The following is a 72,089-nucleotide window of genomic DNA, read 5'->3' as shown; positions in this document are numbered from 1 at the left end:
GAAAGTCAGGGTTTATTTGGGTTTACTTACAAGGGACAATTCTATGAGTATAAGAGATTACCACAGGGATATAAACATAGTCCTCACATTTTCAATAAAGTATTGAAAGATGATTTAGTTGGGGTAGATCAGAAGTTAAAAAGTACTGTCATTCAATACATGGATGATATTCTTCTCTGTGCACCAGATGAGGAAACATGTCATAAGGATTCAATTACTTTGTTACAGGTGCTGGCAGAGAAAGGGCACAAAGTCTCTCAGAAAAAATTGCAGTATTGTCAGGAAAGGGTAGTTTATTTAGGGCAGACCATAACACAGGGACACAGATGTATTTCTGATAAGCAGTTAGAAGCTATTTGCAAAGCTCCCAAACCCAGAACAGTTAGAGAAATGATGACATTTTTGGGTATTGCAGGGTATTCCTCAGCATGGGTAGAGGACTATGCTAGTTTAACAAGACCTTTGAGAGCTATGATTAAAGATACAGGGAATGCTCAACTTTATTGTAATCTTTCCTGGACACAGGATGGCCTTTTAGCGTTTGAGACAATAAAACAGAGGTTACAAGAGGCTCCAGCATTAGCTCTGCCAGATTATTCTAAGAATTTTTTGTTATACGTGTCCACTTCTATTGGAGGAAAATATGCATGTGCAGTTCTTTGTCAGCCAACAGGTACGGGAACCAATCCCCAACCAATTGCTTATTATTCAACTGCTTTTTCAGAAGTGGAATTGGGGTTACCAAGTTGCTACAGAGCAATGGTGGGAGTGTATTTAATGTATGAGAAAGCATCATCTGTCACGATGGGTTATCCAGTGACAATTCTTACACATCATAGTCTTAGAAATCTTTTAAATTTTGGTAAATATACTCTAACTATGCCTAGAATTAGAGATTATCATAGGCTCTTAGAACAAGAAGATGTCACCCTAGCGAGGTGTGTAACAGTCAATCCAGCTGAGAACTTGCCAACTCCAGAGGATGGTGAACCACATGACTGTGTACGAGACGTAGAGAGGTATTCGAGACTTAGATCTGATTTGCAAGCTATTCCGTTGCGTGAGGCTGAAGTGGAATATTGGACTGATGGGTCCTGTTATCGTGTAGGAGATAAATTGAGGGCTGGCTATGCAATAGTAAGAGCACAGGGGACAGAATTTGTTGTTGAAAAGGCTGAAGTGATTCCACAGCCTGCATCTGCACAACTTGCTGAACTTGTGGGGTTAACAGAAGCATGTATGTTGGCTGAAGGTAAGCGAGTGAACATATACATAGATTCGGCGTATGCCCATAATGTGTGTCATTTGTTTGGATCAGTGTGGAAAAACAGGGGGTTTAAGAAAACTGATGGGTCACCAATACAGCATCATGCTCAAATAATGAAACTGTTGCATGCTATGATGAAACCTAAAGAAATAGCAATAGCTAAATGTGCAGCTCATAAAATGGATGCATCAAGAGTTTCTCAAGGGAATAGAGCAGCTGATGGAGCTGCCAAAGCCATTACAGGAGCGGACAAACTCGGGGAAGTGTTTTTGGTAACTCATGAAGTGGACTTCGAAGAGAAGGTGACACTTAATGATGTACTTTTAATGCAGGAAGCTGTTCCTGAAATAGATAAACAATTGTGGTTAGATCGAGGTGCCAGCAGGGATTCTACTGGTCTTTGGAGAAACCATGAGGGGCTGATAGTAGCACCCCCGGACTTGTTAGGTCTGATAATTCAAGAGGCACATGGGTTAGCTCATGTGGCTAGGGGAGAAGTTAGGAGGAAGATTACAAAGGAGTATGGTTTTTGGGCACCATATTTGCTTGAACAGATTGATTACGTAATTGGCAGATGTATAATTTGTTTGAAAAATAATGTTCGCAGGGGGTTGATGGTTCCGCCTGGTTACATTCCAACACCAAGGGGTCCTATGCGTGAGTTAGTTGTGGACTTTGTAGACATGATAAAACCAGTTGAAGGTAAGAGGTATATGCTGGTTGTTGTGGACAGGTTTTCACGATGGCCTGAGGCATGTCCAACCAAGCGTAAGGATGCTCAGTCGGTTGCCAAGTTTTTGTGTAGAGAAGTCATAAGCAGGTGGGGACTTCCAGATCGAATATCCTCCGATAATGGGAGAGAGTTTGTGGATAAAACGGTGAAATTAATTTTGCAAAAATTAGGAATTAAACAGCGTCTGGGAGCTGTGTACCATCCGCAAAGTCAAGGGATTTGTGAAAAAATGAATGGTGTCTTGAAAAATCGGATTGTTAAAATCTGTCAGCACACGGGGTTAAATTGGATAGCAGCACTTCCATTAGCATTAATGGTTTGTCGCTCAAGTGAGCTGCGTGATTTACACATGACTCCTCATGAGTTGATGACAGGCAGACGAATGCCAACGCCATGTTTGCGTACAAGTGGGAAAGGTCCAAGTTTAGCTCTTTTAGAAGATGACATGAGAGCATATGTTTCATACTTAGCTAATTTACATAAAAGAATATCCACATACGTTTCAGAAAAGCAAAGAAAAGAGGAGGAGCAGGAGAGACTGGATGAGCAAAGGAAGAATACAGTGCAGCCTGGAGACAAGGTGTTTGTAAAGGTATTTAGAAGAAAATGGTATAACGAACGCAGAGAAGGACCTTTTGAAGTTGTTCGCAGTACTGGAACGGCAGTTCAAGTCAAGGGGTCTCCAACGTGGTATCATTTATCTCACTGTGTTAAAGCACCAAGTGAAGAGGAGCCTTTCTCAAAGGGAGGAGAGGTTGCAGGTTCAGGAGAACCAAAAGAACATGAGAGAGAAGAGGTTGAAAATAACATGCAAGAAACAAATCAGAGTAGATCTCCTGAAGAGGAGATTGTCCCTGGTTTGGATGATGCTGATGACTCTGTGTATATTTCTGATGATGCCAGACATGACACAGCAGATTGTAAACAAGACAAAAAGTTTGGAGAAATTGAATTTCAATATGTCCCAGAAACAGCAGGTCCCATTCCAGAAAGCAGTAATTCCATTTCAAAACAGTTCAGAGACTTGGATCAAGAGAAGAGTCCAAGACCAGTTCGGAAAAAGGTTAGACCTAAACGGTATGAGAACTAAAGAGAATGAAACTTTAAAGAATTTTACTTTTTCAGTGTCGAAAGTTAGTGAGGGGGTAAATGGATCACATCTAACTACACTAATGCCTTTGATAATTTCAACAACATCATCACCTTTCAAGACAGTGGTTAAAGCTAAATTAGGTAAAGCAGTTCATCTTCCCTGTAAATGTGGAAGATTTAATACAGGGGGTAATAGTCCTCCTGAGTGGAAAAATAGTCGTGGTGAAAAAGTGGTGTTAACAGGACCTGAAGTTGATCATTTGCCTCATGACCAGAGAAAGTATCTTTTGTTTAATGCCTTTAGGTGGTTCAGAGTTAGAGATGATTGTTCAATTCTTTTACGTAATGTTACATGGGAAGATCAAGGGGAATACACTTGTACTTATTTGGAACCAGAGCTTAAGTTTGTGCCATTTCAAAATGTGTGGAGAGAAGGGTACATAACTCGTACAGTGATAGTGATGATAAAGGACCAGAGTCCTATTGAAGTTTTTACATCTATTAAAAGAGTTCAGGACCAAACCACTATGGCAATGACTTTAAAGGTTACTAAAGAACAAATTAAGCCAATTACTTTAGCTCCAGAAATAAGTAAAGGAAATAATGTAACTAATCGGTTTACTACTTTAGATATGCTATTAAAGGAGATGAATAGTACTACACTGACAATGATGACTTCTGCTTCGGGTACATCTGAATCTAGCACAACTGTTGAAAATGGAAAAATAACAAGATCACATAATGTTGTAAAAGTAACCCAGACTCCAGAAGTAATGTCCTTTCCATTGCAGAAGGAAATAAACATAACACAGGGTCCAGAGTTAAATATGGAGCGTGAAGTGAATATCAGTCAAGTGACTTTTGAAGCTAGAAACCCAATGGAAGATATGGATTCAAAGGGTTTAGTAACCACTGAGAAAATCACTTTAGAAGGGCAGAGTGAGTTTTTTGATTCTGACTGGACATCTGAAGAAATGACTGACCATTATCATGCATTACAGAAAAGAGAAGCAAAATGGAAAGCATATGGATTTGATTCTTCAGTGTTACAAATCACAGACCCATGGGCATCTAGAAATTTATGGTTTCAGCAAATAACCCATTCCGTAAGAATGAGTACGAGGTTGACTGGTCCATGTGTGGTGAAAGTTCCATCACCAAGCACATGGCCATCAATTTTAGAGACAATACCAGAACCATTGCATTCTATGTGTCAATCTTATGCTTTATCGTGGTTAATATATCAGCAAAACTCTGAAGAAGATATAATAATGGCTTTATCAGTGCATTTGTTTAGACCTAGATTAAATTGTACTTGGTTGATGAAGTTACCATATGTGAATTTCCTTAATCAGCATGAAAATATACTGACAGCACGGCCTGATGCGATGGAAGTAAAATCTGTGAAGACTAAAGACTGTTTTTGTTCCAATGATACTCACAATGGACAGGGGATGTTTATGGGAATATCTGATTGTGCTCGTTATAAGATGAATTTTAAAGAGCCTAAACCTAAGGACGTTTTGTTTAAAGTGAATTTTCATACACCAGATAGCAAACATAGTAGAACATTAATGGTGCAGTATGACATTTTGCCTGTAAATGTGACTATAGGAAATTTTAAGGATATTTGGTGGGTTTGTGGAGATAAAGCATACATATTTCTACCATATGGGTGGACAGGCTGTTGTTATATGGCAACATTAAAGCTTCCTTATGAGGTTTATACTCTCCAAAAAGTTGAAGCAACTGATGAAGGGAATTCTGAAGGTAATTCTGTGAGAAGAAAGAAAAGGGAAATGGCTCAGTTTCATAACTTGGAAGCATACCATTGGAGAATCAGTATAGGAGAAAAATGGGGTATAGGATTATTCCCATGGTATGGTGTGACATTTTTAGCAGATCATATAGATAATATTACGTACACTTTACAAGGGTTTGCTAATGAAACAATAAGAGGGTTTCAGTTTTTGTCAAATACTCAAAAAAGTCACAGGTTAACTTTGTTGAAACATGACATGGCTCTGGATTACATTTTAGCTAAGCAAGGGGGTTTATGTGTAGTTTTGAATCTGACAGGGGATGCCTGTTATACTTTGATTCCGGATAATTCTGATAATATGACTAGTGTTATAGAAGCATTGAAGCATATAAGGGAGGCGTTTGGTCCATCAAAAGGAGCTGGATGGTCTGTGAATGCTTGGTTATTGGAGAAATTAGGACCACTAGGAGCAATGTTGGCTCAAGTTTTTGGAGCAGCTCTTTTAGCAGTGTGTATAATGTTTTGTTTTTGTACACTGTTGTTAACTTGTGCGAAAGCTATGATTTTGAAATGGGTTGGAGTTGTAATGCCTGGAAATCAAGTACAGATGCCATTATTAAGTAGAACCGACTCAGACAAACATGAGGAGGAAATGTTGGAAAACAACCTGGTAGAAAGATATCCATTTTGAATATCCACTTTTATATATTTTTCCATTCACTTATGATATTATCTTTTATTTTGTTAGGTTTATTATTTAGTAATCAAGTATAAAGATTGTAGGATGAAAGTATACACTGTAGCTTATTAAACGTATTAATCCATTAATGTTACTATTATTAAAGTTTTATTTGATGTTTATTTGCATCTATCATTTTTGCAAAAGATACTGGCTGTTGTTTCTTTCTTCCAGAAAGAAAAAGGGGGGAAGATCACTGTAAGGGAGGATGGTTGTTCAAGATTCCTGAAATGCTACAGGGATCCAAAAACTCAAAAGAGGACAATAAAACAGAAGGACTTTGAAAAAGAATTGTGAAGACTTGCTGAAGCTCAATATGTCATCAACATCACATCAGAAGACAAAATTGCTGAAAAGACAATATTATGTCATATGTCTCTATTGAATTGTTTATTATTAGTAATCTTTGATAGTGATAAACCATTATATGAGTGATATTAAAAATTGTAACAACTGTTTATTATGAAGATTTATAGACTGATGAAATGTAATCTGTGTAAGTGTATTGAAATCTCAGAGTTTTTTGTTTGTTTTATCGATGTTAGGGCCAAGGGGTATGTCAGGTAGGGACAGGTCCACTGGAAGGTCCGATGGGTCGACCAGCCTGAATTTGGACATTGGTTTGATTTTATTTTCTGAGATTTTTATATACATTTACTTAAGTCAAATCCCTACACATATAGAATACATTTAATTGGATTGAAGTACAATTTTATGATCGCCTAGGAGAGGGATCGTTGAGGGAATTTTTCCTGTCTAAAATGTTTGAAGGATTTTCAAGAAAGATTGCTGCCGGACAGGTTTTTTTTTTTCGCCCTCACACTCCATGAAATTTTGTTACATCATAATGCAAGTGATGTTAAAATTGTGTGTAGGAAGGTATCACTTATTTGTTATGACATTTACATGTATGGGTTGCTTAAATTTTTACGAGACTTTAACAGTCTCGAAGGGAGGAAATTATGAGGTATATTTATCAGACGGCCTCATAATACAGTATTAAGAAATGTTCAGTGTGTTTTTATGCTCAGCCATATGAACATAAGTATGTGCGCTACAGAGAGGGATGTTTGGAATGAGCTGTCAGAGGCAGGAAACTATCAATTTTGCACCCTCCCTTTGGAGCATGCTAATGTGGATTATTCTTTATGTTTGCCTTATTTGGAAAGAAGAAGACCTATATAAATTGGGTTCTAGCGAGATGTGAGGAGAGAGACCTCAGAAATGGAGAGATGACCCGAGCTCGCAATTGAACACTCTCTCACGGGATCCTTAAGAACCCGTAAGACACTGTTTTGGTAAATAAAGATGTATTTACACTTTTAACCGTGTCTGCGGAGATTCTTTTCCATCACCTGTCTTCACAACACAGCAAAAGGTAACAACACCTCCTTTCAGCTTGTTCATGTTTTTCTGGGGATTACACATTTATTACCAACAGACAAACCATAGTCACGTATAAGAAGTTAAATGTACCTTGATTCTGTAGTTCACTCCTCCAGCAACTTGGGTTTGGTACGTCAGAACCTCGAAACGAGAAAACTCCTCTACAAGCTGCTTTTGGACTTCAGGCTGTAGCTGAAATAAAAAAAAAAAAAACATTTTACAACTACAGCTCAAACAACAGTAAATCAGAATAATATCTCCACAGACTGTCTTCACTTTTAATAATAATAATACTAACAGACCACCTTCACTATAATAATAGTACTGATGATGATGATGATACAGTTTCAGCTTAAAGTCACTGTTCTCAATGCCAAGTGTGGGCTGGAGGGGTCTATGTGGAACTGTTTTGACCGAATCCAGCTTATGAACTGTGCATTAAGAAGGTTTTTCATGCAATTACAACAGTTTATAAACAACCAGATATTGTGCTGTAAGCTGTTTATAAACTCTCATGAGCTTTAGAAGAAGTGTTATCAGTTTAGACCCAGATTAGACACAAGGTATGAACAGTTTTCCGTCAGTGAAATGAATAACACACTGGAACACAGCAGTGGGTTTTAATTCTGACCCTGAGCAGGACGGAGCACTTACAGAAGAATAAATTACAGAGAAGAACAATATTCACCTTCCTGCAGATCTCATTCACGCTGTTGTCAGCATTCTTCCACTCTGACCATCCTCCAAGTTGTGGAGTTGTTGGAGCAGAATTTGCGACCGTGAACAAGACAACAACGAGCAGGAGACAGAAGCGAGACGCCATGGTGCTGAGGAGAGTCTTTCAGGAGAAGTGACACCTCTGAGTGAGTGGAGTGTAGTTCTGTGAGTTTAAACAGCTGTAAAGCTGCTGTATTTCTACCTGCATCTTCATCACTATCACCTTCATCTCTCAGCACAGGAACCAATCAGAAATTAAACCACTCCCTGAGGCAATAATAAGAGCCTTGCCTCATTTTCCTGTGAAACCTGTTCCTCCAGATGTTTGGAAAAATACTTGATTTCTTCGTTTTAAATTATTTCTCTGCAGAAAAGATTTCTTTATTTTTATTTTCAGAGGAAAAGAAACATCTTTAAAATCTTTGCTGTGTGTGTGTGTGTGTGTGTAGTTCGCTGATGAGACTAATTTACATTGTCCTGAGACCTTGAATAGATTGAAATGATCCATTTTAAAGTAATGTTTAAATATATACATATTATCTTTGAATTTATATAAAATTATATTTATAATATTCGGTGGATGGTAATAAATAATTAAAAGTGAATGTGTAATCTCAGGGACACTGATGGACCACAGAGTGGAAAGAAAGGGACAGCTTCAGGAAACTACAGTGGAGGAAAAGCCCAGCAAGACTCTGCCTAAATGTTCTTTTTAAATCCACACTATTAACCCATAGTTTGTTTCTATGGAAACAGTTTGAGTAACCACTACTCCAAAGAAAATATTTTATTGCATTACTTAAAATGTTTTAATTATGTCTTCCTATTTTGAGAGAATGACTGAGTGCACTAGAGTTTTTAATTTGAACAAATTAAAATATCAATTTGTAGCCGGGACCACACCCTATAGCAATTTGTCAGATTTTCATTGGTCAGTTCCAATGAGCCTAGTCTTGGCTTGTTTTGTGGAAGACCCTGTACAAGTTTAGAAGTCTTTTTCTCATTTTTACACAATAAGATTTGGTGTTTTCTGCATTTTACTTCTTTCCTTGGGCAAATACCTTTTTAGGACATAGTTTTCATTTCTTCTTTTCTTCAGAGAAGAACTAATTACAGTTACAAATTACAGTTGACTGAGTCAAACAAGATGTCTTTTTTTCCCTCAAGCTCTTTTTCACATTCTGGAAATTGGTGAGTTGTTTTCCATAACTAAGTGACTGAAAAGAAAAATGATTTTATGCTTATCTTATGTTAGAAAATTAATTACAGTGTGTGAATTTTAGAGTCGTTACAAAGTGTAAAGGTGGTTTGTGTTCAACTGTAAACCAAACACAGTTTTCTAACTAGACAAATGAACTTTTATATTCTTAATCTGTGCTGGTCCTAGTGGTTTGGCTGGGGTTAACAGTTTCCTTTACTTCGTTAAATGTTCTGGGCCTCAGAGTTAATATCAGACATTACCAGCCTCACAGATAAAGTTATTGGAAATGCAAATACTGTCCTTTTCTCTGTGGGAAGAGAGCACAAGGATTGAGCCTTGTCCTTGGTAGCATCAGGAAGATTAAATATTAATATTAAATTACTTAAACTTTGTACATTATACTGTTTGTGAAAAAATATTGAAATATGACCATAACTTAAGGCAAAAATGTCAGAGACAAATTTCTTAAAACCTGGAGAAATAAATCACAAATTATCACATGCATGTCACGCTCTTGCAGAACCCTGAGCTAACAGCTATAGATACATCATTGGAAGTCCCCTCAAGGCTCTAAGTTCTTCATAAGTAGCTCTGTGAGTATCTTTTCTTTATCTGTCCGTTTATTTACACCTGACTGTCTAGCTACACCTGTCTATCTATCTGTTCCTCTACAGCTAACTATTTATCTATAGATCTCTGTCTTTCTGTCTATATTTAGACAAATTGTAATTGACACTCAACACTGTTTTTTGTCTCTCGCTCTCTATAGAATCTGGATGATCCAGATTTCCAGGTCATTGGTCCAAAACCAGGCATCACCTTTACTGAACCCTTCAAGAGTCCGGATCATCCTAGAAGGCAGTCTTGAAATGGATGAACTTACCAACCTACCTCAGGCAAGGTGCCCTTTGTTTGGTCTGACATATGGCGCATGAGATACACCCAAGTTTCTAAAGCTGAAGAATGTTCTTGTTGTGTACGAAACATTTCTGAACATTGCAAAAGTGCACGTAAAGTGCTTGTTTTATTTTGTATCACTTTTACACTGTTCTGCTGCTACACTGTTGGTACACTCAACATGGTGCTAACTTTTGCTGTCACTGTAATGGTACTCTCAAGGGTATATGTTCACTTCCCTTTAGTTCAGGAACATAATTGTAAGTTATTTTATTATAACTGTAGATATTTAAATTGTGTTGATTTCATACATTTGTCACATTTTAGATTTGGTTACAGTTATTTTATGCAAAATACTGTTTTGTTTCTGTGATGTAATTTTAAATAAAACATTTCTTAATGCACTTTGAGTTCATCTTTGAAAATGTTATATACAGGTCATTATTTTTAAAAAACTTAAATAAGTTTAATTACAGAAAACGTAATGTGTATCTGACTGAACTTGCCAGTTTTGTTGATTATACAGCAGATTTCAGTATAAACTATTCAGATTTTTCTTTATTCAACTCAAATATTCACTTCATATTCATTTGTAATTAAAGTTAATTTTACTCAAATCAATTAATTTTCTCCATATATTTCTTACTTAAATATTTTAAAGCAATCACTTTCAAACTCTTTAAGTACAATCAACTTATCTGGGCTTACAGTGCAGTCACATCTCTGACCTGTTGACATTTAACCTCGTTTATTTTAGCATTACACAGCTTTACCAGTCTTTTGTTCCCCATCACAACCTTTTCGGACCTTGTTGTTGGTAACAAATTAAAAATGGGCAAATGTTTAAAAAAAAAAAAACAATGAAATTTCTCAATGTGTGGAATATTGTTTTTATTTCGTTTTCTATTAAATATAGGGTTTAAATGATTTTCTCATCATTGTGTTCTGTTTATATTTACATTTAGCACAGAACTGACTACAGTGTGTTATCACTGGTCTCAACATCAGTGAAAGGTTTCAGAACGTCTTATTTCTCTCAGCACTTCATTTATCCTCCCACTGGGCTCTGACATTCTTTAAATCTTAGACTCTTAAAGACATGAGCTGGGACTATAACGACATAATCAGCCCTTCTTTCAGTGCCCACTGTGTTAGACCAAACCCAGCTGTAAAATCACCAAAGAAACCAAGGCCTAGGACCTTCTTAGTACCGTCTCCATAATGAAATAGGAGCTGTGCTGTAACAGTCATCACTCTTCCTCCACCAGGAGCTCAGTGTTATAGAGTTCCCAGTCCTTGTGTGTATTCATGAGATAACACTTTATTCAACAATAACAAGTTTACAAGTTTTCCCAAAACCAAAGCTGTGGATCTTTCTAGTCTCATTTACAAATGCTCACACACTGCTGACAGAACTGAAAACCCAATGTTCAAAACCTTAAAAACAGTGTAAAACACCTATCTCTGGAACATCAGCAGGTAAAAAGCTACTGAAACAATTGATGAGAGTTTCTAAAGGAACAGATCACTGACACACACAGAAATATCTGATGTAGATGAACCACAGCTGATTCCAAACTCAGTCTGAGACATACGCAGGTGATGAAGTGCTGTCAGTGACACAGACTCATCAGAAGGGGCTTTCTGGACTGAGTGGTCAATGTGGGCTCACGACACAGGAACAGAGAGAGAGAGAGAGAGAGAGAGAGAAAGAAAATGGACGAGGAAGAGACTGAAACAGAACTGTGTACTTTTGTAAAATTTCACACTTTCTGTGGCTTTATTACTGAATTTGTTATTTCATCTTTACACATTTGGGACCTAAGGCCATGAATTCTGGATTTTTTGTTGATCACTGGCAGCAATTTCATGATCCTACTGTTACAGGTTTTGTTTGTCTGTGTTCTTCTTTTTCTTTTCTTTTTGTTCTTGCTATCCCTCCCTGTCTTTAGGTGGAGCTGTGGAGCTCTCCGGTATTGCTGTGTGCTGAGAAGGTGTTTCCTGTGTCTGCCTATAAAGAAGCAGGAAGCTGAAGATGGTCATGCCCCTTTTTCTAATTGTGGATTGCCATGTGGTGTGAAGCTTGGTGATTGCTCTGTCTTTGTATGAGAACCTTGTAGATCTGGAGACTGTGTGTTTCCATACATTAGTCCTTGTATTTGTTTGTTGTGTTCTGTTTATTACTTTTCTTGATCACCTGTGCCGGAAGTGGGTAAGTGCCTTTTGAGTTTGCCTATTTTCTCTTAGTTCATTGATAGATAGGGAGTCAGGTATATTCATTGTCATCCATCCATCCATTATCTGTAACCGCTTATCCAATTTATTTGTTTATTTGTTTGAATAGCAAAGTTAGTTTTGGGGTTGGAGTCAGTGTTGGGTTATGTTTGTTATTTTGGCCGTGGCTGTTGAAGATAAAAATGGTCTTTTTAGACCGTTCCCAAAGTAATTAAAGTTTAGAAGATCTCCAAAAGATCCAAAATACACCCTCTCTCCTGAGGGAGGCGTGCTCGTTCCGGAAGTTTTACAAAGACCAGTCGAGTGAAGTTCAAAGCAAATCAAAGTATTTATTTTAATACTGGATCCAGGAGAACTAATACATAAGAAACACAACCTAGTGCCCTTCCACGCAAAGTTCTGACCTTCCCATCTGACTCCACAGTTTTATACCCCAAATGACGTATACCCTGCTGGCAAGGCGTTTCTGGCTGATATTCTATATGGCTATATATATCTAACATATATTAATATGCATAATTAGACATGTTAGTACTCAGGTTTCTCGCGTGCAAGTTTCACATGCACCTATGACCCCAAAACACTCACCATGCCCTTCTGACACTGTAGGTTTTATTTCCCACATTCCTTTTCTGTCACCAAGATTCAGAGGGGTCACTAATGGACTTAAGGTCACTGAGATGCCCTAAAGTTCAACTGTCCTAACTAACACTTGTAATTTATACTACAAGCCTAAGTACAGATCTGTTCAATGTTAGAGGTCTAAGAATTTAGAAAGGTGTAAACACTGAGTCAGCATGCCAGTTAGTGTGCAGATTCTAAACTGTTTAAATGCATGGTTAAAATACTGGTTAATCATTCATATGAATACAAGGTTTCATACAATGAATATGTAATTATACTTTCTAATTTTAACTAATCATCATTTAAGGATATTTGTTCACTAATACAAAGTAATAAAATTATTTTTCACAACAATTCCCCCTTTTGACCTGTCCAACTGACAGGTCAATACATTTAGATAAATGGTAAGCAATTAATGTTAAATTGGTCTGCCTAGGTCACCCCCGGGTTGGTGAGTGACTTAGGTAGAGCGTGATGGCAGATTGTGATGGTAGCGGGCAATTACACCGCTCCTGTTAGGAGTGGACACCTCTGTCCTACCACTCACCCTCTGGACTAAGAGATTACAATCAGCCCTATATGTGTATGTGTTAAAGTGTATTCTTCATCCGTTGGTAGGGATCTGCGCTGGGGGCAAGGATAGACTTTCCTTGTCGTGCCCCTGCCTCAGGGGATTATTCTGCCCCTATGTTGGTTGAGGCTGCTTGATCAGCCTCTTCTGAGGTGTTGTTTTCCTTCAGTTAATGTTTGATGTTAGGTGTCGGTGCGGCTCTGCACTGTGTGAGGTGGTACCACTATAAGCCTTTACCCTTCAGCCGGACTGCACAACTGGTTCTCTCTGTCACCTGGTAGGGTCCTGTCCAGCAAGGTTCATACCACTTCCGCTTGATGACCTTCAGGAGGACCCAGGGTGAGACTGTCACTTCTGGATCCTTCTCCTCCGTTTCTTCTCCTTCTCTCCTTTCCTGCACCTGTATTGAGAAATCTTTACAAACAGCTTTTAGTTCTTCATATAGCTGTCGGTACTCTGCTTGAGGTAGTTTCTGGGGGGACGCAAGCGCGCTGGAGGGGCCTGGAAAAGGGATGCCCCTCCCTAATTCAAAAGGAGTGAACCCTGTATTTCTGTTCACTTAACTACGGACACTAATTAAAACAATTGGAAGGGCATCAAGCCAATTTATGCCCGTGGCCAGTTTGATCTTAGCTGATTTAGATTTCAAATTTTGATTCATCCTCTCCACCTGACCTTGTGAGGCAGGATGATACACACAACCATAGCTATGGCGCAGCCCCAACGACTGCTCCACCCACTGCAGTGTTTTACTCGTGAAATGACTCCTGTTATCTGAAAAAAAAAAATTTTCTAGGAAACCCATGGTTCGGAATCCAACAATTAATCAGAAACTTACAGACTGATTTTGCATCTTCCCTCAGAGTGGGGACTGCCTCTACCCACCCCGAGAATCTATCTACAACGACCAGGAGATATCTATATCTCCTAATGGGGTCAATCATATCTGTGTAATCCATTTGAATCTCATGTCCATGAGAATCTGGCAATGGAAACCTTCCTGGTGCTAGTTTGAATGCTTTTGCTACGTTCTGCGTATTACAAATCTGACATTTAGTGATGTAATCAACCACTAATGCTGACATGTGTGGGTGCCACCATTGTTTTAGATTTTCCAGTGTTTTGTTGTTTTCCTATATGTGCCACTTTTAATGCTGAAATTACTGCTAGCAGTTCTGCGTTCCCCCTTTTTCTGAAACAGTACACCATTAATCACAGTGTCTGTTTCAGAAACATCCATGTAAAAAGTAATGAATAGTCAGGTCTGGCTAAGTCAACTGCAACAGATAAGGCTTGTTTAACATCTATAAACGCCTGTTCAGACTCCACCGTCCAATTGAGCTTACCAGACAAATTTCTTATCCCTAGCGATTTCACCATGTCCCTAAAAGGTTATGTTCGTCCGACAAAGTCAGTAATGTATTGTCTGCTGTAACCAGTCAGTTCTAAAAATGCTAACATGTCTTACACAGTCTCTGGTTTTGTATTTATATTGGGTAGTCCAAATTGTTTGTGTAATATTCATACAAAAAGAGACAGGTGTCTGAGTAGTGTATCCTACATCATCTGGTCCTGTGGACCACAATGTGTCAGGTAGTGATGCTAATAATACCTCCATCTGTAGATAATCACAGTCCTCACAACCATGGTGTCTAGGCAGCCATTGATGATGTAATGTGACTTAAATGGGTTAGTTATCAGTGATGTGATATGTCTGTGTTGACTGTGAAAACATGACACCAGGCAGCTGGGTCCGGACCCAATCCGTGGCCTCATTTGCTCTTTTTACCATGGGGCCCAACTGCTTGGCCTCTTGTTTCAGATGGAGTGCTAATGAAATGTGTGGTGCCGCCGTGTCAGACAGTTTGTACCAATTTTGTTGTTGTGGTGTTAGTAAAACAGGAGATGCCACCCCTTCAGGACCCACATAAATCCCTGTGGTGTCAACCGACCACTTTGTACCCTCTAATTCTGTTTGAAAAGCTTCATAGTAAGTTAAATCTCCCCCTACATCATAGAACAGGGTGACATGGAATTGGTCGAGCGGAGAGACGTAGGGTACCATGGCTGTATTCCAAGGCGACCAGTGGTGGAACAAAGCAATAAGTCGTGGTGACGGGTCCGTCTGTCCAGTCACTAAACCCCAATAAATGTCTACCGACTCATCCTGCTGAGGTCTCATCAGGTACATACAATCAGTGTACCCCACCACTGCCACAGTTTTCTGTCCGTCCAACCACGTAATTATGATCCCATCTGGTTGGCATAAAATAGTAACTCCCATTTTCATCAACAAGTCTCTACCACAAATGTTCAAGGGTGCTTGTGATGCAATTAAAAATGAATGTGACACAGTCTGTGTACCAGTACTGACTGGCAAATGTCTTGTTTTTGGTAGTGATGTAGGTTTCTCCGAGAAGCCCCTTACTTGCACAGTATGTTCGCTCATCAGATGTGCAGGGAATACAGTGTTGATGGCTGACCATGTGGTTCCCATGTCAACCAGAAAAATGATTTCGGAGGCCCCCACAGTTAATGACAGCATGGCTTCTGCCCTGGCCCTGCTGTCCTGGTGCTCCTCTGGGCCCCGTCAATGTCCACCCCACGGCTCCATGCTGTATTGGCCAGCAGGAAGATGTGATGGCTCCGGTTTTGGTGCCGCCTGTAGGTGTGGTGCCTGGTGTGGATAGCTGGTGTCAGTACATAGTGCTGCCCTACCTTTTGCTGCCCAGTGGTCCAAAACTCCACATCTTAGACACGCCCCTGTCCGGCGGCGGACCCTGCCCCTCCACCTACCATTACCGCGCCCCCTGCCCCCTGAGTAGGGCTGATATGGGAAATATGTAGTTGTTTCATAATTATATGGTGGGTTTTGTGGTGGCCCTGATTGGGTAGGCATATATGTGTTTTTGTTCATAAATGTTAGCGGTGAAAAGATCATAGTTAGGTTTAGTAAATGTCATAGCCTGTTTCTCTATTTCAGCTGCTTCCATGGAAGTAGTTGATCTTTTAATAATGTTTCTAAAATCCCCAAGTGCTAGAGTCATGCCACCTGTCAGACTGTCCAGCTTTCTAATCCAGGCAGCCGCTCCACTACATAAAGGCGGAAGCTGATCGACCAAAGTCTGTGCATCAGTTAGTGATAATGGTACATATTTATATGTTCCTGTACTAGTGGCCACTAATGGAAACATAGTGTCGACGTTAGTGTCAGTCGTATATCTGTCAGGCGGGTGTCGGGGTCTGGTGCTTCGTCTCAAAATGTCCGTTTTGTCTGAGGTGTGCATGTCGCATTCTAAAGTCTGTTGTTTTAAGTCCAATTGTCTCTGTTCTTCTAGTATAAGTTTTTCCATGGCACGCAATGTTTTGTTCAAATCAGTAATCCGTCTACCACCACGTCATCCATTCGCAGTGTCCTCATCATCTGCTATATGTCCGTCATCCTGATCATAGTCAGCCGTTATGACATGTCCCTCTAAATCTGCTTTAATCCTGATGTTTTGTTTAATTTTACGTGGCATCCGGTTCTTAAATGGTGTTGTCAGTGTTTGTTTATCGACAAGGCGCGGTTTATCCTGTTCTATATGCTTTCCCTTGTCATCTATAATGTCAGAACAGTCGGTATTAATATCTTTTTGTTGATTCAAAATTGACTCGTAGCTTTCGCAATTGGAATAGATCATATTTATGTACGTTTTTGTTTCTGACTCTGTGAGCTGGCTGCTCAGAAGTAAAGCCCCACCCTTGATGTCCATCCAAACACTCACTCTACCCGATTCTACACTGAAGACTGGTAGGATATTATAAACTGTTGTGACGAGGCCTAGGTTGTATGGCGGAGGCGGAGCTGTAGGCTCCTCCCCCTTGTGTTTCATATACTCAGTGTCCACTTCCGTGTTCTCGGCAGTGAGTTAAACGGCGTTCGAGTGTGACTGACCTGTTGTTTTCAAAGTAAGAGCTGCGGAATGAGACTGAGGAATGCCATTTTAAAATTTTGAAGCTCCGCAATGACTGTTTTAGCTATTTTTAAACTTGTGTTTGCCTTAGGTCTTTGGAAAAGGCTAGCCTTACTAACCTCTGCTTCAGCCTGACGTAATATTACCTCCAGCTCTCTTTTCAACTGATTAATACCGGTGATTAAAAAAAAATGTTCTCCCCTGTTTGTATTTTAGCCCACGTTTCAAATCTCTGTAGCACACTTTTGTGCACAATATCCCGCTTTTTCAAATGTATTTCTCCCTGTTTTAATCCCTCATTTATTATTTCAATTTGTTGTACAAACGGTTTCCATTCCCAATTCCCCACGCCGTAAATGGCGTTTAATTCATTATATTAATCACTAGTAATAGCCATAGTGTCTGTAAGAAGCTGATTAAAAAATTGGACCTTACCTTAATTGGTCTTCGTTCTAGTTCACCCTTTAATTGCAAATCAATTTATAGTGAACCAAAACAGTTTCCCAGCACCCACGCAAATCGCCCACGCAGCCGCCGCTGCTCTCAGCACAGTCCGCCTTAGTTTATATAAAAGAAAAAGTCCAAAGTTTTATAGTCAAGTTTAGAAACTCAGCCAAGAAAAGCATGACCACCTCAGCCCTGTGTATAATTTCACAGGTGGATAGAAAACATAAGTTTGTCTTCAAACACAGTATTTAATATAAAAGCAAGTCAAGCCTAATTTACATGAAGTATAAAACCGACCCACGGACCGAAAAAGCTTATAAGTCAGAAGCAAATAACACGCCAATATATGAAATAAAATTTGTACTCAACAAAAAAAAAACTAGGAAGACAGGACAGTGAGCTCACAACACAGAATTAAACAAAAGACTATTTTTAAGGTATGAAAACAAATGTCCAGACACACTTACAGTCAACAAGCCACAGTGCAATCACAAGATATATTCTAGCAAGCAAAAACAAAATTTTATGAACTACTGAATTAGCAAGCAAGTTACAAAATATGTTATGATGAACGAAAAATTGAAACCGTGGCAGAAAATAAATTTTTTAGACGAACTACCATAGTTAAAAAATACAAACTAAACCGGAAAAATAATATTCTTAGGACAATAAGCAGTAAGCAAAATACAAAATATATTTTATCCACTACAAGTGTAAATTAACAATATCAAAGAAACCAGATTCAAAATTAGAGCAAGTGTTCGATTAACAATTTTCCCTTTAATTCCCATGTTTAAACCTTACAGTTTCCCCAATGTACCCTATTAATTCCTCAGCTTTACACCTTGCTCTCCTTTCTCCTATTCTCAACCTCTAAAAACGTCTTTCTGGAGCTCATTGTCTATATTTTCTTAATATATAGTCTCCAAGAAAGCTCATTTAATTTACTTTATATATTTTGTTTTAAAACGTCTTCCGTTCAGGCTCATTGTCATAGATAAACAAACCCCTCATTTTATTGAGGTTCATATACTTTAAATAACTGTCCTTGAACGAAGCTCATAATTTATACCATTACAAATTTCTTTCCCTATTAATTTCTAAATCTCTCTTTCTGACACTTTCTGTTCTCTTTAAACATACTCTCTCTCTGGCACTTTCTAGGCAGAGATGTCCTTTCCCCCCTTTTCTCTAAACACACTCACATAAAATTTATGGCTCTTTACAGCACATGGAGGGTTCTCCACACACACACACACTCAAAGGCAACCGCAGAAGAAAAGGGGGTTGATCAGTCCCCCACTTTCTCCGTTTTCTCCCAAAAAATTCTTTCAGCTGACACACACACACATACACATACACAGCAAGACACTCCTCTATCGCCCTCTAGCGAGCAAAAACATACACGACAGTCATGTCTCAGAACAGACATAAAACATGAATACACAATCAAATTTCATTAAAATATACATAAACTGTGGCGGGTACAACTTCCGCTCTTTTTTAATTAATAAATACGCGGGGACAACTTCCGCTCGCGGGCACAGCATCCACTAATATTAATATACTTCTGAGGAGACGAACTCTCACGGCCTACCCTTAGACCAGGCAATTAACACGAAACCTCGTCAGGTTCCGAGCTGAGGACGCCACCACTCTGTCTCAGATGGGCACAACATCCATCTATTCCATTTTAAATTCCATGATGGGTACAACATCCATCTATTCCATTTTAAATTCCATAACCAAGCAACCCCTAATGTATAAACCGATAAGAAATTATAAAAACATATTTAAAATAAATTGATTTGCTCATTACCTCACTCCAGACCGCCTTCAGGCCTCCGCACCACTCTGATTTAGAAATGCCAATATGCAGAATTTGAATAAAACAGGGTCTGCTCACCCACCTCAATAAATTGCGGCCGCGAGTGGAAAGGAGTCCGAAGTCGGTCTTGTTCTCACACTTCCGCACGTCCGGGGTCACCAATTGAAGATAAAAATGGTCTTTTTAGACCGTTCCCAAAGTAATTAAAATTTAGAAGATCTCCAAAAGATCCAAAATACACCCTCTCTCCTGAGGGAGGCGTGCTTGTTCCGGAAGTTTTCCAAAAGACCAGTCGAGTGAAGTTCAAAGCAAATCAAAGTATTTATTTTAATACTGGATCCAGGAGAACTAATACATAAGAAACGCAACCTAGTGCCCTTCCACGCAAAGTTCTGACCTTCCCATCTGACTCCACAGTTTTATACCCCAAATGACGTATACCCTGCTGGCAAGGCGTTTCTGGCTGATTAACATATATTAATATGCATAATTAGACATGTTAGTACTCAGGTTTCTCGCGTGCAAGTTTCACATGCACCTATGACCCCAAAACACTCACCATGCCCTTCTGACACTGTAGGTTTTATTTCCCACATTCCTTTTCTGTCACCAAGATTCAGAGGGGTCACTAATGGACTTAAGGTCACTGAGATGCCCTAAAGTTCAACTGTCCTAACTAACACTTGTAATTTATACTACAAGCCTAAGTACAGATCTGTTCAATGTTAGAGGTCTAAGAATTTAGAAAGGTGTAAACACTGAGTCAGCATGCCAGTTAGTGTGCAGATTCTAAACTGTTTAAATGCATGGTTAAAATACTGGTTAATCATTCATATGAATACAAGGTTTCATACAATGAATATGTAATTATACTTTCTAATTTTAACTAATCATCATTTAAGGATATTTGTCCACTAATACAAAGTAATAAAATTATTTTTCACAACACTGTAATGTCCAAAGAGAAACTCAAGGATCCAATCGCAGGAGTTTTAATTACAAAGAGGATTAAATGGATCGCAGAGACGTGCACAGTCCAGAAAGGTTTATTCCTGTAAGCGTAGTCAGGGAAACTTGGGTCACACTGGGGAGGCAGAGTCCAGAGATTATCCGAGGGGCTAGGCGAATGACGGGTCCTGAGGGGAAAAGCACAGGTCGAAATACCAAAAGACAGAGAGGAAAACTGGACACTTTAGTTAATCGCATGAAAGGGGCAATACTTCGCAAGGAAGAGAGAGGAGAGAGGAAACTTAAAGGCTACCACTGGCGTGTGGCTTATGAGGTGCAGGTGTAACTAATTAATACTCAGGTGAGCTGGAGCGTGAGTGTTTCTTAACAGTGGCTTACCCCTGGAGATATGGCTTTAAGTTTTGTTTGTTGTTTTTTTTATGATTTGATTGTTTGGTTTTGTTTAATATCCATATTTTCTTTGTAAATACACATTTTTTTCATTTATTCTAAACTGGGTTTCTCTTTTTTCTCTCTCTACTTTATTTATATATATCCCATATATATATGGGAAACTTCATTAACCAATAATCATCTCCTCGACCGAGACGTAACACCACACTCTCAGAAAAACTCTTACTGTGGTGGTGTCCTTGAGGGAACATGTTCCATACGTTTAGTTAGGAACTCAAATTCCACTGTATTTATTTGTTTGACACTTTCATATAGCTGGTGCTTAGCCTTTAAGTTATTTAGATGTGATCTTTAGCATCAGTTAGCATCAGCATAATCATTTGTATAACCGTTTGTACTATAGCCTGATAATCATTTACATTTGAAGTTCTGTAGTTAATGAATTTGCATGCATAAGCATTTTACAGTTTTTCGTTAAATATTTTTAAAGAAAATATATTGAAGAGACTCCTCCTTGGATCACCACCTTAACGTGGTGGAGGGGTTTGCGTGCCTGCGTGAGCCTAGGAGCTATGTTGTCGGGGGCAATAGCCCCTGGTAGGGTCTCCCAAGGCAAATTGGTCCTAGGTGATGGGCCAGACAAAGAGTGATCCATAAAGACAAGGATGAAAAAATCAAGAACATGGACACAGCCTCCCTTGCCCGGAGTAGGGTTACCGGGGCCTCACCCTGGAGCCAAGCCTGGGGGAGGGGCTCCTTGGCGAGCGCCTGGTGACCGGACTTTCACTCATGGGGTCCGGCCGGGCTTAGCCCGAAGGAGTTACATGGGTCCACTCTCCCATGGGCCCACCACCTGTGGGAGAGGTAGTAATCCGGGTCTGGTGCATTGTGGATCGGGTTGCAGTCGGGGTCGCGGGCCCTGGCGTTCTGATCCTCGGTTACTGAAACTGGCTTTTGGAACATGGAACGTAACCTCTCTGGTGGGAAAAGAGCCTTGGCTGGTGCACGAGGTTGAGAGGTACCGGCTAGATATAGTTGGGCTCACCTCGACACACAGTATGGGCTCTGGAACCAATCTCCTTGAGAGGGGCTGGATGCTCTTTCACTCTGGAGTTGCCCAGGGTGAGAGGCGTAAGGCAGGAGTGGGCTTACTCATAGCCCCCCGGCTTAGCGCCTGTACGTTGGGGTTTACCCCAGTGGACGAGAGGGTAATTTCCCTGCGCCTTCGGGTTGGGGAAAGGGCTCTGACTGTTGTTTGTGCTTACGCACCGAACAGCAGTTCAGAGTACCATGCCTTCTTGGGGACCCTAGAGGGGGTGCTGGAGAGCACTCATTCTGGGGACTCCATTGTTCTGCTGGGGGACTTCAACGCTCACGTGGGTAATGACAGTGAGACCTGGAGGGGCGTTGGGAGGAATGGCCCCGCTGATCTGAACCCGAGTGGTGTTCAGTTATTGGATTTCTGTGCCCGTCACAGTTTGTCCATTACGAACACCATGTTCGAGCATAAGGGTGTCCACAAGTACACCTGGCATCAGGACACCCTAGGCCGCATTTCGATGATCAACTTTATAGTCGTATCATCTGATCTGCGGCCATATGTTCTGGACACTCGGGTGAAGAGAGGCGCTGAGCTGTCAACTGATCACCACCTTGTGGTGAGTTGGATCAGATGGCGGGGGAGGATGCCGGACAGACCTGGCAGGGCCAAACGTGTGCTGAGGGTTTGCTGGGAACGTTTGGCAGAGGAACCTGTCAGAAAGATCTTCAACTCCCACATCTGGCAGAGCTTCGACTGCATCCCGGGGGAGGCTGGTGACATTGAGTCTGAGTGGGCCATGTTCCGGACCTCCATTGTTGAGGCGGCTGAACAGAGCTGTGGCTGCATGGTTGTCGGTGCCTGTCGGGGTGGCAATCCCCGCACTCTGTAGTGGTACCAAGGGGCAAAGCGGCACGTGGCTTCGGCTATCGCTGAGGCAAAAACTCAGGTGTAGGTGGAGTTCGATGAGAACATGGAAAACGACTTTCGGTCGGCTCCGAGAAGTTTCTGGCAAACCATCAGGTGACTCAGGAGGGGAAAGCAGTTTTCCACCAACACTGTATATGGTGGGGGTGGGGAACTATTGACCTCGACTGGGGACGTCATTAGGAGGTGGAAGGAATACTTCGAAGATCTTCTCAATCCCACCAGCACGTCTTCCGCAGAGAAGGCAGAGCTTGGGGACCCCGGGGGGGTTAGTCTATCACTGGGGCTGATGTGGCTGAGGTGGTAGGGAAACTCCTTGGCAGTAGGGCCCCGGGGGTGGATGAAGTTCGCCCCAAGTTCCTCAAGGCTCTGGATGTTGTGGGGCTGTCCTGGCTAAAACGTCTTTGCAACATCGCATGGACATCTGGGGAAGTGCCTCTGGACTGGCAGACTGGGCTGGTGGTTCCCCTTTTTAAAAAGGGGGCTCGGAGGGTGTGTTCCAACTATAGGGGGATCACACTCCTCAGCCTCCCCGGTAAGGTCTATGCGGGGGTACTGGAGAAGAGAGTCCAACTGATAGTTGAACCTCGGATCCAGGAGGAACAATGCGGAATCCGCCCCGGTCGTGGAACACAGGACCAGCTCTTTACCCTCGCTAGGATCCTGGAGGGTGCATGGGAGTTTGCTCAACCAGTCTACATGTGTTTTGTGGATCTGGAGAAGGCATTTGACTGTGTCCCTCGGGGTATTCTGTGGGGGGTGCTCGGGGAGTATGGGGTACTGGGCTCTTTGCTACGAGCTATCCAGTCCCTGTACAAACAGAGAAGGAGTCTGGTTCGTATGGCTGGCAGTAAGTCCGACTGGTTTCCAGTCAGAGTTGAACTCCATCAGGGTTGCCTGTTGTCACCGGTTCTGTTCATAATTTTTATGGACAGAGTTTCTCGGCGTAGCCAAGTGGCGGAGGGTGTCCGGTTTGGTGGTCTCAGGATTCCATGTCTGCTTTTTGCAGATGATGTGGTCTTGTTGGCTTCATCGAGCCGGGACCTCCAGCTCTTGCTGGGCCAGTTTGCAGCCGAGTGTGAAGCAGTAGGGATGAGGATCAGCACCTCCAAGTCCGAGTCCATGGTACTCAGTCGGAAAAGGGTGGAGTGCTCTCTCCAGGTTGGAAGTGAGATCCTGCCTCAAGTGGAGGAGGGGGGCAAGAGTTTCCTGAGTTGCTAGCTGGGGTGTTGCCAACACCCGTGTTTACAAAGTTCTGACCACAAAAGTCTTGTCAAGAAATGTTTAGAACGTGTTTTTTCACAATATTTCAACACTTCTGAAAATAGGTTTTTGGAAAGTCTAAGTTTAGAGTAAATTGAATTTAAAAATATATGTATGACACTCTTACTGATTCAACATTTTTGTTGCAGAGATTGTTCTGAAAAAAAGCATGTTTAACACTTTGAGAAAAAATAATTTGAGATGGGTGTAATTTGTAAAAAAAAATCAAGGCCTGTCAGACTACCCCAGAGTGTCTGAAAACCATTGTTGTCTCAGTACTGTGATGACAGTGAAAACCAATTGGAACGTCTCAAAGACAAAGCTTCAGAAGAGAGTTTGGAGCAGGGTCATGTAGACAAGATGAAACTGTAGAGATTATATGTGATACAATACTGTGCAAAATTTACTTTCATCAGAGAACATAACTTTGGACCACTCAGCAGCAGTCCAGTCCTTTTTGTCTTTAGCTCAGACGAGACACGTTTGACGCTGTCTCTTGTTCAAGAGTGACTTGACACAAGGAATGCGATGCTGAAACTCATGTCTTGAATATGTCTGTGCATGGTGGTTCTTGCTTTTACACTTTTTTCTACCACATCTTTTCCTTCCTTCTACCTCTGTATTAATGTGCTTGGACACAGAGATCTATGAACAGCCAGCCTCTTTAACAATGACCTTTTGTGTCTTGCTCTGCTTATGTAAGGTGTCAATGGTCATCTTTTGGACAACTGGCAAGTCAGCAGTCTTCCATTTAAAGGCCTTTGCAGGTGTTTTGAGTTAAATCGCTGATTACAATGTGGCACCAGGTGTCTTCAATATTGAACCTTTTCATAATATTCTAATTTTGTGAGATACTGAATTTGGGGTTTTCATTAGCTGTCAGTTACAGCACCCTCCATAATTATTGGCACCCCTGGTTAAGAAGCATTCTTTGGCTTCTAATAAATTATTTAAAAAAATAATATAGGACAACAATGCAGAAAAGAGAACAATCTAAGCTTTAATACATGTGCCTTTATTTGGTGGGAAATAATCACACATTAAGAAATAAATCTTTTAAATGAAATCATGTGTGCCACAATTATTGGTACTTTGTACAACCTCCTTTTGCCAACAAGACAGCATTTAATCTTCTCCTATAACTATTCACAAGTTGGGAGAATACAAAAAGAGGGATCTTCGACCATTTCTCTTTGTACAACCTTTCTAAATCATCCAGAGTCCTGGGTCTTCTCCTACGCTCTCTCCTCTTCAGATCACTCCACAGGTTTTCTATTGGGTTGAGGTCTGGGGACTGAGGTGTCCATGAGAGGAGCGTGATTTTGATCTTTGTGAACCATTTTTGAGTAGATTTGGCCACATGTTTAGGGTCATTATCTTGTTGAAAGACCCAGTAAAATCCCAATACCGCTGGCAAACTCCACCCGTTTACGCTTATAACTCAGAAAAGGCTTTCTCCATGCATGCCTCCCAAACATCTTGTTGGCATGTAGATAGCACCTGATGGTTGTTTGGGAGACCTCGTAACCCCAAGATTCTACCATTTGATTCAATTCCCTTACAGTGAGCTTTGAAGAACTTTTTACTTCTCATACCATCCTTCTCACGGTGTGTGGTGGCAAGATACACTTGCGTCCTCTTCCAGGCTTGTTTGTCACAGTTCCAGATGTTTTGAACTTTTTGATGATTGCTCTGACTGTAGATAAGGACATCTGCAGGTGAGTGGCTATTTTCTTGTAGCCATTGCCTGGTTTATGAATGTCGACACACATCTGCTTTACTTGAATAGTGTGGTAACGCCATATTTATACCCCAGCGAAACAGGAAGTGATGAATTACTAATTACAGGTTTCTAGATACTTTGATCCACTTTATACACTACAGTAGAAATGACATGAATGGTTCAAATACATTAGTTTCCAAGAAATTGTTAAGGATGCCAATAATTGTGGAACAGGTCATTTTATGGAAAATAATTATTTCTTAGTCAGGATTTTCTCTGTATTCTTTTTTTTTCACTTGAGTTGAAGGTTGCTTTTTTATCATTTGTTTTCAGAGTGAGATTATGCTTCTGCAATAAAAAAAATAATTTATTTTAAGGCTTTTAACACATTTTAACTAGGGGTGCCAATAATTATGGAGGGTGCTGTATAATCATCAAATTAAAAGAAATAAACACTTGAAATATATCAATATGTGTAATCAATGAGTATAATATACAAGTTTCACTTTTTGAATGGAATTACTGAAATAAATCAACTTTATTATTTGTAGTAAACTCATCCCTTAGCCTGGGCCATGTACACAAAGCTTTTAAATTAGCAATTATTAAACCTCTGATCGAGAAACCAAACCTTGATGCTAGCACGTCTAATTAAATAAGCTAGCACATATCTAATTACAGGCCTATTTCTAATCTGCCATTTCTATCCAAGATCTCAGAAAAAGTCGTGGCCCAACAACTTAGTTCATATCTACATAAGAATCATATATATGAAAAATTCCCATCTGGATTCAGGCCACATCATAGCACTGAGACAGCTCTAGTCAAGATAACAAACGAACTTCTTCTTGCCTCTGATCAAGGCCACGTATCCCTGTTGGTGCTTCTTGACCTTTGATACGATAGACCACAATATTCTATTAGAAAGGTTAGAAAACATTACAGGGAATTACAGGGACAGCCCTATCATGGTTCAAATCTTACTTAACGGAATGTTATCAATTCGTCAAAGTAAACAATTTATCTTCCAATTTGGATTTCTGCAAGGCTCTACTTTAGAACTGTTATTATTTACATTATACATGTTACCGCTAGGCACAGTTATAAGAAACCATGACATTAACTTTCACTGTTACGCAGACGACACGCAATTGTATATTTCAGCCAAGCCCGGTGACAAACACAGATTAAAGAAAATAGAGGACTGTGTAAAAGACGTGAAAGGCCAGAGGGAGTTTTTCTTGCCACTGTAACCCTGGCCTCGCTCACGTGGGGATTTTTACATTCTTTATATTGTTTACATTTTTACATGTCATGTCAAAACTTTGTCTTTACTGGAATGCTGTGAAACTGCTTTGTGACAACATCAGTTATAAGAAACGCTATACAAATAAATTTGATTTGATTTCACCCTTTACTGACACCGGGGGTTTGTAATCACATTAGATCGGTTTCCAGTGCAAACAGCAAATAGTGCAGAAACATCTACTGAATTTTATGAAAAGTGTTTTTTGATCACAATCGTGAACGTTGCCTTCAAGTCTCTGTCTAGGGCTGTGGAACAGGGAGCAGTTACACAGCTCTTTTAGCCCTTTTTCATTCTTTCATTTTCTGTAACTGCTTATCCAGTTCAGGGTCATGGTGGGTCACATTTCCTTCTTTTTATTCGGTTTGAAAACCTCAGCTCTTGCAAAGTAATTGCCATTACCAATTTTGACATTTCTGACATTGACACCACTATTCCAGTACTGTAACATGTCAAAGTGTGGTGTAAAAGGAAATGGTACAGAGGACCATGATTTTACTTGGTTATTATGGATTTTTTTCACTCTATCGTAATGTAAATCATACACATATAATTACAACACTGTAGAATTACTGAGGACTGTTTATTCAGCAATTTTCAGTATTTTAGTGAAGTTTTATTATGCAGCACTGTTACATGTAACAATTTTGTGCATGTATTTGTTATCTTGTTTTGTTTCCTGGTTCTTTCTTTTTCTCTCTTTCTCTTCTTCTCATAGGTAGATTGGACTGTCACTCTTCATGGACCTGGCAACCCTTCCAGCTCCAGCCAATCCCAACCAGCCACAACAGCTTACTGCTCCTAAAAGGGTGGGGCTTAAAGGTTTTAAGCTGCACCAGGAAGTCAGAAAGGCAGCCATCTTTGGGCTCACTTGTTTTGCTTGGCCATTGTTTGACTCTGTCTGGCTGTATGGTCTTGTGTGCTGGTGTGTGTCTTAAAAAACTAGTTTAATGATGTCTACCTTATGTTAGTGTTGTTTTGCCTTTGGAGTATTTATATTTTTGTGTTTGAAACCGTGTCCTAGTCCTGTCAGGTTGTCTGTTTGTTTCTGTCTCCCTAGGAGGGTGAGAGCAAGCTAGATGTGCGCGCACTTACATGGTGCACATGTAGGCTCTGTATTGTATAGATACACCAGAGTAGAGGGCAGGTACCACCCCTTGTATTTTCTTTATAGAATATAGTTAGAGTATCTTGACATAGCTTAGGTGTTAGTCATGTTTTGTTATTTTCTTTTCTTTGGTACTGTCCATGTTCCTCCCTCCTAAGGTTTGTCCACCTGTCGTGTGTTATTGTGGTATGGTTGTTTGTATTAAAGTAAGGTTTGTAGTCCCTGAACCACTTGGTCTCTAGCTTTTTGGCTGGCTTCTCTTTTTCACCTGCACATATTGTTACGTTTCCCTTACTACTACCACCCTAGACCCTGGAGCCCAATAGTAGGGGCGTAACAATTGGGGGCTCGTCCAGGATATATATTTTTTTCTTTTCTTTTCTCTTTTCTTGTATGTATAGAGTTGTAAAGGGGTTTGCTGGCTTTTGTTGTTGGACATGGCATCGTTTGATGTGGCTGATTTTGTTGCTTCACCTAGTTTGGAAGTGCTTGAGAAATGCCATAAGGATGAATTACTAGAAATAGCTGCACATTACAACATTTCTGTATTTAAACAGATGTTAGTAAAGGACATAAGGGGTAAACTCATTGTGGCATTAAGGGAGTTAGAGGTGTTTGAAAGCCTTCAAGCACAGGTTCCCACAAGTACTGGGGTGGGGGAAGTTGAGAGGGTTGTAACTCCCGTTATTGAGTCTGAGGAGCAAGAACAACTAGAGGAAGAAGTAAGGGCGACATTACCTCGTTTTGACCCTTATTCTCCATCTACTGCCGGGTCTTATGCTGAAGCACGTGCTAAAGTGCGAATCACTCGTCTCCAATTAGAGGCTCAGGAAAAGGCCGAGGCACGTCAAGCTGAACTGGATTTACGTTTGGCTATCCGGAAGATGGAGTTAGAAGTTGACCGGGAGGTCCGTCTAAGGGAGTTGGAGATAGGAGCAATGAAGATTGCTCCTCCTTCCACCATCCAGCCAGACATTGCACCGTGTCCTCCTCCCACTCTGGTGTCTTCTCCAGCTGTTGTTTCAGTGGATTCTGCTTCTGCTCCTCCCATTTCTTCCGTCAACCCTCCAACATTTGATGTGAGTAAACACATTGCCTTAGTACCGCCTTTTAGGGAAACAGAGGTGGATACATATTTTGGGGTTTTTGAGCGTATAGCTACAGCTTTAAATTGGCCAAAAGATGTGTGGTCCCTTTTGTTACAGTGCAAGTTATTAGGCAAGGCTCAGGAGGTATGTTCATCTCTGCCATTACAGGACAGCTTGCAGTATGATGTTGTTAAAGCATCCATTTTACGTGCATATGAACTTGTGCCTGAAGCATACAGACAGAAATTTCACCTACACAAAAAGAGCTCATTACAAACTTTTGTGGAGTTTGCTAGGGAAAAAAAAGACTCTGCTGGATAAGTGGTGCTCGGCTAGCAAAGTCACAGATTTTGCATCCTTGCGTGAGCTAATTCTGTTGGAGGAGTTTAAGAACTGCTTACATGAACGTGTGGTTATTTATCTTAATGAACGTAAAGTTACATCTTTGTCAGAAGCAGCAGTATTAGCGGCTGAGTATGTTTTGACCCGCAAAACAATCTATAAGACCGCTAAGACCGACTTTCCAGTAGTAACTGACCGACGGCCTAAGCAGGTCCAATCTGGTCGATCCTCAGATGAGTGTTTTTACTGTCATAAGCCTGGTCATTTAATAGCCACATGCCCCAACCTAAAACGTAAGCAAGAAAAGCAAACATCCTACATTAATCAGAATCACAGTGTGGCATTGGTAGATAAACATTCTTCGGTTTATCCTGAAATTGCCACTACCATTCCAGATCCTAGTTATCAGCCTTTTATTACTCAGGGGTATATTTCATTTGCTGGGTCTGAGGAAAGTCAGTCACCCATAACTATTCTTCGTGATACGGGTGCCTCACAGTCATTTGTATTAGCAGGAGTGTTGCCTTTCAATGAACAGTCATTTTGTGGTTCATATGTGTTCTGTCGGGGCATTGCTATGCAGTATATTAAGGTTCCTTTGCACCATGTTTATTTGACTTCCAGTCTCACCACTGGCGAATACAGAGTGGGTGTCTGTCCTTCTTTACCCATGGAAGGGGTTACATTTATCATGGGTAATGACATAGCGGGAGGTAGTATTCTTCCAGTACATAGATAAGCCGTCTGACAGTAAAGTGTTGGCACTTTCTGGGGTATTAGAAGATCATCCTATGGTTTTCCCTGCTTGTGCTGTGACACGTGCTAGAGCAAAATTGTTAGAGGACGTGGTTGATCTAGCTGATTCATTTTTAGCCCAGGATGACTCGTCTTGCTATACGGCTTCCCATTGTCCAATGGAACAATCTACAGCCTTTGTGCATAATGAAAAGACTGGGTATCAGGGGATGGGTAATTTGAAAATTAGTCGTGACCAGCTTGTAACATCCCAAAAGGCTGACCCTAATTTGAGGAAATGTTTTGCTGCCTTGTCTACAGAAACACGAGATAAACAAGTGTTATTTTTTTTAGATTATAATGTATTAATGAGGAAATGGTTACCTCGTACAAATTCTGAGGCCGCTTGTGTTTATCAAGTTATGATACCCAATGTTTTCCGACAGCATGTGCTTCAATTGGCACATGATCACCCTTGGTCCGGTCATTTAGGTATTACCAAAACGTATGCTCGTATACTTAAACATTTTTTCTGGCCTGGACTTAGAAAGGGTGTAGCAGACTTTTGCCATTCTTGCCATGTTTGTCAGTGCTCAGGGAAACCTAATCAGGTTATTCCTCCTGCTCCTCTTTGTCCCATTCCAGTGATTGGGGAACCATTTGAAAGAATATTAATTGATTGTGTAGGTCCCTTACCAAAAACAAGGTCTGGAAATCAATACTTGTTGACAATAATGTGCGCTGCAACACGTTTTCCTGAAGCTATCCCTTTACGGAGAATAACTGCCCCAATTATCATTAAAGCTTTGATAAAGTATTTTACTACTTTTGGTCTGCCGAGGAGTGTACAGACTGACCAAGGAACTAATTTTCTCTCCAAACTGTTTTCACAAGTTATGGCCACTCTGAATATTGCTCACCAGGTTTAAAGTCCATATCATCCTGAGTCACAAGGTGCTTTAGAAAGGTTTCACCAGTCCTTAAAGTCAATGCTTTGTAAATATTGTTTGGATACAGGGAAAGACTGGGATGAAGGGGTAGCCCTTGTGCTCTTTGCTGTGCGTGAGGCTGTTCAGGACTCATTAGGATTTAGCCCTGCTCAGCTTGTATTTGCTCACTCTGTGCGTGGTCCTTTGAAGGTTCTTAAAGAAACATTTCTAAATGAAAATAGTCAGTCACAGAATATATTGGATTATGTAAGTACCTTTCGAGAGCGCCTGCATAAAGCTTGTGCTCTTGCTCATGAGACTCTTAGTGGTTCTCAGGAACGGATGAAACGTTCCTATGACAGACGTGCAGTTTCCAGACAGTTCCAACCAGGGGATAAAGTAATGGTGTTACTTCCTGTCCCTGGTCCATCACTTTCAGCCAAGTTTGCTGGCCCATATACGGTTGAAGAAAGACTTAGTACTACAGATTATGTTATTCAAACCCCTGATCGAAAACGTAGGAAACGTGTCTGTCATGTCAATATGTTGAAAGCTTATCGTTCTCGTGTTAGTCCTGCTACTGAGGGTAACACGCACGCACATAAGTTTCACATCAAAGACTGGAGCGGGACACTTTCCAGCGACACCTGGCCCCCGGCCCCCTTCCTCTCTTCAGGAACTAAAGATAACAAGTTTATAATACTTTCAAGAAACAGGGACCTCGAACAAAAGGGGGGAGTTTATGACAATGGCGCCTAAGTGTCTCGTCCTTATCTCGAACCCACTAAACAGGCAGCCCAGATGGTCAAACTGATTGAACTCGGGGTGACCTTCCGTTAACTCATCCGCACCGGACGAACAACATGGATCAACAGCGACCCCAAATGGACACTGGCGAAACTACGGCTTGCTTGAGTTCGCCTAAACAATAACGAAAATGAAATCAAATTCTGATTAATATGCATAAACAATATGTATGAGTGTCATCCTATTGTCTTCAGATGGACATCTATCAACCAATGAAGTGATGTGTATTACTGTTGTCAATCAGGAAAGAAATTTCTGTCTCTGATTAGGAAAACGAATTAATAAACTTCTAAAAACAATGTCGTAAATGGGACGTAGACACAACGTACCCAAAATGAAATCTTATGTAAACGTTTTATATTAATAATCTAGGACGCTCATTGTTGTATATTACTAACATGTATAAGAAATTTCAATACGCGAAATTTCTATTCCTTCTGTGTGAATCCTGATTCAAACCTTCCCCCCTCTCTCTCTTTCGGGAGAATCACGTGAGCCTCGGACTCGACCCAATCAAAGAAAGGACACCTCCCAATAGGGCGTGACCGCGCTGGTTTTGAAAAGAAGTTCAGCTCGGCACATCGGATCAGTTGAGAGAAGAAGTTCAAGAAAATTCAGAGAGCAGTTCGCCCGTGCAGTTCAGCTCAACAGTAGCTCAGAAGATCGGAAGCTCAACTCAACTCAACTCTTTGTCTCTCTGACTCTTAACTTCGTTTCCGCTCTGAACGCCTGCACGCGTTCTCTTTGTTTTTCTTCAAGCTCCAAACCTCTCCAAGCGAGACGCTTTCTCCTCTTCACGCTGACAAACGAAGACTTTGAAGAAACCTCACTAAGCTCCCAGGAGACGTCTTGAGTTAGCTAGTGTGAGAGAAATTTACGAATACGTCGAGTGATTTGAATATCTTCTTTTCACTTTTAATTGTGTTTTTGTTTTATCACCCATCGAAGTGTGATCTCACGAGTGATCAAAGTAGGTGAAACTTATTTGTGGCCAGAATAAGATATCACCCTTTTTGATTAGTTTATAGCGGATATATTAGCGTTATAAGTTGACTTCTGAGGGCATTACTTCTGGAGAACCGAGCAACGAGACGAGCTAACACTCTGAAGAAGTCACTCCACTCCGGTGAGAAACCAGCCATGCCTGCAATTCTCCGAAAAGGGGAACTCTCGATCGACGCCGCCCCGCCTGAGGCCGAGAGCTTCTAACTCAACCGGGAGGGAATCTCCTTCACAAGCGGGCCTGTCTTTCATGACGCGGGAACGACGAGAAAAAACCCCAGAACACGGAGGTTAAAACAGCAGGACGCGACGGCTCGGTAAAATGGCAAACGAGTAAGCAAGCTGAACTCCAGAACTCACATTCTCCAGAAGCTGATGTCTGATTAAGTCCTTATATAAATTTATACGTAATAGAACCTCAATTAGCAACATTTTATTCACAAGTCACAGTGCCTAGCTTATCTTTAAAGTCGAATCGGTTTCCCCTGCGTAACAATATGTGCAGGTGAAAAAGAGAAGCCAGCCAAAAAGCTAGAGACCAAGTGGTTCAGGGACTACAAACCTTACTTTAATACAAACGACCACACCACAATAACACACGACAGGTGGACAAACCTTAGGAGGGAGGAACATGGACAGTACCAAAGAAAAGAAAATAACAAAACATGACTAACACCTAAGCTATGTCAAGATACTCTAACTATATTCTATAAAGAAAATACAAGGGGTGGTACCTGCCCTCTACTCTGGTGTATCTATACAATACAGAGCCTACGTGTGCACCATGTAAGTGCGCGCACATCTAGCTTGCTCTCACCCTCCTAGGGAGACAGAAACAAACAGACAACCTGACAGGACTAGGACACGGTTTCAAACACAAAAATATAAATACTCCAAAGGCAAAACAACACTAACATAAGGTAGACATCATTAAACTAGTTTTTTAAGACACACACCAGCACACAAGACCATACAGCCAGACAGAGTCAAACAATGGCCAAGCAAAACAAGTGAGCCCAAAGATGGCTGCCTTTCTGACTTCCTGGTGCAGCTTAAAACCTTTAAGCCCCACCCTTTTAGGAGCAGTAAGCTGTTGTGGCTGGTTGGGATTGGCTGGAGCTGGAAGGGTTGCCAGGTCCATGAAGAGTGACAGTCCAATCTACCTATGAGAAGAAGAGAGAGAGAAAAAGAAAGAACCAGGAAACAAAACAAGATAACAAATACATGCACAAAATTGTTACATGTAACAAGAACATTGATATTTTTTTTTATTAACTTCCTGTGTACATGTACCATATCACTGTGAAAGTGTGTGTGTTTGTAGAACCGTAATCCAGATCTCTTGTACTTTACAATGTTCCTTTTAACCTAAACACTTATAACCTGATGAGCATTTCAGTATAATTAAACTAGACACTGTTGGTACTTACCATCATGTTACCTGAGTTTGTACCTCACATAGTCAAAAGAACTCTTGAACCGCCGAGGCTAGGGCTGCCCTAATGCAGTCGCGCCAAACACAGCCCCAGAAACACACATGACACAAACAGGAGCATGTTCCTGTTTCATTTCCTGTTATTTATTTATATGAAATTAATTATTTATATGAAGTTAATTTACTGCTCAAATCCACATTTTGTTCATTAAATACCAATGATTCCAAATGCAAACATGGAAAAGCATGGCAAACCTGCTTCAATATCGAGTCATACGTTCAGAATCTAGCTCAGGTTTTCTCTTCAAGAGCAACACAGAGTCAGTCAGAGCATAATGACTGTCAACATACTAACAGCTGATGGCATTACAGAAACAGAATAACTCTCCATGTGTCAGTTCTACCAGCAAACAATAGACACTATGACATTCACTGTGTTTCTCCTGGAAACGGCTACATTTTCTGATTGAGTGTCAAATGTGTGCGTTTTTGGTGACATACTCTCTACAGGTGAAAGACTGATATTTACTGTGTGGTAGACAAGAAAACAAGACTTCATGACAGACTTGGTGCAGTAACAGTGTTTATTACAGTACACTCTCTGAATTAAAGGTACAGTACAGGTCTAAGATTTAAAGAAGGTCAGAGCCCAGAGGGAGGGCCGTTCTGAAACCTTTAACTGATGTTGAGACCAGTGATAAGACTCTGTAGTCAGTTCTGTGCTAAATGTAAATAAAAACAGAACACAATGATGAGAAAATCATTTAAACCCTATATTTAATAGAAAATAAAATAAAAACAATATTTCACACATTGAGAAATTTCATTGTTTTACCTTTTTAAACATTTACCTATTTTTAATTTGTTACCAGCAACACGGTCCAAAAAGGTTGTGATGGGGAACAAAAGACTGGTAAAGCTGTGTAATGCTAAAATAAATGAGGTTAAATGTCAACAGGTCAGAGATGTGACTGCACTGTAAGCCCAGATAAGTTGATTGTACTTAAAGAGTTTGAAAATGATTGCCATAAAATTTTTAAGTAATGAATACTGGAGAAAATTAATTGATTTGAGTAAAATTATCTTTAATTACAAATGAATTTGAAGTGAATATTTGAGTTGAATATAGAAAAATCTGAATAGTTTATACTGAAATCTGCTGTATAATCAACAAAACTGGCAGGTTCATTCAGATACACATATTACATTTTCTGTAATTAAACTTATTTAAACAAGTTTTTTAAAAACAATGACCTGTATATAACATTTTCAAAGATGAACTCAAAGTGCATTAAAAAATGTTTTATTTAAAATTACATCACAGAAACAAAACAGTATTTTGCATAAAATAACTGTAACCACATCTAAAATGTGACAAATGTATGAAATCAACACAATTTAAATATCTACAATTATAATAAAATAACTTACAATTATGTTCCCGAACTAAAGGGAAGTGAACATATACCCTTGAGAGTACCATTACAGTGACAGCAAAAGTTAGCACCATGTTGAGTTTACTGACAGTGCAGCAGCAGAACAGTCTAAAAGTGATACAAAATAAAACAAGCACTTTACGTGCACTTTTGCAATGTTCAGAAATGTTTCGTACACAACAAGAACATTCTTCAGCTTTAGAAACTTGGGTGTATCTCATGATCTATATGTCAGACCAAACAAAGGGCACCTTGCCTGAGGTAGGTTGGTAAGTTCATCCATTTCAAGACTGCCTTCTAGGATGATCCTGACACTTGAAGGGTTCAGGAGAGGTGATGCCTGGTTTTGGACCAATGACCTGGAAATCTGCATCATCCAGATTCTATAGAGAGCGAGAGACAAAAAACAGTTTTGAGTGTCAATTACAATTTGTCTAAATATAGACAGAAAGACAGAGAACTACAGATAAATAGTTAGGTGTAGAGGAACAGATAGATAGACAGGTGTAGCTAGACAGTCAGGTGTAAATAAACAGACAGATAAAGAAAAGATACTCACAGAGCTACTTATGAAGAGCCTTGAGGGGACTTCCAATGATATATCTATGGCTGTTAGCTCAGGGTTGTGGAAGAGCGTGACATGCATGAGATAATTTGTGATTTATTTCTCCAGGTTTTAAGAAATTTGTCTCTGACATTTTTGCCTTAAGTTATGGTCATATTTCAATATTTTTTTCACAAACAGTATAATGTACAAAGTTTAAATAATTTAATATTAATTTTTAATGTTCCTGATGCTACCAAGGACAAGGCTCAATCCTTGTGCTCTCTTCACAGAGAGAAAAGGACAGTATTTGCATTTCCAATAACTTTATCTGTGAGGCTGGTAATGTCTGATATTAACTCTGAGGCCCAGAACATTTAACGAAGTAAAGGAAACTGTTAACCTCAGCCAAACCACTAGGACCAGCACAGATTTAGAATATATAAGTTCATTTGTCTAGTTAGAAAACTGTGTTTGGTTTACAATTGAACACAAACCACCTTTACACTTTGTAACGACTCTAAAATTCACACACTGTAATTAATTTTCTAACATAAGATAAGCATAAAATCATTTTTCTTTTCAGTCACTTAGTTATGGAAAACAACTCACCAATTTCCAGAATGTGAAAAAGAGCTTGAGGGAAAAAAGACATCTTGTTTGACTCAGTCAACTGTAATTTGTAACTGTAATTAGTTCTTCTCTGAAGAAAAGAAGAAATGAAAACTATGTCCTAAAAAGGTATTTGCCCAAGGAAAAAAGTAAAATGCAGAAAACACCAAATCTTATTGTGTAAAAATGAGAAAAAGACTTCCAAACTTGTACAGGGTCTTCCACAAAACAAGCCAATACTAGGCTCATTGGAACTGACCAATGAAAATCTGGCAAAGTGCTATAGGGTGTGGTCCTGGCTACAAATTGATATTTTAAGTTTGTTGAAATTAAAAATTCTAGTGCACTCAGTTATTCTCTCAAAATAGGAAGACATAATTAAAACATTTTAAGTAATGCAATAAAATATTTTCTTTTGAGTAGTGGTTGCTCAAACTGTTTTCATAGAACCCCTGATGGAGTCCAACTCCAATAGGAAACCAGTCGGACTTACTTCCAGCCATGCGAACCAGACTACTGCTCTGTTTATACAGGCACTCGTAGTAAAGAGTCCAATACCCCATACACCCAGCGCACCCCCCACAGATTATCCCAAGGGACACGGTCGACTGGCTTCTCCAGATCCACAAAACTGTGATAGGCATAGGGGATCCAATAACTGAACACCACTCGGATTCAGATCAGCGGGGCTGTTCCTCCCAATCATGCCCCTCCAGGTCTCACTGTCAAGAATTGTATAAAGAAAAGAAAGAATATTACTTTGCGAGGTTAAGGGGTGTTTAGCTACTGTCGTTACTGCAGCTGCTGCCACTGCTGAGTCGGGCTTCTCTCATTTATGGATCTACTCATGTGCTTTAAGGTGGCCCGACTGGCTGAAGCTCTTGCCGCAATGGCAGCAGTTGAAGGGCTCCGCACCCATGTGGACTTGCTGGTGGTTGCGGAAACTCATCTCCTTGGCGAAGGTCTTGCCGCAGTGCGAGCAGCAGAAGGGCCTCTCCCCGGTGTGGATCAGCTGGTGGGCTTTCGGTTCCTTTGACTGGCAGAAGCTCTTGCCGCACTTGGTGCAGGCGAAGGGCTTGTCACCCGTGTGGAGCCTCTGGTGCGAGTGGAGGTGGTGCGCCTTGGTGAAGCCTTTGAGGCTGTGGGCAAAGGTGTAGGGCTTCTGCCGCCTGTGGATGAGCTGGTGCCTCTTCAGGTTGCCTGCCTAGCCGCACTCTTGAAGCTCTTGCCACACTGCAAGCAAGTGTAAGGCCTCTCTCCAGTGTGGATTCGCTGGTGAGTTTTCAGGTTGCCCAAAGTGCTGAAGTCTTTGCCGCACTGCGTGCAGGAGAGGGACTTCTCTCCCATGAGATTGCAAGGTATGCGAGAGTGCGATTTTGTGCCGGCCTGGGGGCCCTTAGCTGCCCGACTGCAGCTCGTACAGGTGTCCCGTCTGGACCTCGGGATCCATCTTGACCATGCCTTCATCCAGGCGCAGCTTGTTGAGCTTGGTGCGCAGTTCCGCCATGTGCATGGACCCTAGACCATTCATCTCTTACTTGAGGTGGCTGGACATGAGGTTGGGTTCATACTCTGGTTTGAGGGACACCAGCTCCCTGGTCTAGTAACACTGAATGTCGGCGTGCTGCTCTGATTTGATGTACTCCAGGCTGTCGTGCACATGGGTGATGTAGTCGAAGACGAGGCTGGGTTCGTAATGAGACTTGAAGGAGTCCAGCTTCACGCCGTGGAAGGAGCGCAGGTCGCTGTGCCGCTCAGACTTGATGTAGTCCAGGCTGCTGATCTCCATCTTGATCTGCTCAGAGCCCAGCTCAGCCGTGCTCAGTAGCTGGATCTCTGAGAGGTCCACCATGTGGATGGAATCCAGGTCCAGCTCGGACTTGATGCAGGACAGCATGGCCATGGGCTTGGCGATGTCTGAGGTGAGTGTGCTGAGGGTGGGCGTGCTGCAGCTGAACAAGTTTTCACAGTTCTGTTTCAAAGTCCTTTTGTTTTATTGCCTTCTTTTGAATTTTTGGATCCCTGTAGTACATTGGAACCTCCAACAACCATCCACCCTTACAGTGTTCTGTAAGAAAGAAACAACAACCAGTATCTTTTGCTAAAATAACAGACACAAATAGCCACATTTTACAAGTTAGTACTAGTAATATTAATACTAGTGATAAACCGATATATCGGCCAATTTTTGGGATTTTTTAAAATAAATATATTTATAAATATATATATACTAGCGCAAAAGGCAGATATTTACACAATGCAGACAGGTAATGCTGTGGGCAGCTCTGTCATTCTGGCTGTTAGAGCGCCCCTTGCGTGCATTTTGCCATCTTACAGACAGACATCATTGAGTACAAGCCTCCAACATGTAGCTGCATGCCGTCTCATCAGAGAAAATGGTATGAAATATTTTCTCTTCTTCTGCTCTCACTATTTGTTACTGGCTGCTCTTTCTAACATACACTCAATAATCTGCTCTCATAAACGACTGAGTGGATAGTTGTAACCTAGAAACCCAGCATTATTTAGCCTCTTATTATGCTCATTGGTCGGCGGTGCCTATAAAAAAAATCACTTATTGTTATAACCGTCCGTATATCTTAAGTACTACAGGTCCAAAGTCAACAGCCAATGATTAAAGTCACTGATTTTCATTGAGTTAATCATTTTATATATAATCTCACTCAATAAATACGTATTTTTGCTGTTACTGGAAATTGATATGAAAAAATATTGGTTAAAATACAGATTTTCAGATTTTTCACAGTGCCATATTTGAGTAATGTGTACATATCATACATCAATTGAACGGTCAGACTCTCAGGATCATGAAGATATAGACTAAAATTTAGGACTAAGGAATTAAAGCCAAAAAATAAGATATTCCAATCGATGACAAAACCACTGCTTCTCGAAGCCTGAAGAGCCCACAAGCAGCTCACACACAAAGTTAACATAGCAAACCGTTCGTGAGTAATCCTCATGTTTGTGTCAAGAGTACAGGCTGAAAAAAAATCTTGAAAAAAGAGTACACATTATCAAAATATAATCAAAATATGATCCCCATGGACCCATGTCACTGCAGCGTAGCTTAGGCGCTCAGCTTTCCAACGACATGTCAATCAAATCTGTAGACCAATCAGGGTCAGAGTTACGGTGATGTGCACCCAAGGAGGCAGGACAAACACGCAGCAGATCGCATATGTTTTCAGCGCCTAACAGATCCAGACACTGCGAGAGAGACTCAAACGTTTCTGTTTCACAGTCAAAAGCTCCACAAACAATAATCAAGTCAATAAACATGTTTTAAAGCTTAGATGTTTTTCACTAGTTACATTTCCCCCACTGAGGGCATTTAAATGCAGCAGGGGTGTGGGGGAGGTTGCCTTGTTCTACAGCCAATCAGAGTGCAGCTCTCGCCTTTTAACATATCAGTCATTTAAAGAGCTTTGAGACCGTTAAATCCAATTGATCACTTGTGGAGTGACATCAAAAAGAATTTCATTCATTTTCCTTCATTTAACCAGGAAATAATCTCACTGAGATTAAGAATCTCTCTTACAGGAGAGTCCTGGCCAAGACAGGCAGCAGCACATACAATGTTTCCACAAACACCAGAAACCACTAAATCTCTAATAAGCTATTTAAGACATTTGCAAACCATTTTGCTCAATTCCAATGTCTGAAGAATGCTTTTTAAAACATTAGTGGCACTAAGGCACTCAGGCCTTTTGTTCTCTACCAAACTGTGAGTGGGCGGTCTTCTCACTAAACCCTTAAAAACCTTGTGCTCTCTGGAACCATCTCAGAGGAACTGCAGACACAGAAGAAGAACCTGAGTAAGTGCATGCTTGTGCATTCTGTATTTATTTACCAACTCAACTGATCTTGTGGACTTCCTGTGCTGTGGCTCCAGTCACCTGACTGCAAGTATCAACTGAAACCCATTCTAAAGGTGTTATGTACCACTACTGATTCAATTAGGGAAACAATCAGCTCGAGGGAGTTTCAGCTGTGACCACTCCCTCAGGCCTTTTGTTCTCTACCAAACTGTCAGTGGGCGGTCTCAGCTGGGACAATCAATCACCAACACAGGACAGCTGTGTGAGATCTCCATTACAAAAATGAATGATCCCTCTGAAGCGTCAGCCTTTGTGTTCAGCCTTTCTGGGGTAAAGACATAACGTGTCTCCCAAGCGAGGCCACTAAACCTAATTTTCCTCTTTCCACAATGTGTCCCTACCCCATCTCTCCTCTCTCTGGAACTCGCAGGCGCTTCTACTTCCACAGACGGAAACGAAACCTTGATAACCTTCGCTCTCTATATCACACATCCACACCCATAACCAATTCCTTCTCAATAGGTCTATGGAACTGTCAGTCTGCAGTAAACAAAGCAGACTTCATCTCCGCCTATGCAAACCATCTTTCACTAGACATCCTAGCCCTCACTGAGACTTGGATCAAACCGGAAAACAGCGCTACCCCCACTGCTCTCTCCATCAACTACAGATTCTCCCATACACCACGGCCTGGTAAACGAGGTGGTGGTAAGGGGCTGTTGATTTCCAACACATGGAAATATACCCAGTTCGAATCATCGGTCTCATACAGCTCCTTCGAATTCCATGCCATCCTGATGACTGCACCAGTAAAAATGTATGTGGTCGTTGTATACCGTCCCCCAGGGCAACTGGGTGATTTCCTAGAAGAACTAGACACCCTGCTTTCATCCATCCCTGAACATGACTGTCCCATGCTCATTCTCGGTGACATGAACATCCACCTTGATACTCCGGCTGCTGCTGACTTCTTCTCTCTGACCCACTCCTTTGAGCTACAGCAGGTATGCACCCCCTCAACTCACAAAGCAGGTAATGCACTTGATCTCATTCTCACCAAACACTGCCTAATTAACTCTGTAAATGTTACTCCTCTACATCTCTCTGACCATTACTTTATTCAGCTCAATGCTTGTCTCCCTCAGCAACCCACTGTGTCCGCTCCCCCTGTCCCCTTCCGGTGCAATCTCCGCAACCTATCTCCCACCCACTTCTCTGCCCTTGTGACTTCTGCTCTCCCACCCCCCAGCACCTTCTCATCTCTTGAGGTCAATGACGCCACAGAGTCACTCTGCACAACACTGAGCTCCTGCTTAGATCGCCTGTGCCCTCTGACTACCAGACCCGCAAGACCCATGCAGCCCCACCCGTGGCTTACTGACTCCCTTCGATCAATGCGCACTAACCTCAGAGCTGCTGAGAGGAGATGGCGAAAAACAAAAGACCCATCACACCTGACACAACTACAATCCCTGCTCTCAGCCTTCTCAACAAATGTCACCATTGCAAAAAAGAAATTCTATCAAGACAAAATCAACAATGCTACTGACACCCGGAAGCTGTTTTCAACCTTCAAGTCTCTGCTGAACCCTCCACCTCCACCCCCTGCAACCAACCTCACCGCTGACGCATTTGCTGACTTCTTCACCAGCAAAGTTGCTGCAATCAGCAGCCGGTTTTCTGACCCCTCTACACAGCCTTCGGCTCCCCCTTTGAATCCTCCTAAACCTACTGCTTCCTTCCCTTCTTTCACTCCTCTCACAGAAGACGAGGTATCAAATTTTCTTAGAGGTGGCCGTCCCACATCCTGTCCACTGGATCCCATTCCTACCACCCTACTGCAAACAATAGCCCCGTCCATTGTGTCCGCAGCCACTCATGTAATCAATTCCTCACTAACCTCTGGAACATTTCCAAACACCTTCAAGCAAGCTCAAGTAAGACCTCTACTCAAAAAACCTGCTCTTGCTCCTTCTATAGTAGAGAACTACCGACCAGACTCTCTCCTCCCCTTCCTGTCTAAAATCATTGAAAGAGCTGTCTTTAAGCAGGCAACAAAATTCCTCTCCCAACATAACCTTCTTGACTCAAACCAATCCGGCTTCAAGAGCGGCCACTCGACGGAAACTGCACTTCTGTCAGTAATGGAAGCTCTTAAAGATGCAAAAGCAACAGGTCAATCCTCAGTTCTCATTCTGCTCGACCTATCAGCAGCGTTTGATACGGTCAACCACCACATCTTACTAAACAAACTCACTGACATGGGCTTCAAGAACAATGCACTCTCCTGGTTTGAGTCTTATCTCACTGGACGATCCTTCAGTGTGTCATGGCTTGGACAAACATCAGCGCGACACCACCTCACCACAGGTGTGCCCCAAGGCTCGGTGCTGGGACCCCTCCTCTTTGCCTTGTACACTACCTCTCTAGGCCCAATCATACATTCGCACGGCTTCTCCTATCACTGCTATGCAGATGACACACAGCTCTATTTATCCTTTCCTCCAGGAGACACTTCAGTGGCAACTCGAATCTCTGACTGTCTCTCTGACATATCTACATGGATGAAGGAACATCACCTCCAATTGAATTTATCCAAAACTGAACTACTGGTCCTCCCAGCCAAGCAAGCTATTCTCCACAACATCAGCATCAAGCTAGGGTCCCTATCAGTGGCTCCCACCAAGGTTGTAAGAAACCTAGGTGTCATGGTTGATGACCAGCTGACCTTCGCAGATCACGTTACCGCTGTAGCTCGATCGTGCCGCTTCTCCCTATTCAACATAAGGAAGATTAGGCCATACCTAACTCAACATACAACACAGCTCCTCGTTCAGACGTTAGTAATCTCCCGTCTAGACTATTGCAACGCCCTCCTGACAGGTCTTCCGACCTATGCTGTGAGACCGCTACAGATGATCCAGAATGCGGCAGCACGCCTGGTCTTCAACCAACCAAAAAGAGCACATGTCACGCCCCTATTAGTTGAGCTGCATTGGCTACCCTTAGCTGCTCGCATCAAATTCAAATCACTAATGATGGCCTTCAGAGTATTCACTGGTTCTGCTCCCATCTACCTCAATAGACTCTTAAAACCATACGTTAGCGCCCACCCTCTCCGTTCCTCAAAGGAGCGCCTACTAACACGACCAACCCTCCGTACAGGTCAGTTGAGGCTATTCTCATCTCTGGTACCAAGCTGGTGGAACGAGCTTCCAAGCACTATCAGAGCAACAGAAACCCTCTCTGCATTCAAGAAATCATTGAAAACCCAGCTCTTCCGAGAGTATCTTTTGCACTGAATGTCTTTCTTTAATGCACTTATTACTTCCTGGCATATTGCACTTAGCCCTGTGAAGGACTGGCGTCCCCTCCAGGGTGTATTCCTGCCTTGCGCCCAATGATTCCAGGTAGGCTCTGGACCCCCCGCGACCCTAAAATTGGATAAGCGGTTACAGATAATGGATGGATGGATATTGCACTTAATGTAAGGTATTTTGTATAATTTGTGCTGTAGTTCGAATGTTAGCTCCTCTTTTGTAAGTCGCTTTGGATAAAAGCGTCTGCCAAATGCGTAAATGTAAAGTCATGTAATTTAAATACTTTCTTTACCAAATATAAGTCTGATGGTGCAGCCTAACCAAAAGCTTGTTTTTCTATTTCAGTACGTACTGTGGAAACCTTAAGTAGATACAATGATTGAGAGTGTAATATCCATTACTTTTTTGATGTGAAGAATGGAGAACTGTGTAATGTATTCCAATCAGGTTGGGCTGGAATATCACTTTGAAGGTGTCAGATGTTAATTGACTACCAACAGGCAAACAGACGTAAAGCAGTTATCAGGAATAAAGGTAAAACAATCAACTGTTAGTTCATTGATTAACAAAACAGCTACATCTCTTTAAAAAAACATAGGATTGAATAACATTTCAGAATTGATGTCAGTGTTCAGCATTACAGCAGAGTGCACTTTTCTGAATTACACACCTGTTCTCTCTACGAAACGTTTGAACGAATGAAGACACAGTTGTTCTTCCAATATTCGGCTGCCCCCGGTGTAAGACCGTGATTTAAAACATGGCCCACAATTGTTGCCCTCATTTCATCTGGGACAAACCTATGGGCATGGACTCTCCTACCTCTTCCTCTGTCTTGTCCCCTCATTCTTCCACCACCCAGCCTTACCCCTCTTTTCGACTGTTCGCCCTGTTCACGGCCTTGTCTTTCCACTGTGAGTCTTTGAGACACTGCAGTGTTTGGTGTCTATATGTATTTTTCAATTGAAGGTTCATGAGACGCACCTCTGAGCTATTGTTGAGAGCTGTTTGATCATTGTTTGATCTAAACCTTCACAAATTCCCCTTCTTCAATGAAAGCCAAGATTCACCTGAGAACAATTTTATCAGTTTAGGAAAAATTACCAAAATTTACCAAAAAGGTTTCATAGAAATGTACAAATGATGCCTGAGAGATTATGACATGTTCAGCACTTTTGCAGGTAATGACCCAGGCAATGACCTAAACCCTAAATGTGTTGGAGGGTAAGACAATTCAACAGACAATCAGTAGAACACATTTTGATGAACATGACATAAGCAGTTGATAAACACAGCCGACAATTGAACATGACCATTTGCATGAATGTACAAAAGCATTTGCAAAATGAGAAACACAATGAGAAATGCTATTATGATGTGCACAAGTGACAAGGAGATGTGAAGATTGAATGAACAATTTTGAGAATTTCAATTCTGATCTGAGAAATGAGCCACATTCACTGAGAAAAACTGTAATCATTTGTGCTACACAACCCTGACCTGGAAAAGCGGTTACAGACAATGAATGAATGAATTAGTGCTAAACAGTCTTGTCTTTCTCCTCTGTATCATAACGACACGCTCTGTCATTGACCAACAGTAAAGAGCATGAATGTGAATTTGGTCCAGTCTCTTTCAGTAAATCTCCCACACACAGTAATGAAAGTGTGTATTGTTTATATGCACCTCACAGTAAAAATGCAGCCTGTGCATTTTCACTGCCATCAAAGACATTCAGAAATGACTTACAGAGTTACTGATGTACTGACAATGTGGCTAAACGTGTTGACCGTCCTGTTCATAATCAACCACACAAGGTCTTGTTCTGATGACACTGACATGTTCATTGACATAGAAACTTCATTCTGGGACGTGATCTAAGGATTCTGAGCATGTTACAGGCATTTGACAGTGATCCAGGGTGTGGTGCTGTTTGTACGAAATGTTTTGAGAAATGCACATAAAGTTGTACAAATATAAAAGATTATTTGAGAAACGCTCCAAAGCGACTGAGAAAAAACTGTAACTGTGATGTGTTTAACTTCTTATCTTCATTAAACACAAGCACCTTTACATTGTATTAATAAGAATTACTATATTCTCAATAAGGGAACAGGGTGTTTATGTAGAAAGGTAGTGTAGTAGGCCTCTGAAACTAAAACTATTAATAAATGTTTGTTTCAACGTCTGAAATCTGTACTACTTTATATTAGAGGATTAATAATTAACACCACTGCGTTCTGTATTAATTTACATTTTGCACAGCACCCCAACATTTCTGGAAATGGGGTTTATGCATCACTTTGTAAAGAGAAGTACTGGAGCTTACTGCAAATACATTATTAAAAGAACAGCAGGCTACCCTCCAGCTGTAGGACAGGGCTGAATCTACTGTAACTTAGCACCAACAAGTGAGAAGCAGTGTTCAGAAAAGGCAGTGGAGTTCTCCTGTTTTCAGCCTTCAAAACACTGCCATGTTGAAGTCCATAGAAACCTACTAATGTCTCCGAATTACTGACAAATTTAACAAAACACAAGCCTTTTTCATCAGAAATTTTAATACACACTCTGTGTAGAGGAGGGGTTCACTATCTCTACAACATCAACTCAACCTTCATCTGATCAGGGACACACACACTTCACACACTTTACACACACACTTCACACACTTTACACACACACACACACACACACACACACTTCACACACTTTACACACATGCACACATTCTTCACTCACACACAGGGTTAATTTTAGAATGTTTAGGGCGCCGGACGCACTACCCCATAATTCACAGGAACAACTCCAGAATTCTTCGAGGAAACCACTTCAACCTTCGTCAGAGTGTCGACCTGATTAAGATCGTGATGCACCTCTATGATGACAAGCTTATTCACTCCTACATCAACCTGAGAGAGAGAGAGAGAGAGAGAGAGAGAGAATGAGAGAGAAAGAGACAGAGAGAGAGAGTGAGAGAGAGTTTGTGTGAGAGAGAGAGAGAAAGAGAGAGAGAGACAGAGAGAGAGAGAGGAGAGAGAAAGAGACAGAGTGAGAGAGAGTGTGTGTAAGAGAGAGAGAGGATGAGAGAGAGAGAGAGAAAGAGAAATTGAGAGAGAGAGAAAGAGACAGAGAGAGAGAGTGTGTGTGTGTGAGAGAGAGAGAGAAGGATGGTACAGTGTTAGAGAAGTGTTTTACTCTACATCTGTTTACTGTGGAGGAATAAATATGTCATTACTGCAAATAAATATAAAATATTAAAAATTAAAAATATATGGTGTAATAAAGAAATTGATGAGTGAAAAAATAAATGAATTTCCAAATAAATGCTGTAAGAAATTAATAAATATATTTATAAAATGAGAAAGAATATGAATAAATGTATATTTCCATTATTTATAAATGTATGTATTTCCATATTTATTCATTTTTATATATTTCCACATTTCTACATTTATTTTTGTGTTTCTGTGTCTGTGCTAATTGAGTGTGCTATTCTCAGGAGACCCACATTTTATTCCTTGATTCATATCTCAACTCAGGAAACACACACTGAACATTTACTACATTATTTAATTAAACATAATGAACTCTGGCCTCTTTGTTTCTCAACACCACTGTTAATAATGTTCAGAATTAGGGTGAATGCAGTATTCCCCACTTGCCCCTACCACATATGGCACTTTTCCACTGTATGGACCTTATTCAATGAGTAAACACAACGAGTAAACAACGTTTAAGGTCACTGCTGCCATTGCTGTGTTCTCCAAAGCCCACTGTTCCTGCTAGAGACTGGGTTTTGAGGCGACACCCAATACATTTAGTGATAATATCTGATTGTGGAAGTCTTCTGAAGGAGAATGAAGCCCTAAATGTAACTAAAGTCCAGCAGCTCCTCTGATATCACTGCAGACTGCTGCAGAGCTGCTACAGAGCGGTGCTAGTCGCCTGGGAATGAAGCACTGCTCTGTTCTGATGATGTATCAGGGTCTTGAAGGGTCGTCGTAGGGGAAGATTTAACCACTGCACCCTGTAACTCAACCCCGAGGGGAGAGAGGACACTCAGAAACAAGGGGGAGGGGGGAATGGGGAATGGGATTCACCCTAAAGTGAGTACTGCATGAGCTGGGGTAACTACAGTCTGGGTTACAGCATAATGGAAAGCTTCCACAAGGGGGTGTTTGTGTTCATGTTCAGTTTGGGTTTGTGTCTCTTATAAATAACTTTATTATTCCCAGTCAAACAGCACAATCTTAACTAGAACCTTTATTTAGAACCTCCTTTCAGCTTGTTCATGTTTTTCTGGGGATTACACATTTATTACCAACAGACAAACCATAGTCACGTATAAAAAGTTAAACGTACCTTGATTCTGTAGTTCACTCCTCCAGCAACTTGGGTTTGGTACGTTAGAGCCTCGAAACCAGAAAACTCCTCTCCAAGCTGCTTTTGGACTTCAGGCTGTAGCTGAAAAAAAAAAAACATTTTACAACTACAGCACAAACAACAGTAAATCATAATAATATCTCCACAGACTGTCTTCACTTTTAATAATAATAATACTAACAGACCACCTTCACTATAATAATAGTACTGATGATGATGATGATACAGCTTCAGCTTAAAGTCACTGTTCTCAATGCCAAGTGTGGGCTGGAGGGGTCTATGTGGAACTGTTTTGACAGTTCCACATAATCCAGCTTATGAACTGTGCATTAAGAAGGTTTTTCATGCAATTACAACAGTTTATAAACAACCAGATATTGTGCTATAAGCTGTTTATAAACTCTCATGAGCTTTAGAAGAAGTGTTATTAGACACAAGGTATCAACAGTTTTCCATCAGTGAAATGAATAACACACTGGAACACAGCAGTGGGTTTTAATTCTGACCCTGAGCAGGACGGAGCACTTACAGAAGAATAAATTACAGAGAAGAACAATATTCACCTTCCTGCAGATCTCATTCACGCTGTTGTCAGCGTTCTTCCACTCTGACCATCCTCCAAGTTGTGGAGTTGTTGGAGCAGACTCTGCGATCGCGAACAAGACAACCACGAGCAGGAGACAGAAGCGAGAAACCATGGTGCTGAGGAGAGTCTTTCAGGAGAAGTGACACCTCTGAGTGAGTGGAGTGTAGTTCTGAGAGTGAGTTCAAACTGCTGTAAAGCTGCTGTATTTCTACCTGCATCTTCATCACTATCACCTTCATCTCTCAGCACAGGAACCAATTAGAAATTAAACCACTCCCTGAGGCAATAATACGAGCCTTGCCTCATTTTCCTGTGAAACCTGTTCCTCCAGATGTTTGGAAAAATACTTGATTTCTTCGTTTTAAATAATTTCTCTGCAGAAAAGATTTCTTTATTTTTATTTTCAGAGGAAAAGAAACATCTTTAAAATCTTTGCTGTGTGTGTGTGTAGTTTGCTGATGAGACTAATTTACATTGTCCTGAGACCTTGAATAGATTGAAATGATCCATTTTAAAGTAATGTTTAAATATATACATGTTATCATTGAATTTATATAAAATTATATTTATAATATTTGGTGGATGGTAATAAAAATAAAAAGTGAGTGTGTAATCTCAGGGACACTGATGGACCACAGAGTGGAAAGAAAGGAACAGCTTCAGGAAACTACAGTGGAGGAAAAGCCCAGCAAGCCTCTGCCTCTCTGAGACGCTCTTTTTAAATCCACACTATTAACGCGTAGTTTGTTTCTATGGAAACAGTTTGAGTAACCATTTTGCATTACTTAAAATGTTTTAATTATGTCTTCCTATTTTGAGAGAATAACTGAGTGCACTAATATTTTTAATTTGAACAAACTTAAAATATCAATTTGTAGCCGGGACCACACCCTATAGCACTTTGCCAGATTTTCATTGGTCAGTTCCAATGAGCCTAGTCTTGGTTTGTTTTGTGGAAGACCCTGTACAAGTTTGGAAGTCTTTTTCTCATTTTTACACAATAAGATTTGGTGTTTTCTGCATTTTACTTTTTTTCCTTGGGCAAATACCTTTTTAGGACATAGTTTTCATTTCTTCTTTTCTTCAGAGAAGAGCTAATTACAGTTACAAATTACAGTTGACTGAGTCAAACAAGATGTCTTTTTTTCCCTCAAGCTCTTTTTCACATTCTTGAAATTGGTGAGTTGTTTTCCATAAATAAGTGACTGAAAAGAAAAATGATTTTATGCTTATCTTATGTTAGAAAATTAATTACAGTGTGTGAATTTTAGAGTCGTTACAAAGTGTAAAGGTGGTTTGTGTTCAACTGTAAACCAAACACAGTTTTCTAACTAGACAAATGAACTTTTATATTCTTAATCTGTGCTGGTCCCAGTGGTTTGGCTGAGGTTAACAGTTCCCTTTACTTCGTTAAATGTTCTGGGCCTCAGAGTTAATATCAGACATTACCAGCCTCACAGATAAAGTTATTGGAAATGCAAATACTGTCCTTTTCTCTGTGTGAAGAGAGCACAAGGATTGAGCCTTGTCCTTGGTAGCACCAGGAAGATTAAATATTAATATTAAATTACTTAAACTTTGTACATTATACTGTTTGTGAAAAAATATTGAAATATGACCATAACTTAAGGCAAAAATGTCAGAGACAAATTTCTTAAAACCTGGAGAAATAAATCACAAATTATCTCATGCATGTCACGCTCTTCCAGAACCCTGAGCTAACAGCCATAGATACATCATTGGAAGTCCCCTCAAGGCTCTAAGTTCTTCATAAGTAGCTCTGTGAGTATCTTTTCTTTATCTGTCTGTTTCTTTTCACCTGACTGTCTAGCTACACCTGTCTATCTATCTGTTCCTCTACAGCTAACTATTTATCTGTAGTTCTCTGTCTTTCTGTCTATATTTAGATAACTTGTAATTGACACTCAACACTGTTTTTTGTCTCTTGCTCTCTATAGAATCTGGATGATGCAGATTTCCAGGTCATTGGTCCAAAACCAGGCATCACCTCTACTGAACCCTTCAAGTGTCAGGATCATCCTAGAAGGCAGTCTTGAAATGGATGAACTTACCAACCTACCTCAGGCAAGGTGCCCTTTGTTTGGTCTGACATATAGAGCATGAGATACACCCAAGTTTCAAAAGCTGAAGAATGTTCTTGTTGTGTACGAAACATTTCTGAACATTGCAAAAGTGCACGTAAAGTGCTTGTTTTATTTTGTATCACTTTTACACTGTTCTGCTGCTACACTGTCAGTAAACTCAACATGGTGCTAACTTTTGCTGTCACTGTAATGGTACTCTCAAGGGTATATGTTCACTTCCCTTTAGTTCGGGAACATAATTGTAAGTTATTTTATTATAATTGTAGATATTTAAATTGTGTTGATTTCATACATATGTCACATTTTAGATGTGGTTACAGTTATTTTATGCAAAATACTGTTTTGTTTCTGTGATGTAATTTTAATAAAACATTTAATGCACTTTGAGTTCATCTTTGAAAATGTTATATACAGGTCATTGTTTTTAAAAAACTTGTTTAAATAAGTTTAATTACAGAAAATATAATATATGTATGTAGCCCTTGGAAGAAATAAAAGAGGAAGATTATGTTTTACAGTTTAAGTGTTTTAGTTGTAAATGTAAATATAAAGTAACAGGAAACATAGGCATTTTCAGAAGGAAGCAAACAAAGGGTTAATTGAAATGATTATATAGTTTTGAAAAAATTAGTATGAAGTTTGTTTGGGATGTACAGAACCAACATGTGCCTGGTGCAATCTAACTTTAGGTGGGTATCAATATTCTTTTGGGTTCGTCCTTATTGGATAGATTTGATTTTGTGTTTCCTTGGCTCTTGTGATTAGCTCCTAGAGAAAGGGGTGGGGACGAAAACGAGAAAAAAAGAAAGAGGGGAAGAACGCGGGAGACACGAAGAGAGGAGAGACGACAGAAGCACGGGTGTAGTTCAGTGGTTTTATTTCAAGGTTATTGGAGTAAAATGATCTTAATATTTGCAGAAAGTGTCTGTTGAACGACTTGTAAGTCTCGTAGTAACAGCTTTGCAGTGTACTTTGAGTAAATACCCTAGCTTTCAGTTCGAGAGTTAGTGAGCTCGGAGTGCATGGTGAACAGAGTTTGTTGCCTGAGAGACTTTTTGGCTGTAGAAGTCAGACGAGTTAAAGCACTTTATATGTAGAGAGACTACTGCGTGGCGACGGAGAACGTTTGCTAACGAGGGAGACTACTACCGTGCCGAAAGTGGACTGGTTTAGTCGGCGTGACTGCACCTGAGAGTTTGACTGTGTTTGGCGAAAGAGAGCGCAACGCCACCCGTGCGTGTTCGACGGAGTGTCGGAGAGCGAGAGAGTGAGCGAGCGAGCTTGAGAGCAAGAGGGAACGACAAACGAATGAGAAACCCTGTGGATTTGAGGTACCGTAGCGCTACTCTTTTTTGTTTCTTTTCTTTTACTCTACGGAGTGAAGCGGCCTGTGTTGTTGTTGTTTTCTGGCCACACCGTTCTCAAGCATCGAAACAGGCCTGCAACGAGGGTAAAGATTAAGAATATTGGGTTTATTGTCGGCATAGATTGAGTTCTTTTATTATCATTTACCCTGTTTATGATGCTCAATTCACATCTGTAATTCACCAAGCCAGATTGGTTTTTTTGTTTTGAGAAAGAAAATTTGATGATAATTTCTCTGCTTGATTCAAGTGTATTTGTTGGGCAGGTTCAGGAGGCACCTAGAGTTACTTTAATGTATAAGGATAGGTTTCGGCTGTATCATTAGCTGGTGATCACATGAAGCTTGGTGTATTGAAAACTTCTGAGATGTGTACAGATAACTTGAAATTAACCAGTTAAGAAAATTGAATAGTGGAGTTTTCAAGTTAACCTCAAAAATTATTACATCAATAAATATTTGTTTTGTTAAATACAGTTACTTTTAAGTTTGATAATTTTTGAAAGTGTTATTGTTGATATTGACTTGCTGTGTTTATTAACTGGAGACACCATATTGATTATAGGGCAAAACCCTTGAATCCTGCCACCAAGTACATCCTATTGACGGCAGAATATATTTGTAGAACCCAGGGCCCCATCCACATTATTTGCAATAACTTTAAATAATAAATTTAAAGGGATAGGGGCGCTACATGTATCTGAATGAACCTGCCAGTTTTGTTGATTATACAGCAGATTTCAGTATAAACTATTCAGATTTTTCTTTATTCAACTCAAATATTCACTTCAAATTCATTTGTAATTAAAGTTAATTTTACTCAAATCAATTAATTTTCTCCATAAATTTCTTACTTAAATATTTTATGGCAATCACTTTCAAACTCTTTAAGTACAATAAACTTATCTGGGCTTACAGTGCAGTCACATCTCTGACCTGTTGACATTTAACCTCATTTATTTTAGCATTACACAGCTTTACCAGTCTTTTGTTCCCCATCACAACCTTTTCGGACCGTGTTGCTGGTAACAAATTAAAAATGGGCAAATGTTTAAAAAAAATAAAACAATGAAATTTCTCAATGTGTGAAATATTGTTTTTATTTTATTTTCTATTAAATATAGGGTTTAAATGATTTTCTCATCATTGTGTTCTGTTTATATTTACATTTAGCACAGACTAAATGACTACAGAGTGTTATCACTGGTCTAAGCATCAGTGAAAGGTTTCAGAACGTCTTATTTCTCTCAGCACTTCATTTATCCTCCCACTGGGCTCTGACATTCTTTAAATCTGTCACGCCTTCGTCCTGTCAAGTCTGTCGTCCCTGGTCATGTGCTCTTTTTAGCACATGGCTATGTTTTGTTTATGTCCTTGTCTCCGCCCTCGTCCCACCTTTGTTCCGCCTCCTCGTCCGTGTCATGTGTTAACCCGTCCTCCTCGTTATCTGTCCAGGTGTGTCTCGTTTGTGTCAGTATTTAAGCCCTCTTGTTTCATGTCCTGTTTGTCGTACATTTCTCCTTTGTCCTTAGTCGTATCAGTCGTGTTATTTAGTTTGTCTGTCTGTCTCTGCAGTTTGACTTTAGTTGTTTCAAATCCAGTTGTTTCATTTCCTTTCACCGTTTCGTTCCCCAGTCTAGTCTGTCTATGTGTTAGTTTCTCATTTCACCTTTGTTTTGTCGTGTTCTCTGTCAGGTCCTGTCGTTTTGTGTCATTCTTGTTCTCGTTAGATTCCAGTTCCCTGTCTCGTTGTTTTGCTTACTATGTCTAGGTTTATCTCTGTCTGTCTAGTTCCCTCTGTTTATATTTAGTTAGTATCTGTCTCTTTAGTCTAGGTTTCCGTTTGATTATCTCTGTCCAAGTCTGTCTGTCTAGTCTACTTCAGTTTATTAAAATATCCTGTGTTTTAGTGAGTGCGTCCGCCTCAATCAGTCTGCTCCGTGATCCGTGACAAAATCTTAGACTCTTAAAGACATGAGCTGGGACTATAATGGCATAATCAGCCCTTCTTTCAGTGCCCACTGTGTTAGACCAAACCCAGCTGTAAATCACCAAAGAAACCAAGGCCTAGGACCTTCTTAGTACCGTCTCCATAATGAAATAGGAGCTGTGCTGTAACAGTCATCACTCTTCCTCCACCAGGAGCTCAGTGTTAAAGAGTTCCCAGTCCTTGTGTGTATTCATGAGATAACACTTTATTCAACAATAACAAGTTTACAAGTTTTCCCAAAACCAAAGCTGTGGATCTTTCTAGTCTCATTTACAAATGCTCACACACAGCCGACAGAACTGGAAACCCAATGTTCAAAACCTTAAAAACAGTGTAAAACACCTACCTCTGGAACATCAGCAGGTAAAAAGCTACTGAAACAATTGATGAGAGTTTCTAAAGGAACAGATCACTGACACACACAGAAATATCTGATGTAGATGAACCACAGCTGATTCCAAACTCAGTCTGAGACATACGCAGGTGATGAAGTGCTGTCAGTGACATGGACTCATCAGAAGGGGCTTTCTGGACTGTGTGAGTGGTCAATGTTGGCTCACGACACAGGAACAGAGCGAGAGAGAGAGAGAAAGAAAATGAAAATGGACGAGGGAGAGACTGAAACAGAACTGTGTACTTTTGTAAAGTTTCACACTTTCTGTGGCTTTTTTTACTGAATTTGTTATTTCATCTTTACACATTTGTGACCTAAGGCCATGAAATCTGGATTTTTTTGTTGATCACTGGCAGCAATTTCATGATCCTACTGTTACAGGTTTTGTTTGTCTGTGTTCTTCTTTTTCTTTTCTTTTTGTTCTTGCTATCCCTCCCTGTCTTTAGGTGGAGCTGTGGAGCTCTCCGGTATTGCTGTGTGCTGAGAAGGTGTTTCCTGTGTCTGCCTATAAAGAAGTAGGAAGCTGAAGATGGTCATGTCCCTTTTTCTAATTGTGGATTGCCATGTGGTGTGAAGCTTGGTGATTGCTCTGTCTTTGTATGAGAACCTTGTAGATCTGGAGACTGTGTGTTTCCATACATTAGTCCTTGTATTTGTTTGTTGTGTTCTGTTTATTACTTTTCTTGATCACTTGTGCCGGAAGTGGGTAAATGCCTTTTGAGTTTGCCTATTTTCTCTTGGTTCCTTGATAGATAGGGAGTCAGGTATATTCTTTGTCATTTATTTGTTTATTTGTTTGAATAGCAAAGTTAGTTTTGGGGTTGGAGTCAGTGTTGGGTGATGTTTGTTATTTGTTATTTATTGAGGGAACGTGTTCCATACGTTTAGTTAGGAACTCAAATTCCACTGTATTTATTTGTTTGACACATTCATATAGCTGGTGCTTAGCCTTTAAGTTATTTAGATGTGATCTTTAGCATCAGTTAGCATCAGCATAATCATTTGTATAACCGTTTGTACTATAGCCTGATAATCTTTTACATTTGAAGTTCTGTAGTTAATGAATTTGCATGCATAAGCATTTTACAGTTTTTTGTTAAATATTTTTAAAGAAAATATATTGAAGAGACTCCTCCTTGGATCACCACCTTAACGTGGTGGAGGGGTTTGCGTGCCTGCGTGAGCCTAGGAGCTATGTTGTCGGGGGCAATAGCCCCTGGTAGGGTCTCCCAAGGCAAATTGGTCCTAGGTGATGGGCCAGACAAAGAGTGATCCATAAAGACAAGGATGAAAAAATCAAGAACATGGACACAGCCTCCCTTGCCCTTTCCCTTGCCGACTGCTTCCCCCGCAACCCGGACCCAGATAAGCGGCAGATGGTGGATGGATGGATGGATATTGAAGAGAACAGAACATGTACATAATCTCTATATGTTTAATTATAGAGCTGGAATTCAACAAGGAGTACAACTGAGGTGACTACACTTGAGCGTTCTTTCACTACACCACACATCCTGAAGATCCTTGTTGTCCAGGCTGCCAGAGATGAGAATATGGCTGATATTTCCATCATTGTTGACGGCAGTGAGGTATTGACAAAGTGTAACAACACAGCAGAGTCTTGCAAATGGAACTGATGTATGCCATGAATAAATGTCAAATGTGTACTTCCACATATTTGAGGAAACTCAAACTGTTTTAAAGTACATTTCTGTCATTTTTTTTTTACTTTTCCAAACCTACTGGTGAAATATTTTTGTTTTTTAAGTGTTTTGTTATATAGCCTTAGCGTAGTACATAAATAAAATATTTTTAAAGAAAAGACTGAATGTAAAAGACAGTTCTTAGGGTGTAAAACAAATTGTTTCTTTGAAAAACAAGGATTTGAATGTTAATTGGGTATAGGAAATCATGACACTGCCAATTTCAATGTCAGTTATAAATGTATTTTCTATGCATTGATTTTAGGTACTGTTTATATACATTGCAATTGCTTTATGTTTACATTGTTTCAAGGTTGTATGAAAAGCACACTGACTGATATTACATTGTCAGATATGTTGTCATTGTGGTGGTACTCTCAATTGTACATATTTGTACATTTAATTAGGGAACATTATTATATTATAATTGTAGATTTTAAAATGTGTTGATTTCATACACCCTGGGGGGGGGGCAAGAGTTTCCCGAGTGTTTTTGTTCCGGCATGCATGATTCGGCCCGAGTGTGGGCAGATACAATTTTGCTAGCTGGGGTGTTGCCAACACCCGTGTTTACAAAGTTCTGACCACAAAAGTCTTGTCAAGAAATGTTTAGAACGTGTTTTTTCACAATATTTCAACACTTCTGAAAATAGGTTTTTGGAAAGTCTAAGTTTAGAGTAAATTTAATTTAAAAATAGATGTATGACACTCTTACTGATTCAACATTTTTGTTGCAGAGATTGTTCTGAAAAAAAGCATGTTTAACACTTTGAGAAAAAATAATTTGAGATGGGTGTAATTTGTAAAAAAAATCAAGGCCTGTCAGACTACCCCAGAGTGTCTGAAAACCATTGCTGTCTCAGTACTGTGATGACAGTGAAAACCAATTGGAACGTCTCAAAGACAAAGAAGAGAGTTTGGAGCAGGGTCATGTAGACAAGATGAAACTGTAGAGATTATATGTGATACAATACTGTGCAAAATTTACTTTCATCAGAGAACATAACTTTGGACCACTCAGCAGCAGTCCAGTCCTTTTTGTCTTTAGCTCAGATGAGACATGTTTGACGCTGTCTCTTGTTCAAGAGTGACTTGACACAAGGAATGCGACGCTGAAACCCATGTCTTGAATATGTCTGTGCATGGTGGTTCTTGCTTTTACACTTTTTTCTACCACATCTTTTCCTTCCATCTAGCTCTGTATTAATGTGCTTGGACACAGAGATCTATGAACAGCCAGCCTCTTTAACAATGACCTTTTGTGTCTTGCTCTGCTTATGTAAGGTGTCAATGGTCATCTTTTGGACAACTGTCAAGTCAGCAGTCTTCCATTTAAAGGCCTTTGCAGGTGTTTTGAGTTAATTCGCTGATTACAATGTGGCACCAGGTGTCTTCAATATTGAACCTTTTCATAATATTCTAATTTTGTGAGATACTGAATTTGGGGTTTTCATTAGCTGTCAGTTACAGCACCCTCCATAATTATTGGCACCCCTGGTTAAGAAGCATCTAATAAATTCTTTAAAAAAATAATATAGGACAACAACGCAGAAAAGAGAACAATCTAAGCTTTAATTCATGTGCCTTTATTTGGTGGGAAATAATCACACATTAAGAAATAAATCTTTTAAATGAAATCATGTGTACCACAATTATTGGTACTTTGTACAACCTCCTTTTGCCAACAAGACAGCACTTAATCTTCTCCTATAACTATTCACAAGTTGGGAGAATACAAAAAGAGGGATCTTCGACCATTTCTCTTTGTACAACCTTTCTAAATCATCCAGAGTCCTGGGTCTTCTCCTACATTCTCTCCTCTTCAGATCACTTCACAGGTTTTCTATTGGGTTGAGGTCTGGGGACTGAGGTGTCCATGAGAGGAGCTTGATTTTGATCTTTGTGAACCATTTTTGAGTAGATTTGGCCACATGTTTAGGGTCATTATCTTGTTGAAAGACCCAGTGGGATTTTACTGGCACACAGTCCCAGTAAAATCCCAGTACCGCTGGCAAACTCCACCCGTTTACGCTTATAACTCAGAAAAGGCTTTCTCCATGCATGCCTCCCAAACATCTTGTTGGCATGTAGATAGCACCTGATGGTTGTTTGGGAGACCTCGTAACCCCAATATGCTACCATTTGATTCAATTCCCTTACAGTGAGGTTTGAAGAACTTTTTACTTCTCATACCATCCTTCTCACGGTGTGTGGTGGCAAGATACACTTGCGTCCTCTTCCAGGCTTGTTTGTCACAGTTCCAGATGTTTTGAACTTTTTGATGATTGCTCTGACTGTAGATAAGGACATCTGCATGTGAGTGGCTATTTTCTTGTAGCCATTGCCTGGTTTATGAATGTCGACACACATCTGCTTTACTTGAATAGTGTGGTAACGCCATATTTATACCCCAGTGAAACAGGAAGTGATGAATTATTAATTACAGGTTTCTAGATACTTTGATCCACTTTATACACTACAGTAGAAATGACATGAATGGTTCAAATACATTTGTTTCCAAGAAATTGTTAAGGATGCCAATAATTGTGGAACAGGTCATTTTATGGAAAATAATTATTTCTTAGTCAGGATTTTCTCTGTATTCTTTTTTTTTCACTTGAGTTGAAGGTTGCTTTTTTATCATTTGTTTTCAGAGTGAGATTATGCTTCTGCAATAAAAAAATAATTTATTTTTAGGCTTTTAACACATTTTAACTAGGGGTGCCAATAATTATGGAGGGTGCTGTATAATCATCAAATTAAAAGAAACAAACACTTGAAATATATCAATATGTGTAATCAATGAGTAAAATATACAAGTTTCACTTTTTGAATGGAATTACTGAAATAAATCAACTTTATTATTTGTAGTAAACTCATCCCTTAGCCTGGGCCATGTACCCAAAGCTTTTAAACTAGCAATTATTAAATCTCTGATTGAGAAACCAAACCTTGATGCTAGCACGTCTAATTACGTGGGGATTTTTACATTCTTTATATTGTTTACATTTTTACATGTCATGTCAAAACTGTCTTTACTGGAATGCTGTGAAGCTGCTTTGTGACAACATCAGTTATAAGAAACGCTATACAAATAAATTTGATTTGATTTGACCCTTTACTGACACCGGGGGTTTGTAATCACATTAGATCAGTTTCCAGTGCAAACCGACTAGAGAGCAGCAAATAGTGCAGAAACATCTACTGAATTTTATGAAAAGTGTTTTTTGATCACAATCGTGAACGTTTCCTTCAAGTCTCCGTCTAGGGCTGTGGAACAGGGAGCAGTTACACAGCTCTTTTAGCCCTTTTTCATTCTTTCATTTTCTGTAACTGCTTATCCAGTTCAGGGTCATGGTGGGTCACATTTCCTTCTTTTTATTCGGTTTGAAAACCTCAGCTCTTGCAAAGTAATTGCCATTACCAATTTTGACAATTCTGACATTGACACCACTATTCCAGTACTGTAACATGTCAAAGTGTGGTGTAAATGGAAATGGTACAGAGGACCATGATTTTACTTGGTTATTATGGATTTTTTTCACTCTATCGTAATGTAAATCATACACATATAATTACAACACTGTAGAATTACTGAGGACTGTTTATTCAGCAATTTTCAGTATTTTAGTGAAGTTTTATTATGCAGCACTGTTACATGTAACAATTTTGTGCATGCATTTGTTATCTTGTTTTGTTTCCTGGTTCTTTCATTTTCTCTCTTTCTCTTCTTCTCATAGGTAGATTGGACTGTCACTCTTCATGGACCTGGCAACCCTTCCAGCTCCAGCCAATCCCAACCAGCCACAACAGCTTACTGCTTCTAAAAGGGTGGGGCTTAAAGGTTTTAAGCTGCACCAGGAAGTCAGAAAGGCAGCCATCTTTGGGCTCACTTTTTTTGCTTGGCCATTGTTTGACTCTGTCTGGTTGTATGGGCTTGTGTGCTGGTGTGTGTCTTAAAAAACTAGTTTAATGATGTCTACCTTATGTTAGTGTTGTTTTGCCTTTGGAGTATTTATATTTTTGTGTTTGAAACCGTGTCCTAGTCCTGTCAGGTTGTCTGTTTGTTTCTGTCTCCCTAGGAGGGTGAGAGCAAGCTAGATGTGCGTGCACTTACATGGTGCACACGTAGGCTCTGTATTGTATAGATACACCAGAGTAGAGGGCAGGTACCACCCCTTGTGTTTTCTTTATAAAATATAGTTAGAGTATCTTGACATAGCTTAGGTGTTAGTCATGTTTTGTTATTTTCTTTTCTTTGGTACTGTCCATGTTCCTCCCTCCTAAGGTTTGTCCACCTGTCGTGTGTTATTGTGGTATGGTCGTTTGTATTAAAGTAAGGTTTGTAGTCCCTGAACCACTTGGTGTCTAGCTTTTTGGCTGGCTTCTCTTTTTCACCTGCACATATTGTTACATTTCCCTTACTACTACCACCCTAGACCCTGGAGCCCAATAGTAGGGGCGTAACAATTGGGGGCTCATCCAGGATATATATATTTTTTTCTTTTCTCTTTTCTTGTATGTATAGAGTTGTAAAGGGGTTTGCTGGCTTTTGTTTTTGGACATGGCATCGTTTGATGTGGCTGCTTTTGTTGCTTCACCTAGTTTGGAAGTGCTTGAGAAATGCCGTAAGAATGAATTACTAGAAATAGCTGCACATTACAACATTTCTGTATTTAAACAGATGTTAGTAAAGGACATAAGGGGTAAACTCATTGTGGCATTAAGGGAGTTAGAGGTGTTTGAAAGCCTTCAAGCACAGGTTCCCACAAGTACTGGGGTGGGGGAAGTTGAGAGGGTTGTAACTCCCGTTATTGAGTCTGAGGAGCAAGAACAACTAGAGGAAGAAGTAAGGGCGACATTACCTCATTTTGACCCTTATTCTCCATCTACTGCCGGGTCTTATGCTGAAGCACGTGCTAAAGTGCGAATCACTCGTCTCCAATTAGAGGCTTAGAAAAAGGCCGAGGCATGTCAAGCTGAACTGGATTTACGTTTGGCTATCCGGAAGATGGAGTTAGAAGTTGACCGGGAGGTCCGTCTAAGGGAGTTGGAGATAGGAGCAATGAAGATTGCTCCTCCTTCCACCATCCAGCCGGACATTGCACCGTGTCCTCCTCCCACTCTGGTGTCTTCTCCAGCTGTTGTTTCAGTGGATTCTGCTTCTGCTCCTCCCATTTCTTCCGTCACCCCTCCAACATTTGATGTGAGTAAACACATTGCCTTAGTACCGCCTTTTAGGGAAACAGAGGTGGATACATATTTTGGGGTATTTGAGCGTATAGCTACAGCTTTAAATTGGCCAAAAGATGTGTGGTCCCTTTTGTTACAGTGCAAGTTATTAGGCAAGGCTCAGGAGGTATGTTCATCTCTGCCATTACAGGACAGCTTGCAGTATGATGTTGTTAAAGCATCCATTTTACGTGCATATGAACTTGTGCCTGAAGCATACAGACAGAAATTTCACCTACACAAAAAGAGCTCATTACAAACTTTTGTGGAGTTTGCTAGGGAAAAAAAAGACTCTGCTGGATAAGTGGTGCTCGGCTAGCAAAGTCACAGATTTTGCATCCTTGCGTGAGCTAATTCTGTTGGAGGAGTTTAAGAACTGCTTACATGAACGTGTGGTTATTTATCTTAATGAACGTAAAGTTACATCTTTGTCAGAAGCAGCAGTATTAGCGGCTGAGTATGTTTTGACCCGCAAAACAATCTATAAGACCGCTAAGACCGACTTTCCAGTAGTAACTGACCGACGGCCTAAGCAGGTCCAATCTGGTCGAACCTCAGATGAGTGTTTTTACTGTCATAAGCCTGGTCATTTAATAGCCACATGCCCCAACCTAAAACGTAAGCAAGAAAAGCAAACATCCTACATTAATCAGAATCACAGTGTGGCATTGGTAGATAAACATTCTTCGGTTTATCCTGAAATTGCCACTACCATTCCAGATCCTAGTTATGAGCCTTTTATTACTCAGGGGTATATTTCGTTTGCTGGGTCTGAGGAAAGTCAGTCTCCCATAACTATTCTTCGTGATACGGGTGCCTCACAGTCATTTGTATTAGCACGAGTGTTGCCTTTCAATGAACAGTCATTTTGTGGTTCATATGTGTTCTGTCGGGGCATTGCTATGCAGTATATTAAGGTTCCTTTGCACCATGTTTATTTGACTTCCAGTCTCACCACTGGCGAATACAGAGTGGGTGTCTGTCCTTCTTTACCCGTGGAAGGGGTTACATTTATCATGGGTAATGACATAGCGGGAGGTAGTATTCTTCCAGTACTAGAGGTCATAGATAAGCCGTCTGACAGTAACGTGTTGGCACTTTCTGGGGTATTAGAAGATCATCCTATGGTTTTCCCTGCTTGTGCTGTGACACGTGCTAGAGCAAAATTGTTAGAGGACGTGGTTGATCTAGCTGATTCATTTTTAGCCCAGGATGACTCGTCTTGCTATACGGCTTCCCATTGTCCAATGGAACAATCTACAGCCTTTGTGCATAATGAAAAGACTGGGTATCAGGGGATGGGTAATTTGAAAATTAGTCGTGACCAGCTTGTAACATCCCAAAAGGCTGACCCTAATTTGAGGAAATGTTTTGCTGCCTTGTCTACAGAAACACGAGATAAACAAGTGTTATTTTTTTTAGATTATAATGTATTAATGAGGAAATGGTTACCTCGTACAAATTCTGAGGCCGCTTGTGTTTATCAAGTTATGATACCCAATGTTTTCCGACAGCATGTGCTTCAATTGGCACATGATCACCCTTGGTCCGGTCATTTAGGTATTACCAAAACGTATGCTCGTATACTTAAACATTTTTTCTGGCCTGGACTTAGAAAGGGTGTAGCAGACTTTTGCCATTCTTGCCATGTTTGTCAGTGCTCAGGGAAACCTAATCAGGTTATTCCTCCAGTTCCTCTTTGTCCCATTCCAGTGATTGGGGAACCATTTGAAAGAATATTACTTGATTGTGTAGGTCCCTTACCAAAAACAAGGTCTGGAAATCAATACTTGTTGACAATAATGTGCACTGCAACACGTTTTCCTGAAGCTATCCCTTTACAGAGAATAACTGCCCCAATTATCATTAAAGCTTTGATAAAGTATTTTACTACTTTTTGTCTGCCGAGGAGTGTACAGACTGACCAAGGAACTAATTTTCTCTCCAAAATGTTTTCACAAGTTATGGCCACTCTGAATATTGCTCACCAGGTTTCAAGTCCATATCATCCTGAGTCACAAGGTGCTTTAGAAAGGTTTCACCAGTCCTTAAAGTCAATGCTTTGTAAATATTGCTTGGATACAGGGAAAGACTGGGATGAAGGGGTACCCCTTGTGCTCTTTGCTGTGCGTGAGGCTGTTCAGGACTCATTAGGATTTAGCCCTGCTCAGCTTGTATTTGCTCACTCTGTGCGTGGTCCTTTGAATGTTCTTAAAGAAACATTTCTAAATGAAAATAGTCAGTCACAGAATATATTGGATTATGTAAGTACCTTTTGAGAGTGCCTGCATAAAGCTTGTGCTCTTGCTCGTGAGACTCTTAGTGGTTCTCAGGAACGGATGAAAAATTCCTATGACAGACGTGCAGTTTCCAGACAGTTCAAACCAGGGGATAAAGTAATGGTGTTACTTCCTGTCCCTGGTCCATCACTTTCATCACTTACGGTTGAAGAAACACTTAGTACTACAGATTATGTTATTCAAACCCCTGATCGAAAACGTAGGAAACGTGTCTGTCATGTCAATATGTTGAAAGCTTATCGTTCTTGTGTTAGTCCTGCTACTGAGGGTAAGATACCTATTGACACCCTTGTTTCTGTTGGTACAGTAGTTGGTAGCCCTGAAAATGATAATGCACATGGGTTAATATTACAAGACTCTCCACAGATATTGTGTCGACTTGCCAATTCTGAAATGCTACAGAGCCTGGCCTCCATATTAGGCCACTTACCAGATTAGCAAAGAATAGATCTTGAGGAACTAATCTGTGGATTTCCTTCCATCTTTGCTGATGTTCCTTCCCAGACAAATGTATTAAAACACGTTATCCAGGTTGCTACTACCACACCAATTAAACAACATGCTTATCGTCTTAATTCTATGAAGAGAGCTGCCATGAAGAAGGAGGTTGACTATGGCAAAACAAAGTTGTAGTCCTTGGAGTTCTCCTTGTCTTCTCGTTCCTAAGCCTGATGGGTCATACCGATTGTGCACCGATTATAGGCGTGTGAATTCTGTCACAATCTCTGATTCTTATCCTTTACCCCGGATAGATGACTGTATTGATAATGTTGGCTCTGCTAAATTTGTTAGTAAACTGGATTTGCTAAAGGGATATTGGCAAGTTCCTCTGACTGATCGTGCTTCAGACATCTCTGCGTTTGTAACCCCAGATGCTTTTGTACAGTACACAGTGATGCCATTTGGTCTTAAGAATGCACCAGCTACATTTCAAAGATTAGTGAACACTGTGCTATCTGATGTATCAAATTGTTCTGCTTATTTAGATGATCTTATCATTTATACTTTGGACTGGCCCACTCATGTGAAGATCCTATCATCCGTGTTTGATCGCCTACAGCGTGCTTCCCTGACACTCAATTTAGCAAAGTGTGAATTTGCTCAGGCCACCGTAACCTATCTTGGTAAGGTAGTTGGTCAAGGTCATGTGCGTCCTGTTGATGCACTAGTTTCAGCTATATTAATGTATCCTACTTCTTCTACGCAGGTTCCTTGGTATGACTGGTTATTATCGTACTTTCTGTAAAAATTTTTCAACTGTAGTTGAACCACTGACTTCCTTGCTCAGTCCCTCTCAATCTTTTACATGGGATTCTGGTTGTCAACATGCATTTGACATTGTAAAAGCTCTTCTCTGTAATACCCCTGTTTTGGCTGCTCCTAATTTCCTAAAGCCATTCAGACTAGATGTGGATGCTAGTGCTGTGGGAGCTGGAGCTGTACTGCTACAGGAGGATGATTCGGGCATAGACCATCCTGTATGTTACTTCTCTCGCAAGTTTAACAAACATCAACTAAATTATTCTACCATTGAGAAAGAGACTTTAGCTCTACTGTTGTCTTTACAACAATTTGAAGTTTGTTGGTTCTAGTTCATTGCCTATTACAGTTTATACTGACCATAATCCTCTGACATTTTTGTCACGTATGTATAATCACAATCAACGTTTGATGAGCTGGTCTCTGATACTACAGGAATTCAATCTAGTTATCAAACATAAGAAGGGTTCAGAAAATGTTTTAGCGGATGCATTATCTCGTATATAATTTGTAAGCAATCTTTGTTAGCATACATTCAGGTAATAATGTCCTTCTATTACAAACATATTACATATGTTTGTTCTTTGGGGTGGGCGTGTTACATGTAACAATTTTGTGCATGTATTTGTTATCTTGTTTTGTTTCCTGGTTCTTTCATTTTCTCTCTTTCTCTTCTTCTCATAGGTAGATTGGACTGTCACTCTTCATGGACCTGGCAACCCTTCCAGCCAATCCCAACCAGCCATAACAACTTACTGCTCCTAAAAGGGTGGGGCTTAAAGGTTTTAAGCTGCACCAGGAAGTCAGAAAGGCAGCCATCTTTGGGCTCACTTGTTTTGCTTGGCCATTGTTTGACTCTATCTGGCTGTATGGTCTTGTGTGCTGGTGTGTGTCTTAAAAAACTAGTTTAATGATGTCTACCTTATGTTAGTGTTGTTTTGCTCTTGGAGTATTTATATTTTTGTGTTTGAAACTGTGTCCTAGTCCTGTCAGGTTGTCTGTTTGTTTTTGTCTCCCTAGGAGGGTGAGAGCAAGCTGGAACCTGGAAGGGTTGCCAGGTCCATGAAGAGTGACAGTCCAATCTACCTATGAGAAGAAGAGAAAGAGAGAAAAAGAAAGAACCAGGAAACAAAACAAGATAACAAATACATGCACAAAATTGTTACATGTAACAAGCACATTGATATTTTTTTTATTAACTTCCTGTGTACACGTACCATATCACTGTGAAAGTGTGTGTGTTTGTAGAACCGTAATCCAGATCTCTTGTACTTTACAATGTTCCTTTTAACCTAAACACTTATTACCTGATGAGCATTTCAGTATAATTAAACTAGACACTGTTGGTACTTACCATCCTGTTACCTGAGTTTGTACCTCACATAGTCAAAAGAACTCTTGAACTGCCGAGGCTAGTGCTGCCCTAATGCAGTCGCGCCAAACACAGCCCCAGAAACAAACACAAATGAAGCATGTTCCTGTTTTATTTCCTGTTATTTATTTATATGAAATTAATTATTTATATGAAGTTAATTTACTGCTCAAATCCACATTTTGTTCATTAAATACCAATGATTCCAAATGCAAACATGGAAAAGCATGGCAAACCTGCTTCAATATCGAGTCATACGTTCAGAATCTAGCTCAGGTTTTCTCTTCAAGAGCAACGCAGAGTCAGTCAGAGCATAATGACTGTCAACATACTAACAGCTGATGGCATTACAGAAACAGAATAACTCTCCATGTGTCAGTTCTACCAGCAAACAATAGACACTATGACATTCACTGTGTTTCTCCTGGAAACTGCTACATTTTCTGATTGAGTGTCAAATGTGTGTGTTTTTGGTGACATACTCTCTACAGGTGAAAGACTGATATTTACTGTGTGGTAGACAAGAAAACAAGACTTCATGTCAGACTTGGTGCAGTAACAGTGTTTATTACAGTACACTCTCTGAATTAAAGGTACAGTACAGGTCTAAGATATAAAGAAGGTCAGTGCCCAGAGGGAGGGCTGTTCTGAAACCTTTAACTGATGTTGATACTAGTGATAACACTCAGTTCTGTGCTAAATGTAAATAAAAACAGAACACAATGATGAGAAAATCATTTAAACCCTATATTTAATAGAAAATAAAATAAAAACAATATTTCACACATTGAGAAATTTCAATACTTTACCTTTTTAAACATTTACCTATTTTTAATTTGTTACCAGCAACACGGTCCGAAAAGGTTGTGATGGGGAACAAAAGACTGGTAAAGCTGTGTAATGCTAAAATAAATTAGGTTAAATGTCAACAGGTCAGAGATGTGACTGCACTGTAAGCCCAGATAAGTTGATTGTACTTAAATAGTTTGAAAGTGATTGCCTTAAAATATTTAAGTAATGAATACTGGAGAAAATTAAATGATTTGAGTAAAATTAACTTTAATTACAAATGAATTTGAAGTGAATATTTGAGTTGAATATAGAAAAATCTGAATAGTTTATACTGAAATCTGCTGTATAATCAACAAAACTGGCAGGTTCATTCAGATACATATATTACATTTTCTGTAATTAAACTTATTTAAACAAGTTTTTTAAAAACAATGACCTGTATATAAAATTTTCAAAGATGAACTCAAAGTGCATTAAGAAAATGTTTTATTTAAAATTACATCACGGAAACAAAACAGCATTTTGCATAAAATAACTGTAACCAAATCTAAAATGTGCCAAATGTATGAAATCAACACAATTTAAATATCTACAATTATAATAAAATAACTTACAATTATGTTCCCGAACTAAAGGGAAGTGAACATATACCCTTGAGAGTACCATTACAGTGACAGCAAAAGTTAGCACCATGGTGAGTTTACTGACAGTGCAGCAGCAGAACAGTCTAAAAGTGATACAAAATAAAACAAGCACTTTACGTGCACTTTTGCAATGTTCAGCAATGTTTCGTACACAACAAGAACATTCTTCAGCTTTTGAAACTTGGGTGTATCTCATGTTCTATATGTCAGACCAAACAAAGGGCACCTTGCCTGAGGTAGGTTGGTAAGTTCATCCATTTCAAGACTGCCTTCTAGGATGATCCTGACACTTGAAGGGTTCAGTAGAGGTGATGCCTGGTTTTGGACCAATGACCTGGAAATCTGCATCATCCAGATTCTATAGAGAGCAAGAGACAAAAAACAGTGTTGAGTGTCAATTACAATTTGTCTAAATATAGATAGAAAGACAGAGATCTATAGATAAATAGTTAGCTGTAGAGGAACAGATAGACAGGTGTAAATAAACGGACAGATAAAGAAAAGATACTCACAGAGCTACTTATGAAGATCCTTGAGGGGACTTCCAATGATGTATCTATGGCTGTTAGCTCAGGGTTCTGGAAGAGCGTGACATGCATGAGATAATTTGTGATTTATTTCTCCAGGTTTTAAGAAATTTGTCTCTGACATTTTTGCCTTAGGTTATGGTCATATTTCAATATTTTTTTCACAAACAGTATAATGTACAAAGTTTAAATAATTTAATATTAATTTTTAATGTTCCTGATGCAACCAAGGACAAGGCTCAATCCTTGTGCTCTCTTCACACAGAGAAAAGGACAGTTTTTGCATTTCCAATAACTTTATCTGTGAGGCTGGTAATGTCTGATATTAAGTCTGAGGCCCAGAACATTTAATGAAGTAAAGGAAACTGTAAACCTCAGCCAAACCACTGGGACCAGCACAGATTAAGAATATATAAGTTAATTTGTCTAGTTAGAAAACTGTGTTTAGTTTACAGTTGAACACAAACCATCTTTACACTTTGTAATGACTCTAAAATTCACACACTGTAATTAATTTTCTAACATAAGATAAGCATAAAATCATTTTTCTTTTCAGTCACTTAGTTATGGAAAACAACTCACCAATTTCCAGAATGTGAAAAAGAGCTTGAGGGAAAAAAAGACATCTTGTTTGACTCAACTGTAATTTGTAACTGTAATTAGTTCTTCTCTGAAGAAAAGAAGAAATGAAAACTATGTCCTAAAAAGGTTTTGCGAGGTTAAGGGGTGTTTAGCTACTGTCGTTACTGCAGCTGCTGCCACTGCTGAGGTCGGGTTTCTCTCATTTATGGATCTACTCATGTGCTTTAAGGTGGCCCGACTGGCTGAAGCTCTTGCCGCAATGGCAGCAGTTGAAGGGCTCCTCACCCATGTGGACTTGCTGGTGGTTGCGGAAACTCATCTCCTTGGCGAAGGTCTTGCCGCAGTGCAAGCAGCAGAAGGGCCTCTCCCCGGTGTGGATCAGCTGGTGGGCTTTCGGTTCCTTTGACTGGCAGAAGCTCTTGCCGCACTTGGTGCAGGTGAAGGGCTTGTCACCCGTGTGGAGCCTCTGGTGCGAGTGGAAGTGGTGCGCCTTGGTGAAGCCTTTGAGGCTGTGGGCAAAGGTGTAGGGCTTCTGCGGAATGTGGATGAGCTGGTGCGTCTTCAGGTTGCCTGCCTAGCCGCACTCTTGAAGCTCTTGTAGCGTATGTTGGGTGTTTAATCATACGCCACGATACCTTTGTGAATATATATTTAATACATATATTTATAATTTGTGTTTATACACAAATATACAAACACAATTGTGTTGACCTTATTCAAACTCCTATAATCTCTGATATTTGACTTAATGATATTAATTAAAGTTTATAATTGGCTTAAGCAATTAAAACGTTAATAATTAGTCTGAGAATGAATAATAAGCTAATGTGAGTACGTCAGGATTTTCAGAAATTCTAATGAACAAACTGCACACACTGTTATTTCAAATAATGAAAGCTTTATTAACAGAAGAAAGATATTTGATTAACATAGCATAACCTTGTAATCTCACGGCGTCACCACAGGGTAGACCGATTCGAGCTTAAAGGTGAGCTAGGCACTTCTGGCTTGTGACTAAAGTGTTGCTAACTAAGGTTTAATTAATACAAAATTTATCAAGAAACTTGATTCGATTTTCAGCTCTGGAAATGCATAAGTTTAGCTTACTTTTTCGTCGATTTTCACCACTCGTTTGGATGCAGAGGCTCTCTGAGGTCCTGGGAGTGAAGGCGTCTCACTTAGTCTCGCGGTTTTTACCGCAGAAGCGTCCAGGCTGAGTCAGCTTGGAGGTCCTTCTTCGTTGGTTGAGTTGTCTCGGGCGTACCCGGAGTGTGATGACGTAGGCGGCAGGATCCTCTCTTCGGCTTTTTGTCCGGAGTGGGAGGGTCCAAAGTATGGAAGTCTTGGACGAAAAGTTCGCTAGTTACTGCAGCTCCAGAACTGAAAATCGATTCAATAAACTCACTTATTCTAAGACTTTCTGGTATCTCGGCAGTGTTTCCTTACTCTGGCCACGAATAAGTTAACCTGCTTTGATCAGTCGTGAGATTAAACTTAGATTGGGCTATAAGACATAAACACGATTAAAAGAAAAGAAGATATTCGAATCATTCGACGCGTTATTAAAACTTCATACTATGAGCTAATTCAAGACGTCTCCTGGAAGCTTTGATGAAGTCTGAGAGTTTTCTTTGTCTCGTCGGCTGGAAGGAGAGGCGTCTCTTTGTTGTTTCAAAGTTTCTCGGATTTTCTTGCCGTTGTTGTCATCGTCCTCTCTTTTCCGCTTTCTTTCGTGGACCGTTACTTCTGTCGAGCTCTCGTAACTGCTGTCGAGCTCTCGTAACTGAATTGTGAGCAGTCGAGCTGCTGTTTTTCAAAGTCAGCGCGATCACGCCCTAATGGGAGGCGTTCTTTCCTGATTGGACGCGAGTTCAGGCTCACATGACTGACTTCATGAGACAGAAAAGAGTGAAGGCTGGATCAAAGATTTTAAACAATAAGTAATAAGATAGACATTTCCCGTATCAAAATTTCCTATTCATATTAGTAACATACAACAATGAGTATACTGGATTATTAATATCAAACATTTACATAAGGTTTCATCTTTACGTCCCATTTATGATGATACGCTGGAAAAGAACATTAATCCGTTTTCTCTATTAGGAGACAGAACTTCTTTTCATGATAGAAACAATCGGCAACATACAACATTTCATTAGAAGGTGGGCATTCATCTGAGGACACAGAAAGTGACATTAATACATTTGTTTATACACATTTAATCAGAATTTGACTATTTTCCGCTATTGTTTTAGGGGACTCCGCGCGAGGCGTAGTTTCGCCAGTGTCCATTTGGGGTCGCTGTTGGTCCATGTGTAGGTTGTCGTGTAGATGAGTCAATGGGGTTCAACTCGAGGTCACCCCTTCTAAACACCTGCTGATTCCTGTGGGAGATAACGAGAGACATTGAGGTGCCACTTCGTCATAAACGGGATTATAACCCTTCCTTTTGTTTGAGGTTCCTGTCTCTTAAAAGCATTATAAAAATTGGTTATCTCGACAGTTCCTGGCCATGTGTCACTTGAAAGTGTTCTTAGGTGGGTGCATGTGTGGGGGGGCTGCAAGGCCTTTGCCCCCT

At 40.2% G+C, this 72,089-nt stretch overlaps 2 pseudogenes; both read right to left on the bottom strand.

The window, feature by feature from the left end:
* Nucleotides 1-36,241: 36,241 nt before the first annotated feature.
* LOC136675486 (gastrula zinc finger protein XlCGF57.1-like) lies at nucleotides 36,242-39,405 on the bottom strand (annotated as a pseudogene).
* Nucleotides 39,406-69,656: 30,251 nt separating this feature from the next.
* Nucleotides 69,657-72,089, bottom strand: part of LOC136675485 (zinc finger protein 214-like) — a 9,460-nt pseudogene continuing 7,027 nt past the window's right edge.

Source organism: Hoplias malabaricus, chromosome X1 (assembly GCF_029633855.1).
Source record: "Hoplias malabaricus isolate fHopMal1 chromosome X1, fHopMal1.hap1, whole genome shotgun sequence".
NCBI lineage: Eukaryota > Metazoa > Chordata > Actinopteri > Characiformes > Erythrinidae > Hoplias > Hoplias malabaricus.
The sequence above is the reverse complement of the archived record's forward strand: the minus strand, read 5'-3'. Positions and strand labels throughout refer to the sequence as shown.